Consider the following 72,089-nt stretch of genomic DNA (forward strand, 5'->3'; position numbering starts at 1 on the left):
GGCATCCTGAGCTAGCCGACACCGAGTGGCTCCTCAAGTTTTACTATCTCGTAGATCTGACTGAACATCTGAACCAGCTCAACGTGAAAATGCAAGGCATTGGAAATACAGTGTTATCCCTTCAACAAGCTGTATTTGCTTTTGAAAACAAGCTGGAGCTTTTCATCACGGATCTTGAAACAGGTCGTTTACTACATTTTGAAAAACTGAGCCAATTTAAAGATGCATGCACAGCAAGTGAGCCCATTCAAAACCTTGATCTCCACCAGCTAGCTGGCTGCACATCTAGTCTCCTTCAGTCCTTCAAAGCACGCTTTGGAGAATTTCGTGAGCACACTCGTCTTTTTAAGTTCATCACCCATCCAAACGAGTGTTCACTGAACACAGCCGACCTGAATTACATCCCTGGTGTCTCCGTCAGAGATTTTGAAGCAGAAGTGGCTGACCTGAAGGCCTCAGACATGTGGGTGAATAAGTTCAAGTCACTGAATGAAGATTTGGAAAGAATAACACGACAGAAAGCGGAGTTGGCGAGCAAGCACATGTGGACAGAAATGAAAAAACTCCAACCCGAAGACCAGCTGATTCTCAAAACTTGGAACGCGCTTCCTGTCACATACCACACACTGCAGCGTGTGAGTATTGCTGTATTGACCATGTTTGGATCTACGTATGCATGTGAGCAGTCATTCTCACATGTTAAAAACATCAAGTCCAACCTACGATCACGTTTAACGGATGAAAGCCTCAACGCTTGCATGAAGCTTAACCTCACCAAGTACCAACCCGACTACAAAGACATCAGCAAATCCATGCAGCACCAGAAGTCGCATTAATGGTGAGTGTTATAACAACATTATTTAAAAGAATAAATTCAGAGGCTTATTATACTGACATTTAGTTGAATTCACATTTAAAATATATTATATGGCTCTCACTGAAATAAATTTCCAAATTTTTTGCTTTCATGGCTCTCTTAGTCAAAAAGGTTCCCGACCCCTGTACTAATGGGTTCTGTTCCTGAAGACCCTTCATAAGTCGAATGGTTCGTAAGTCAAGACGCGATAATTAAGTGTATTTAAATGCACATACCTGTAAGTGTTATAAAATGTGTTATGGTTAAACAAAAAAGGGAAGCATTGTTTGGCAGAAAAATAACAATAATTGTACATTTGCCTGTAACACTGTAAAAAATATACTGTATGGGGAATACAGCTCAAAATAAAGTTACGTGAAAATAAATTAATCCGATTTGTTTTCGTTACCTTGAGTCTAGTCACGTGGTAACACTGTGGTGGTATTGTGAGTAATGTATCACGTGGTAACACTGTGGGGGTATTGTGAGTAATGTATCACGTGGTAACACTGAGAGCCGCTTTAGGGGGTATTTGGCCTACTCTTTCACACGCTTTCCCCCACGATGTGCGACCTGCCGATCGATTAACCGCTCTAGTCGGCATGTAACAATCGCTTTTAATTCCTCGCCTAACAACACTCGCTCATTCGTATGACACACACGGCAACGCTCAAGTGTCCCAGCAGGCGAATGTGCTCACGTAAGGTGGAAAGTCAGGGAAGGGGGGAGGATGGGACAAGGGTGGCGACGGGTAGGCCCACGGTGGGACGCTCTGCTTCTGCTTGTGACCCTTCTTCCGTGCTCCGTGCCCACCCTTGGGTCTGCCTGGCATCTCGTAGTCGTCGGCGGAGGGGGCACTCTCCTGCGGCGTCGGCGCACACACGGGAACGCACATCGGAGAGACGCTTTCGCGCGATTCTGCATTCCTTAAATGACTACGGCTTAACCTCGTATAACGGACCATGCTCATGACGACAGCCCGTTTATTACGAGCATAGCTGCAGTGGCGTTAATTCTCATGTCGATTCGCATACTTCCACACAGCGTCCGGGTTACCTTAGCCACCCTACATATATAACGATCGTGCTCGCTGCCAAACATCCAATCATTGATGGGTTTTTCTTTTGTATTCTATGAATAATGTACACATGTACCTGCCTGTGTGTCATGTTTTAATTCAGCATTTGTTTAGGATGCCTGTTCAAATAAACCATTAGATATACACAGCGACACATTGACGCTGTCACGTGTTTCCTCAAGGTCCAGTTTAAGTTTTTCATTCCAGGTTCGCTAGTGGTTCGTTCTAAAGAGGAAATATCTGTATTTACATAACATTACATATGGGCCTTGAAACGACGCACTGCATTGTTGGCACAGCATGTACTTCCACAATGACAGAGATCCCCCGCATAGCCTTTAACAGACTGTTGGGGCAAATGCTGTTTGAGAGCATCTATTAATGCCGGCACGGCACGCGATGGAGATGGTTGGCCAGCACAATGCTTGGCTGCCCTTGTTTCCTCAAATGTGGATATTTACACACAGCACCAGGTGACTATTTAAGGCTGAGACAACCTAGGGGAGGCACAGGAAAAGATTAGATATGAGCCACTGTTATTGGTCGAACTCAAGTCGCCGGGTTCGGGGCATAGTGCACTCAACCACACCACCACTGTGCTTCCATTGGCACACGTAAAAGACAAAGATCTTCTTGAATTCTAAACCATGTGGCAGACGAGTCTGAAATCTGACTTAAAAATCGATCGAAATAGCCTTCATGAAACGGGTTTTCTTTACGTTTTTACTTCTCTTCAAATGCAATGCATTTGGTTCAACGCCGTTCCACAGCTTTAATTCCCCACGCAGAAAAAAATCTTCGTCTTGCCGATCAACCTACTCGTATTGTTACGCTGCAACAGAAGGGCACCTCCTCACCTCCACCCTCGGTAACACGGCTGAAAAAAACATCGGGCTGGGTCCACGTCCTGGCGAGAGCCACGTAGCTGCCAACGTTTAGGGGTTAGGCTGCTTTTCTTCACAAATGTATCAAAAACTTCCTTTCCACCGCAATGAATGATTTATGCTATAATTTACAGCACTTCATGAAACCCTCTTGAAAGATGAAGGTCTCACCATGCCGTATTGGGTCATGGAGGGGGGGAGTTGTTTGACCATACATCGCCATTTTGGTTTGTGCAAGATGGTCAATGTGGTCCCAGGACTGGTCTTGAAAAGTTACAAGTTTAAGCCTTGGGGAGGGGGGGGTCGGGTTTTTGCACCACTGGCTCAGAGTAAATGAACATTTGCCCCATTGCATGTTTTGAGCAGGAAAGGCAGCTCAACTCTCAACGAATCGATTAATCCGAATCCATCACAGCCCCGCCGCCCCGGCTCACCTTGCCGGCCCGGGACGCCGCGTCGGCGTCGCAGCTCGCGGCCGCGTCGCTCTCCCCGCCGGCGCGGGCGGCAGACTCCGCCGCTGGCGGCAGAAGATCGGCGAGCTTCAGCTCATCCTCGTTGCCGTAGCCCGTGAAGACCATGACGCACGTGCCGGCGCTGGCGTCCACCGACTTGATCGTGGCGTCGTAGACCACGCCGTCCTCGGACCAGGCAGCCTGGCACAGGTCGCCCGCCTCCAATGGCACGCGAGAGGTTGGCACAGAGACGGGCAACGATTCACCCCGTCTAGCCGACGCGTGCCAATGGAGCAAGCGCTGTTGGCACACCTACGAAGGACGGCATGGCGCAAGAAGGCGGCAATGCGGCCAGCACCACGCCTGGCTGCCTCGAGTCTCCACAAAGTAAACCGCTGTAGTCTGCGCTCCACCAACGGAAGAAAAGCAAAACTACATTAACTCTCTCCTGAAGAGCTCCCGTGGCTGGAAGACCTCGACATCGGCATTTAGCTGAGGAAAATTGCCATCCGCAGGACGGTGTATGCTTACGTACAATTTGTGTTCCTTGTTCTCAGTGTTGTCGCAGCGGGGAACACACAAAGGGACCGTTTGGCTAACCATCAAACTTTTGGCTCGCACTTTCAGATGCGCTTCTGCGGCCATCTGGAACGCTCTTCCTTTCCGATATTAGGAAGCCACTGGAGCTACGCACTTTTACATCTAGACTGAAAACTAATTTCTTTAGAAGTGCTTTTTGTGTTCAGATTCTTGTACTTCCCCCGCACCTCTGACTAGCGCGGTTGGCTATGTACGGTGCGAAACGTCGTGAGAATTTTAGTGTTTTATTTTTTTTATTTTATTATTTCCCTTCTACGTGACTTTACCGAAAGAACCAAGAATATGGTGCGAAAGTAGTTCAACATACATACATGAGAATCTTTATTTAGACTGGAAGAATTCGATGAGCTATGAAGCTCATTTTCACAGATGGTCCAGAATGGGGAGGTCAGAAAGGTACAACAGCAAACAATACAAATGAAATGATAGGAGTGAAAAATAAAGAAAATGGTTAGCAAGTCACTAAATATAAACAAAGGAATTTATTAATTACAGGAATCCGATTTATCAAGCTTGGGCAAGGCAGCAAAAAACAACAAAACAGTCCCAGGCCACACCGAGATAACACCACACAGTAGTAGTATCTCAATAAAATGGCACATTAACACTGAGCTCGCATCTGGCTACAGCTCCAAATGGCTCACACGGTGGAGCCTAAACAGACTGAGAGTGGATTTCGACAGAAGCAACTCTCTCACGAAATCATGGGGGGTTTCTACGCAAAAGAAGAATTTGCTTATGATAATATGGCTTTCCCCTTTCTGGCAATAAAATAGAAAGGGGAAAACCCTATTATCATAATTTAATACTGGCAAAGGAGGTCTCATGAAATAATTTGCTTGTCGGGAGAAGCAAACCTCATGGACCTTCTCCCTGAGATTTCCCTGCAGCACAACAATGCCAAACACCAGAAGCGGTGGCCTGTGAAGAATATTGGGGAAAGGCCAATATAGGTTGGACAGCAGACACGACAAAGCGGACAACTATTAACATCACGCAGGTAATGGTCAAAGTTATAAATTACATTTGCAAATAAACGTGACAGCCACATCCAGAGCACCAGTAATCTTCTGCTTCAGGATATTTACCTTGTCGGAGGGCGACATGCTGCTCCTCTTGTGCCGTCTCCGTGTCTTCGCCCGCTTGTTCACGGACTTTGTCTCCCCGTAGGTCTTGGGGCTCTCGCAAGTGCGGTGCCATTTTTGAGCGCTGTCTGAAAGAACACGGTCGGTTAGTTGAGGTTGGTTGGGTTTCGTGTGGCCACGGCCATATACACTGACGAAGTCACGGGCCGTAGGTAACCCACCCCTGCTCTAAGACGTGTAGGACCGGGTGTCTAGACCTGCTTCTGTACATACACGTACTACTTTGGAACGGCTCGTACAGTGTTGCCAACTCAGCAATTTTGTTGCTCGATTTAGAGGCATTTTGGGGGGTTTACCAAGCGACCAAATTTGAGTGACTTTCTGGGATAATTTTGAGGATTTAGAAGCAATTCCCGCTGCGTATGAATGTACGCCATTACATGACATTTAAAATGGCTCATCGACTCAAAAAAGCGCGCTCTTAGTAATCCTACGTCACTTTGCTATGGCACAGTGTCGAGTGCCATTTATTATAACTAGTCTAGGCATAATGCAGCCTTATTGAGTTAGCAACAATGCTGTCAAACCACTGTGTGTCCATTTTCCCCATTCATATTTGTGGCTGACATGTTTCCAACCTGCGCACGTATCACTGTGCACGTTCTCCGCCGCCTGGTGAGGAAGTTCGTTTAGACAAAAACAGTCAAATCAACTTGAGCAAGGCGCTTACCATCGAATGATAACACAGTACTCGAAGGTGTGCGCATGTTGAATTTCTTTCGCATCGTACGTAGCCAATCATGCTAATCGGAGGTGTGGGGGAAGGAGAACAAAAATGTAGCCGTAAAGAAATTAGTTTTGTAACCACTGGTGGTGAACGTGACACACGAAGTGTGTTATATTGTCGGGCTTTCCCGGGTATCCCTTGCAACAGGTGTGTTGTGTCTCAAGGTGTAAATATAACCATGTACACGCACACAGAGATACGAAGTGCACAAGTACACACAGACAAGCGATACAAAGACAAAGACCCCCCCTTATAGCCTTAACAGACTGTTGGGGCAAGTGCTGTTAGTGAGCACCTATGAAGGCCGGCATAGCACACGAGCGGGTGGGTGGCCAGCACCACGCCCGGCCGCCTTTGTCTCCACAGTGGCGATGTTTACACACCGCGCCTGGTCCTCATTTGTGGCTGAGTCAACCTAGGGGAGGCCCAGGACCGGTTGAGCTCACATCCAAAGTCGGAGACACTCACCTTGAAGGACGTGACGGCTTTGTCATACGCCTTGATGAGTGCTGCGTTGTGCCAAATGTCAGAATCGTCACTCTACACAGGACACACAACCACCACCATCACCACCACGACCCTTTTGAGTCGACATCGACCGCACGCGGCACGCTCAGCACGTGCTACGCTCAACACGTGCCACACGCTCAGCACGTGCCACGCTCAGCACGTGCCACACGCTCAGCACGTGCCACGCTCAGCACGTGCCACACGCTCAGCACGTGCCACGCTCAGCACGCGGCACGTGCTGAACGTGCCACGTGCGGCGTGCGGCGCGTGCCACGCTCAGCACGCGGCACGCTCAGCACGCGGCACGCTCAGCACGTGGCACGCTCAGCATGCGGCACACGCTCGGCACGCGGCACACGCTCAGCACGTGGCACGCTCAGCACGTGGCACGCTCAGCACGCGGCACGCTCAGCACGCGGCGAGACCCACGGCGTTCCCCGACACCCGGAGCGCTGTGCGAGAGAAGTGACGTCCGTCCACTGCAGTACCAGGGCGCGGCGCAGTGCGGCGCTTGTTTTGACCATACTTCACCACGCTGGTACCAGAGCGGGTCTGTGAATGCGGGCGAGTGAAGGCTCGAGTTCCGTACAGTGCTGACACACGCAATTTGCAGGTTAATTGAATGCAAGTACACCGTCGAAACTGATAGCAAGAGGAAATAATATACCGAGCCAGTGGTAGAAATTCTTCATTTCGAGGGCGGCGAGCGGTGACTCGCATATGACCACCGCTGTTGATTCGACACAAAGTAGTGCACTGTTGACTTCATTCACACCGCACTGTAGTGTCACTGTACAATGCACGTAAGCCCAACCGTGCACGCGCAGACAGCGCTGTACACGCGTACCGTGCGAACATATCGTCAACAACATAACGTCAATAACACAACAACATAACGTCAATAACACAACAACATAACGTCAATAACATAACGTCAATAACATAACGTCAATAACACAACATAACGTCAATAACATAACGTCAACAACATAACGTCAATAACATAACGTCAATAGCATAACGTCAACAACATAACGTCAATAACATAACGTCAACATAACGTCAATAGCATAACGTCAATAACACAACATAACGTCAATAACACAACAACATAACGTCAACAACATAACGTCAATAACATAACGTCAACAACATAACGTCAATAACACAACATAACGTCAATAACATAACGTCAACAACATAACGTCAATAACATAACGTCAATAACATAACGTCAACAACATAACGTCAATAACAACGTCTTCATTCTGCTTCGCGGTGCACAGCATACAGAAGAAGTGTATCCGACAGCCACGACTCTACTGACGCCACCCACTCTCACCAACCCACACTGAGCAGGCGAGGTGAAGTATGGTCAAGTTAATAAACCCCACGGGGTGTGCAGAGGCCCTCGTATAGCAGTGGACGCGTGGAGCACAAAGAGGAGGGGGTATGGGAGAGGAGGAGGAGCGGGCGCGACTAGTCCATCACCTGCCCCTTCTGGTAGACGACGTCTCCCCGCGACACGGCCATGGACGATGGCGCGAGCGAGCGAGCCCGCAAAGAGGCCCCCCAGGAGCTTTGAAACCTCGCAGGAGAAGCGCGCGACTGAAGGTGGTGGTGGTGGTGGTTGTTGTTGGCGGCGGCGGTGGTGGTGAAGCCAAGCCGGCCGGTTCCCTTACGTAACGAACACAACAGCAGCAGCAAGGAGACACGCTGCTTTAGCTGGGTGTTGTTTATCCGAGCTTATCGAAGGCCGCCTCTCTCGCTGCCTCCTAGTGAAGGGAGCGCGCGCCCCATGTGCGCCCTGAACGCCGCCACCGCAAACCTGCGACTCGCCGCCGGCGGCCATCTTACGCAAGGGAAGCGTCGCCCGCCGCTGTGAATGGGAAAGCCGGCGATTGACGTCATCAACACGTCACCACTTCACCTCCCCCCTCACCACGCCGAAACGGAACACGGGGATTGGGCCAAAGAGGGAAACTCTTCCCTGTGTAAGATGGCCGACAGGAACGCGTACACCGCGGCAGCGCTATGGACCCCGCCCCCTTCTCCCCGTCTCCCACTCCCCCGCCATTATGCTCCCCGCTACCGCTATAGGCGCTGCGCGAGACGCCGCGTGATAAAAATGTTTTATGATTAATTAGGGCGCAACCTCGGTCTGTGACGTAACAAACATAATTGTTGGGGGCGGTGTCAGCTGACGTCACTGGCAGGTATCGAATTTCTAAGCGCGTCACATCCGCGCGTCACATCCGGCGATGACGTTGCAATCATCACAGGCTAAATACACGTGACGCTCGCACGTGACGCTCACAAGTCCCACTGGCTCCTCGCTGGCAACACGCGTGGTCAAGATGTTGCTGCTGCATGGGGTCAAGGCGTTTGTCATGTTGACCTTGATTCACATTACCGGATTGGTCGATTATAAAGGAGACAGTGCCAAGTACCCGACCCCGACTCCATTGTGCACAAAGCCCTACATAGACCCGCTGCCATGCGTTGTGTCACGGCTGATGGGCATTGCGATAGTGATGATGGCTGTGATCCAGATATTCCTGTGGCGTCGTTGGAGCTGTAACCTATCCGACGCCGAGCGTTACAGCGCCATGCTGTGCGAGGACAACGTGAAGCTGCGTCAAAGAACAAGCACGGTGGAAGACGACAACGCCACCCTGAGGGTGAGGGAGGCGGCGACGCGTAAGGACAATGAGGCGTTGCGTCGAGAGATGCTGCTTCAGGAGAGGGCGATGGTGCTGCATCCACAGATGCTGCATGAGGAGAGCCGGCTCGTAGAGAAGGAGAATCAACGGCTGCGTCACGAGAACGAGAAGCTGATTCGCGCCGCAGCCGTCAACGTCAGCACCTCCACCAATGTCACCGACGATAACGACGTGACCGCCACCACCACCGCCACCATTTACACGACGCCAACACCGCCGCCACTATTGCCACCACCGAGACGAAAAAACTTACATTTCGATGACTCAGAAACCCCTTTCATAAAACGATTTAATTTTATAAGTTAAAGAAGCCCAAATCAAACGTCACACATAAAGGCCAAAGACAAAGAACCCCTGTATAGCGGTAACATACTGTTTGGAGAAGGGCTGTTAGTAAGGACTTATGACCTATACGACCGTTCATCACACACACACATGCACACACAAATGGATGCATACTCACGCAAGTGCCTGGCTTCCTAAAGGTTTCCGATCCTGAGGACCCTTTGTAAGTCGAGTGGTTCGTAAGTCGGGATGCAATAATGAACTGTATTTAAATGCACATACCCGTCAGTGTTATAAAATGTGTTATGGTTAAACAAATAAATTCGTTGAAAAATAGTGTTTTTTAAAACATCGGTTTTATTAACAATTTCGTTTAACTCACGGTCGAGAAGTGCATCAATGTCGCCTGAGACACGCGGCACCTGCTTTTTGTGATCACTGTTACGTTGCATTTATGGCTTTTATTTTGGTGATTTCGAAAACGTTTTATTGGTTTTGGCCATGTTTTCGTTTATTGTAGTACGGAGTTAAGACTGATGGCCTAAATCATAGTTGTCTTGTGGTTGTTGTTATTTGACTTGCATCCCACTGGTATTTTTGCACACAGCGTTGGTGTACGGTGCTATTTCAGGAATATTCTGATGTTTTTTTCCTGGATTTTCTGTTTCCACAGTCACATAGTCACCTTAAAATGTTTTCTTGTTCATGTTTTTGTTTTTTGTTTGTTGCGGTTGCACCTGATTCAAGAGCCGAATGGCTCACAGGGCTATACCAAATAAATGGAACTATGAACTATGTGTGAGCCGATTCCACAGTTTAGGGACCGCGGCGTTTTTTGCCTACACAATTATATATATAATAAGGCGTCCATACAAAATGTAAATTGCCTTAAAGTAGCGAATTAATTGATGCCAATTTTTATACTGGCATGCATTGTCACCGGATCTGAGTACGTGTGCAAAATGTGGAATTGATTGGACAACGGGAAGTGGACCAAATTTTGATTACAAGATTTGACCACGACAAACAGAGGAATCAAGTTAATTAAAACCGTTGAAAAAGGGACGAATTGTTAAGCTTCTAAATAATTATTGTACATTTGCATGTAACACTCTAAAAATAATTCCTGCATAGTAAATGCAACTTAAAATAAAGTAACATATAAAGAAATCAATCCGTTTTGTTTTCGTTACCTTGAGTCCTGATGCTGGCTTGGTTGTGTAGGCGAATTTAATGGTTAATTAAAAGATAGTGACGCAAGCGAGTGTGGTGAAGGGCACCTTTCAGGAAACTTTTATTGAAATCTTTCTGGAGAGATTGGTCGGGTTGGCTCTGGCTCTCTTTCAACATTCATGAAAAACCTATCAAGGGAAACTTGGACAGAGGCCATATTATTTTGTTCATATATCTTTAAATACAGTGGAAACTCAACCCATCACTGCCAACTCTAGAGACATTGGTGAATCTATATAAGTTAAAGCTTTCGTGACTGCAGTAATTCATATTATTAGCTCTTTCGGTAAAGTCACGTTGAAGGAAAACAATAATATATATAAAACAATAAAAATTCTCACGACGTTTCGACCATAACGCAAACGGTCATCATCAGGTGTGAAAAACCAACGGCAAGAAACATTTGGCGTGTTGCATTTATTTATTTTTAAACGGTGCATTTATTCATTTATTTAATCAATAGTTCACGCTTACGGTGGCTTTCAGACAGCATGCATTAATTTTTCGTCTCCCCCCTCCTCTTTTCAGAACATAGATGGACTCGTCCTTCTAAACAAACTGTCAAATCGCTATCCGTGGCGCTAACGTTTTTTTAAATAAATACAAACACCGTTTGAAAATAAATAAATGCAAACCGCCACTTCTTTCAAATGTTTCTTGCCGTTGGTTTTCACACCTGATGATGACCGTTTGCGTTATGGTCGAAACGTCGTGAGAATTTTTATTGTTTTATATATTTTTTATTGTTTTATTGTTTCCCTTCAACGTGACTTTACCGAAAGAGCTAAGAATATGAATCAGAATCAGAAAGGGTTTTATTCGCCATGAAAGTTCACACCGACACGGAATTTACTTTGGCAGGATGGTGCATACATTCAACATAGGAATCTAAAATCTTAAATAAGTTTTAAACAAGTCTTACTGTAATAATAAGGGTTAAAAGTCTAACTAACACCAAGGGGCTGAAGTATATAAAATTGAATAAATATCGAATATAAAATAGCTTTAAGATATAATTTAAAAATAAAAAATACAAATAGGTTAACATAGTTAATATCGGAAAGGTGTCATTATGTAGATAAAATGTAGAATCTACATGAGTTAGGATTTTGAACCTCAAAAATAGTCAAGCCAGCTTCAAAATACCGGAAATCTTTTTCTCAGTGACGTCAGCTTAATCTGTAAACTCTTCTGCCTCCAGTTACATGAGATCCTCATTGGTCCTATCTTGTGAATGAACTTTATCGGCCTCAATCTCCTGCTCAATTTGCTTTCCCAATCCAACGATTTTTGTCAATGACTGTGGACATTGTTTCCTCAAACCCCCTGAAATAATTCACATATTGAGAGCAAAGCTTTTTCCAAACACCATTCATGTTTGTCTGCTGCACCTCATTCCAAGGCCCTGGAATGAGGGGACTGCCCGCATACAACAACAGCAGCCACTATAAATTGGCCAGGCAGGTGCTTTCTTTTGGTGGGCAGAGTGATGGCAATGCCACAACTCTTCGTGGCAACCCTGTAGGTTCAGCCACCCGTGCACTTGCTTTGGTCAGGAGGTACAGATACAGGAAGTGAGACATATCGACAGAGACACACAGACACGGACACGGAGCTGCCAGGCGCGGTTCGTCCCCCCTAGGCACGTTGGGGCGCTGCCCCAACCAACTAGCTGGAGAAGATTAAATTATTTCTCAAATAAAAAAAATACTTTTATATGAATCTATTTATTTTGATTTAAAGCTTTCGTGACTGCAGTAATTCATATTCTTAGCTCTTTCGGTAACATGATGCCTTGAATAAAGGTGTCAGTTTTTGTGCCAGTTAAAAGGGTAAAACCTATTCCTAAAATAAATATTGTTTTATATATTTTATTGTTTCCCTTCAACGTGACGTTACCGAAAGAGCTAAGAATATAAATCGTCTCGTGTTTAAAAATATGATTGTTTCAACGTGAATTGCTTAAGGAAGGTAACATTTTAAGTTCGCATTTGAAACCGCTGCATAGCCACAGTGTGATTTGTGCCTCGGGGAGGTCTCGGGGCGGCTGTGAAGGCGTCCGAGTGAGAGGTTTCCCACTTCAGTCGTTGCCATTCGCTTCTAATTTCAGCCACTGCTTTTGACACCCATTCAGGGCGGTGAATAAGACGCACGTGGCTGCAGTGAGACGATGTCACAACGCTCGGTGGCACTGCGAAAATATTTAATAGAGCAGCAGGTCACGGCTTTTGGCAGTGTCAAAGGGTTGTTGTTGTAGTGTGGACTTGAGAGGGTAATGGGGACAGCATTTGAGTGTTTTGTTGTTTTGTGTCGTATTGTTTATGAATGCCCACCGTTGCGAGATAGGACAGTTCAAGAAGTACTTTCACGGGGGTACCGATAACATGACGAGCTTTTCTTCATGAGAACGCCACCGTTACAGGCGTCACTCACGGCAGCCCCACCTCGTGGACATGTCACGAGCCGCCTCTAGCAGCTGCACAAACACAACAACCGCCATTCGCCACTAAGTGGCGGTGACGTCACCACGACGCTTGTGCCAGGCCATGTGCACCATGAGGCCATGAGGCACGGATACACAAACGCAGAGACGCAGCGATTTAATGGATGAACGAGCTTTCTAAATCTCGTTTCAATGGTCACTTTTATTCAATAAACTATGTTCAATGAGTTTAAGACGTAGGCTTTCGCGACCAATATTATCCATGATAAAGGTTTTGTTTTGGGTGGCGTAAATATCAATGCGTCGTGAAACCCGCACAAGTTATGCATATTCCCAGTTGTTTTCTCCAGTCGTGCATTCTCCCTCACGCACTTAGCCAGCTCGTTGTAGGCAACTTTTATTTTACACTCGAATTAATCTGGAGCTGTGCCCTCTACCAGAAGAAACTCGACTCCCAGAGACCACTCTCGGTTGATGGTGGTGAAGAAGCCAAGGCTGTCGGTCCCTTACGTAATTAATACTGCAACAACAAGGAGACACGTGAGTTGGTTGTCATTGGTGGTTATTGGCAGTGGAAGGCAGCGTGTCTTGCTGCCTCAGAGAGAAGAGAAAGGCGCTGGAATGCGACGAGAAAAAAAACTGCCCTGCAACTTCAAACTCGCAAACGATTGTCACCAGCGGCCATCTTACGTGAGGAAAGCGTCGCCCGTTGTGGTGAACGGGAAATCCGGCGATGACGTCTTCAACACGCCCCTCCACCTCCCCCCGTTTGCCCCCCCCCCCCCACCGTTAACCTTCCCGCTACCGCTAGGGGCGCTGCGCGAGACGCTTGCGAGGCAAATAAATAAATAATAAGGGCGCGGCTCGGCCTGTGACGTCATTTATCCGGTTTGGGGGCGGGGTCAGCACGTCACATCCGGCGATGACGTCGCTATCGTCACAGGCTTAATGCACACGTGACGCTCACACGCGAGTCTCACACCTGAACTGGCTTCGCGTTGGCAACACGTCGTGGCAAGATGCTGCTCCTGCATGTAGTCATACCGTTTGTCGCGTTGCTCTTGATTCACTTTCCAGACTGGTTGACTACAAAGGAGTAGGCAGTGTCAACTACCCGACTCCATTGGTCACAAAGCCCAACATAGACCCCTTGCCATGCGTTGTGTCACAGCAGCTCATGGCCATTGCGATAGTGATGATGGCTGTGATCCAGATATTCCTGTGGCGACGTTGGAGCTGTAACCTATCCAACACCCAGCGTTACAGCACCATGCTGTGCGAGGAAAACGTGAAGCTGCGTCAAAGAAGACGCACGGTGGAAGACGACAACGCATTCCTTAAGTTCAGGGAGGCGGAGACGCGTAAAGACAATGAGGCGTTGCGTCTAGAGATACTGCTTCGGGATAACGCAATGGTGCTGAATCAACAGATGCTGTGTGAACAGAACTGGCTCGTAAAGAAGGAGAATCAACGGCTGCGTCACGAGAACGAGAAGCTGATTCGTGCCGCAGCCCCCCACGCCACCACGGCCAACGTCTCCGCCAATGCCGCCGACGCTCCCACCGCCGCGAACGCCGACGCCGATGACGCCACCACCGCCGCTATCACGACTAACGAGGAGACCTCCTTTGCTGCCACAGCCAACACCACATCGTCCACCAATGCCGCAGACGCTTCCACCGCCTCGAACGCCGACGCTGATGACGCTACCGCCTCCATCGCCGCCACTGACACCCCCACCGCCAACGTCACCAACAAGACCAAGAAGCTTAAATTTCGATGTCTCAGAAACTTCTTTCGTAAACGCTTCAATTTGACACGTTTAAGAGCCCGAATAAAAACATCACCCACATAAAGGCAAAAGACAAAGGACCCCCGTATAGCCTTAACAGACTGTTTGGATAATGGCTGTTAGCAAGGACGTATGACGTACACGACCACTCCTCACACACATGGACGCACACACACGCACGTGCCTGACTTACTAATGGGTTCTGTTCCTGAGGACCCTTCGTAAGTCGAATGGTTTGTCAGTCGGGAAGCAATAATGTACTGTATTTAAATGCACATATCCGTCGGTGTCATAAAATGTGTTATGGTTAAACAAAAAAAGGGAAGCACTGTTAAGCTTATAAATAAGAATTATTGTATATTTGCATGTAACACTCTAAAAAATGTACTGTATGGCAAATACAACTTAAAATAAAGTAACATGAAAATAAATTCGTTTTGTTTTCGTTACCTTGAGTCCTGATGCTGGCTTGGTTGTGTAGGAGAAATTAATTGTTAATTAAAAGAAGAATTTTGATTTAAAGCTTTGGTGACTGCAGTAATTCATATTCTTAGCTCTGTCGGTAAAGTCACGTTGATGGGAAACAATAAAGTAATAATATATATATAAAACAATAAAAATTCTCACGACGTTTCGACTGCAACACAAGCAGTCATCATCAGCTATGAAAACCAACGGCAAGAACATTTTCACACCTGATGATGACCGTTTCTGTTATGGTCGAAACGTCGTGAGAATTTTGATTGTTTTATACATATTTTGTTTCCCTTCAACGTGACTTTACCGAAAGAACCAAGAATATGAATCACTGCAGTCACGAAAGCTTTAAATAAAAAAATAAAGGTTTTGTTTTGGGTGGCGTAAATATCAATACGTCGTGAAACCCGCACAAGTTGTGCATATTCCCAGTTGTTTTCTCCAGTCGTGCATCCTCCCTCACGCACTTAGCCAGCTCGTTGTAGGCAACTTTTATTTTACACTCGAACTAATCTGGAGCTGTGCCCTCTACCAGAAGAAACTCGACTCCCATAGACCACTCTCGGTTGATGGTGGTGAAGAAGCCAAGGCTGTCGGTCCCTCAGGTAATTAATACTGCAACAACAACAAGGAGACACGTGAGTTGGTTGTCATTGGTGGTTATTGGCAGTGGACGCCCGTGTGTCTTGCTGCCTCAGAGAGAAGAGAAAGGCGCTGGAATGCGACAAGAGAAAAAACTGCCCTGCAACTTCAAACTCGCAAACGATTGTCACCAGCGGCCATCTTACGTGAGGAAAGCGTCGCCCGTTGTTGTGAACGGGAAAGCCGGCGATGACGTCTTCAACACGCCCCCCCCCCCCTTCACCTTTCCCTCCCCCCACGCCGTGAGGGGACACAGGGATTGGCAAAAGCGAGAAACTTTTCCCTGTGTAAGATGGCCGACAGCAACGCGTACATCGCGGCAGCGCTCCCGACCCCCCCTACCGTCCCCCCACCCCCCACCGTTATCCTCCCCGCTACCGCTAGGGGCACGGCACGAAAAACCGCTTGAGTTAAAATAAATAAATAAGGCGCACCTCGGTCTGTGACGTCACATACCCCATTTTTTTGGGGGGGGGGGGGGGTCAGCTGACGTGCCCGGCCGGTGTCAGATTCTAACCGCATCACATCCGGCGATGACGTCACATTCGTCACAGGATAAATACACGTGAGAGGGCGATGGTGCTGCATCCACAGATGCTGCATGAGGAGAGCCGGCTCGTAGAGAAGGAGAATCAACGGCTGCGTCACGAGAATGAGAAGCTGATTCGTGCCGCAGCCGTCAACGTCAGCACCTCCACCAATGTCACGGACACTCCCAACGCCGCGAACGCCAACACCAACAACGCCATCACCACGATGCCAACACCGCCGCCACTAATGCCATTGCCAAGACGAATAAACTTTCATTTTTATGGCTCAGAAACCTCTTTCATTCAACTATTTCATTTTAAAAGTTAAAAAGCCCGAATTAAAACATCACACACAAAGGCAAAAGACAAAGAACCCCCGCATAGCCTTCACAGACTGTTTGGACAAGGGCTGTTAGCAAGAACGTATAACCTACACGACCGCTCCTCACACAAAGACAAAGATCCCCCGTGTTGCCTTAACAGACTGTAGGGGCAAGTGCTGTTAGCGAGCACCTATGAAGGCCGAAATGGTACACGAGTGGGTGGGTGGCCAGCACCACGCCCGACTGCCTTTGTCTCCCCAGTGGCGATGTTTACACCGCACCAGGTACTCATTTGAGGCTGAGTCGACCTAGGGGAGGCCCGGGACCGGTTCAGATAATCGCCACTGGTGTTGGCCGTGAGAGGGAATCGAACCCGGGTCGCCAGGTTCATAGCGCAGCGCGCTAACCGCTACACTATTGCTCCCCACACATGGACACACACATGGACACACACACACACACAAGTGGCTGACTTACTAATGGGTTCTGTTCCTGAACAGCCTTTATAAGTCGAATGGTTCGTAAGTCGAGACGCGATAATTAAGTGTATTTAAATGCACATACCTGTAAGTGTTATAAAATGTGTTATGGTTAAACAAAAAAGGGAAGCATTGTTAGGCATAAAAAACAATAATTGTACATTTGCCTGTAACACTGTAAAAAATATACTGTATGGGGAATACAACTCAAAATAAAGTTTCGTTAAAATAAATGAATCCGATTTGTTTTCGTTACCTTGAGTCTAGTCACGTGGTAACACTGTGGTGGTATTGTGAGTAATGTATCACGTGGTAACACTGTGGGGGTATTGTGAGTAATGTATCACGTGGTAACACTGAGAGCCGCTTTAGGGGGTATTTGGCCTACTCTTTCACACGCTTTCCCCCACGATGTGCGACCTGCCGATCGATTAACCGCTCTAGTCGGCATGTAACAATCGCTTTTAATTCCTCGCCTAACAACACTCGCTCATTCGTATGACACACACGGCAACGCTCAAGTGTCCCACCAGGCGAATGTGCTCACGTAAGGTGGAAAGCCAGGGAAGGGGGGAGGATGGGACAAGGGTGGCGACGGGTAGGCCCACGGTGGGACGCTCTGCTTCTGCTTGTGACCCTTCTTCCATGCTCCGTGCCCACCCTTGGGTCTGCCTGGCATCTCGTAGTCGTCGGCGGAGGGGGCACTCTCCTGCGGCGTCGGCACACACACGGGAACGCACATCGGAGAGACGCTTTCGCGCGATTCTGCATTCCTTAAATGACTACGGCTTGACCTCGTATAACGGACCATGCTCATAACGACAGCCCGTTTATTACGAGCATAGCTGCAGTGGCGTTAATTCTCGTGTCGATTCGCATACTTCCACACAGCGTCCGGGTTACCTTAGCCACCCTACATATATAACGATCGTGCTCGCTGCCAAGCATCCAATCATTGATGGGTTTTTCTTTTGTATTCTATGAATAATGTACACATGTACCTGCCTGTATGTCATGTTTTAATTTAGCATTTGTTTAGGATGCCTGTTCAAATAAACCATTACAAATACACAGCGACACATTGACGCTGTCACGTGTTTCCTCAAGGTCCAGTTTAAGTTTTCATTCCAGGTTCGCTAGTGGTTCGTTCTAAAGAGGTAATATCTGTATTTACATAACATTACATATGGGCCTTCAAACTACGCACTGCATTGTTGGCACAGCATGTACTTCCACAATGACAGAGATCCCCCGCATAGCCTTTAACAGACTGTTGGGGCAAATGCTGTTTGAGAGCATCTATTAATGCCGGCACGGCACGCGATGGAGATGGTTGGCCAGCACAATGCTTGGCTGCCCTTGTTTCCTCAAATGTGGATATTTACACACAGCACCAGGTGACTATTTAAGGCTGAGGCAACCTACGGGAGGCACAGCAAAAGATTAAATATTAGCCACTGTCATTGGTCGAACTCAAGTTGCCGGGTTCGGGGCGTAGTGCACTGAACCGCACCATCACTGTACTTCCAATGGCACACGTAAAAGACAAAGATCTTCTTGAATTATAAACCACGTGGCAGACGAGTTTGTAATCTGACTTAAAAATCAATCGAAATAGCCTTCATGAAACGGGTTTTCTTCATGTTTTTACTTCTCTTCAAATGCAATGCATTTGGTTCAACGACACTCCACATCTTTAATTCCCCACGCAGAAAAAAATCTTCGTCTTGCTAATCAACCTACTCGTATTGTTACGCTGCAACAGAAGGGCACCTCCTCACCTCCACCCTCGGTAACATGGCCGAATAAAACATCGGGCTGGGTCCACGTCCTGGCGAGAGCCACGTAGCTGCCAACGTTTAGGGGTTAGGCTGCTTTTCTTCACAAATGTATCAAAAGCTTCCTTTCCACCACAATGAAAGAATTATGCGATAATTTACAGCCCTTCATGAAACCATCTTGACAGATGAAGGTCTCACCATGCCGTATTGGGTCATGGGGGGGAGTTGTTTGACCATACATCGCCATTTTGGTTTGTGCATGATGGTCAATGTGGTCCCAGGACTGGTTTTGAAAAGTTACAAGTTTAAGCCTTGGGGGAGGGGGGGGGGTCGGGTTTTTGCACCACTGGCTCACAGCAAATGAACATTTGCCCCATTGCATGTTTTGAGCAGGAAAGGCAGCTCAACTCTCAACGAATCCATTCATCTGAATCCATCACAGCCCCGCCGCCCCGACTCACCTTGCTGGCCCGGGACGCTGAGTCGGCGTCATAGCTCGCGGCCGCGTCACTCTCTCCGCCGGCGCCGGCGGCAGACTCCGCCGCTGGCGGCAGAAGATCGGCGAGCTTCAGCTCATCCTCGTTGCCGTGGCCCGTGAAGACCACGACGCAGGTGCCGGCGCTGGCGTCCACCGACTTGATCGTGGCGTCGTAGACCACGCCGTCCTCGGACCAAGCAGCCTGGCACAGGTCGCCCGGCCTCCACTGGCACGCGAGAGGTTGGCACAGAGACGGGCAACGATTGACCCCGTCTAGCCGACGCGTGCCACTGGAGCAAGCGCTGTTGGCACACCTACGGAGGACGGCATGGCGCAACAAGGCGGCGATGCGGCCAGCACCACGCCTGGCTGCCTCGAGTCTCCACAAAGTAAACCGCTGTAGTCTGCGCTCCACCAACGGAAGAAAAGCAAAACTGCATTAACTCTCTCCTGAAGAGCTCCCGTGGCTGGAAGACCTCGACATCGGCATTTAGCTGAGGAAAATTGCCATCCGCAGGACTGTGTATGCTTACGTAGAATTTGTGTTCCTTGTTCTCAGTGTTGTCGCAGCGGGGAACACACAAAGGGACCGTTTGGCTAACCATCAAACTTTTGGCTCGATTTTTCACTGTGCACTTTCAGATTCGCTTCTGCGGCCATCTAGAACGCTCTTCCTTTCCGATATTAAGAAGCCACTGGAGCTATGCACTTTTACATCTAGACTGAAAACTAATTTCTTTAGAACTGATTTTTGTCTTCAGTTTCTTGTACTTCCCCTGCACTTCTGACTAGCGCGGTTGGCTATGTACGGTGCAAAACGTCGTGAGAATTTTAGTGTTTTATTTGCATTATTTTATTATTTCCCTTCTACGTGACTTTACCGAAAGAACCAAGAATATTGTGCGAAAGTAATTCAACATACATACATGAGAATCTTTATTTAGACTGGAGGAATTCGATGAGCTATGAAGCTCATTTTCCCAGATGGTCCAGAATGGGGAGCTCAGCAAAGTACAACAGCAAACAATACAAATGAAATGATAGGAGTGAAAAATAAAGAAAATGGTTAGCAAGTCACTAAATATAAACAAAGAAATTTATTAATTACGGGAGTCCGATTTATCAAGCTTGGGCAAGGCAGCAAAAAACAACAAAACAGTCCCAGGCCACACCGAGATAACACCACACGGTAGCAGTCTCTCAATAAAATGTCACATTAACACTGAGCTCGAATCTGGCTACAACTCCAAATGGCTCACACGGTGGAGCCTAAACAGACTGAGAGTGGATTTCGGCAGAAGCAACTCTCTCACGAAATCATGGGTGGTTTCCACGCAAAAGAAGAATTTGATTATGATATGGCTTTCCCCTTTCTGGCAATAAAACTGAAAGGGGAAAACCCTATTATCATAATTTAATACTGGCAAAGGAGGTTTCATGAAATAATTTGCTTGTCAGGAGAAGCAAACCTCATGGACCTTCTCCCTGAGATTTCCCTGCAGCACTACAATGCCAAACACCAGAAGCGGTGGCCTGTGAAGAATATTGGTGAAAGGCCAATATAGGTTGGACAGCAGACACGACAAAGCGGACAACTATTAACATCACGCAGGTAATGGTCAAAGTTATAAATCACATTTGCAAATAAACGTGACAGCCACATCCAGAGCACCAGTAATCTTCTGCTTCAGGATATTTACCTTGTCGGAGGGCGACACGCTGCTCCTCTTGTGCCGTCTTCCGTGTCTTCGCCCGCTTGTTCACGGACTTTGTCTCCCCGTAGGTCTTGGGGCTCTCGTAAGTGGCGGTGCTATTTTTGAGCGCTGTCTGAAAGAACACGGGCGGTTAGTTGAGGTTGGTTGGGTTTCGTGTGGCCACGGCCATATACACTGACGTAGTCACGGGCCGTAGGTAACCCACCCCTGCTCTAAGACGTGTAGGACCGGGTGTCTCGATCTGCTTCTGTACATACACGTACTACTTTGGAACGGCTCGTAGAGTGTTGGCAACTCAGCAATTTTGTTGCTCGATTTAGAGGCATTTTTGGGGGTTTACCAAGCGACCAAATTTGAGTGACTTTCTGGGATAATTTTGAGGATTTAGAAGCAATTCCCGCTGCGTATGAATGTACGCATTCACATGACAATTAAATTGGCTCATCGACTCAAAAAAGCACGCTCTTAGAAATCCTACGTCACTTTGCTATGGCACAATGTCGAGTGCCATTTATTATAACTAGTCTAGGCATAATGCAGCCTTATTGAGTTAGCAACAATGCTGTCAAACCACTGTGTGCCCATTTTCCCCATTCATATTTATAGCCGACATGTTTCCAACCTGCACACGCATCACTGTGCACGTTCTCCGCCGCCTGGTGAGGAAGTTCGTTTAGACAAAAACAGTCAAATCAACTTGAGCAAGGCGCTTACCATCGAATGATAACACAGTACTCGAAGATGTACGCATGTTGAATTTCTTTCGCATCGTACGTAGCCAATCATACTAATCGGAGGTATGGGGGAAGGAGAACAAAAATGTAGCCGTGAAGAAATTAGTTTTGTAACCACTGGTGGTGCACGTGACACATGAAGTGTGTTATATTGTCGGGCTTTCCCGGGTATCCCTTGCAACAGGTGTGTTGTGTCTCAAGGTGTAAATATAACCATGTACACGCACACAGAGATACGAAGTGCACAAGTACACACAGACAAGCGATACAAAGACCCCCCCCCGTATAGCCTTAACAGACTGTTGGGGCAAGTGCTGTTAGCAAGCACCTATAAAGGCCGGAAGAGCACACGAGGGGGTGGGTGGTCAGCACCACGCCCGGCCGCCTTTGTCTCCCCAGTGGCGATGTTTACACACCGCGCCTGGTCCTCATTTGTGGCTGAGTCGACCTAGGGGAGGCCCAGGACCGGTTGAGCTCGCAGCCAGAGTCTGAGACACTCACCTTGAAGCACGTGACGGCTTTGTCATACGCCTTGATGAGCGCTGTGTCGTCCCAAATGTCAGAATCGTCACTCTACACAGGGCACACAACCACCACCACCACGACCCTTTTGAGTCGACATCGACCGCACGTGGCACGCTCAGCACGTGCTACGCTCAACACGCGGCACGTGCCACGCTCAGCACGCGGCACGCTCAGCACGTGCCACACGCTCAGCACGTGCCACACGCTCAGCACGCGGCACACGCTCAGCACGCGGCACACGCCGCACGTGGCACGCTCAGCACGCGGCACGCTCAGCACGCGGTGAGACCCACGGCGTTCCCCGACACCCGGAGCGCTGTGCGAGAGAAGTGACGTCCGTCCACTGCAGTACCAGGGCGCGGCGCATTGCGGCGCTTGTTTTGACCATACTTCACCACGCTGGTACCAGAGCGGGTCTGTGAATGCGGGCGAGTGAAGGCTCGAGTTCCGTACAGTGCTGACACACACGCAATTTGCAGGTTAATTGAATGCAAGTACACCGTCGAAAGTGATAGCAAGAGGAAATTATATACCGAGCCAGTGGTAGAAATTCCTCATTTCGAGGGCGGCGAGCGGCGACTCGCATATGACCACCGCTGTTGATTCGCCACAAAGTAGTGCACTGTTGACTTCATTCATACCGCACTGTAGTGTCACTGTACAATGCACGTAAGCCCAACCGTGCACGCGCAGACAGCGCTGTACACGCGTACCGTGCGAACATAACGTCAACAACATAACGTCAATAACACAACAACATAATGTCAACAACATAACGTCAATAACACAACATAACGTCAATAACATAACGTCAACAACATAACGTAAAATTTCGATTTAAAGCTTTCGTGACTGCAAGGATTCATCTTCTTTGGTTCTTTCGGTAAAGTCACATAGAATGAGAATAAAATAATAAATTGATAAAATAAAATAACACAATAATATTCTCACGACGTTTCGGCCACAACACAAGCGGCCTTCATCAGGTGAAGGGACGAGACTGTCTGGTAGGACAGCGCTGGAGTGAAAAAGGCACGCTCAGATCACGACCTTTAAGCTGTGTCAGAAGAAACAAAGCGCCTTGACAAAGGAATTAGTATATAATTTAGCATTGAAATGGCCGAGTGATTAGCTTGTGACTGGTCACAGAAATGGCTATGTTAAAGTTAAAGCATACACATCCGCAGAGGCACCCCTTGACAAAGGAATTAGCATAGAATTTAGCATTGAAATAGCTAAGTTAAAGCATACACATCCGCAGAGGCACCCCTTGACAAAGGAATTAGCATAGAATTTAGCATTGAAATAGCTGAGTGATTAGCTTGTAACTGGTCACAGAAATAGCTATGTTAAAGTCAGAGCATACACATTCACCGAGGCACCTAGTATAAATCAAACAGGAGAATTTAGCATTGAAATAACTAGGCAAATTTAGCATTGAAATAACTGAGTGATTAGCTAGTGACTGGTCACAGAAATGGCTATGTTGAAGTCAAGGCCTACACATCTGAGCTATTCACAGTAACTGGGTATACAATACAATGTATAATGAATACTATATAGTGAACCAATAAAAAACTAAAATATAAATTACCTTAATGTTATCAATAAACTCTTTATTCTCCAATCAGCTAAGGTACCAACAATAAGTCGTTATATTATCACAATGCTATATGGCGCAAAAAATGGGTGGATTCTTACCCTCAACTTTAGCAACACGGATAGCTACGGGCCCCGTTCAGACGGACGAGTTCATCCAAGGTCGGAACAGAGGAGGGGGAAAGAGACAGCTGCGAGGCGCTATTATACTCCATGGTGTAAACCATACCATTAACCGTGGTGTGAGAGGTATTAAGAGTCAATGCTGGCGAAAGAGCTGCGGTCTGAAGGTCATCGTAAAATACAATTAATTAAGAACGGAAATGGTTTAAAACATCTTTCCAATGGTCACTAAGCCAGAATCCTTCTTCTCGGTTGAAATTGTCTTTGTGCTTGTATATGTGAATGGCCTCATGAACGAATCTCTCATGGTAGCCGGTTGGTTTGCAAAGAACCTCCGTCTTGGAGAAGTCAATGTCATGTGAGCCCACTGAATTATAACAGTGATCTGCCACGGCAGAGGAGTTCGTCCTACCGTGTTTCAAGTCTGCTTTATGTTCACGGATGCGGTCCGAGATATGTCGTTTGGTTTCTCCAATGTAGCTACTACCACAGAGGCACTTTAGTTTGTAAACGCCAGGGTAACTGTATGTCTGGAACAGCATCTTTTACAGATGGAACTAGATCATGGATTTTATGTATTGTGTTGAATCGGACCTGGATCTTGTGTTTATTCAGGATTTTGGAGATTTTTTTAGTGACCCCTGCAATGTAGGGTAAGGTGATGGTTTTGAGTGGCTCCACAAGAGAATCCTTGCAGTCACGAAAGCTTTAAATCGAAATTTAACCGCCTCTACGGGGAGGGATTTCACACATCCTTAAGATCATTCAACAGACTCCGGGATAAGAAGGCTCAACTAATCGAGTCTCTCACCTTTCTGAAGAGATGCCGCGACTCTAAGGTAATACCAACCGCATTTACACTAACCTCTGCTGTTGCAACTTCTCTCAATGCAAAACGAATTCTAGCTAGAACTAGCTTCGCTCTTATCTCGGAAAAAATCAGACTTACACGCACCGAACTCGATCAGTTAGACAAGACACTCTACAAATCACACTTAACATTGACAGCAACAATGTCTACATCGGATTGGGAACATGTAGACAATATGACTACCTCGAAAAGATAGACGTCAACAAAGTCGTAATTAATCGCAGTAACAGTTCCATTTCTGATGGTCTGAAATCCATTTTAGCTAAAGGTCTAAACTTTGCTGTCACACCGAGACACTTACCGGTTAATTATATCATTGCCCATGTCGACGTTGCACTCAAGGGCTTGAGTCCCATCGCTGCAGACGTAGCAACATCTGAAATCGCTGCACCCCTCAAAAACGCTAAGTTGCCACCCAGCAACATCAGCAAAGACGAACGTTTTGAATTATCTCAATTAAAAAAGAGGGATGATATTGTCGTCCTCTCAGCCGACAAGGGCAATGCCACTGTCATCATGGACAAAACAGAATATAACAACAAAATTCAAGAACTACTCAACGATGGCAGCTATACAAAAATAAAAAGAGATCCCACCAACAGCCTGGTAACCAAAACGAACAAAATCATCTATGATTCAACAGCATTAATTGATGAGACCAAACAGTTCTCGTTGAAACCCTCTGCTGCCAGACCACCAAGATTATATGGCCGTCCAAAGATACACAAAGAAGATACACCCCTTCGTCCCATCGTCTCTACTATCAACTCCCCCACCTATAAACTGGCACGTTTTCTTGCTGATATACTGCGACCTTTCACTGGAAAAAACACCTCTGCGGTACTAAATTCTACTCACCTGATATCGACAATCAAAGGCATTTCCCTGTCCCTAGACGACCTGCTTGTCAGTTTTGATGTGGTGTCCTTGTTCACCAAAGTCCCGGTACCTGACACCATCGCTATCATTGAAGACCTGGTTCATCAAGGACTGCACACTGATGTACCCCCCCTGGTGAGACATTGCTTAACCAACACATACTTCACCTGGAATGGAACTTTCTACAAACAAACTGAGGGCACTCCAATGGGCTCCCCCTTATCTCCGGTTGTAGCCAACGTATTCATGGAAAAATTTGAAACTGACGCCATCCAGACTGCCACTCTACGCCCGACCTTATGGAAGAGGTACGTGGATGACACCTTTGTCATCTGGCCACATGGCCAGCCTGCTCTAGACCAATTCCGCGACCACATCAATTCCATACACCCAGCCATCAGATTTACCATGGAGGTCGAAAAAGATGGCAAACTACCCTTTTTGGATTTCTTAATTAAAAGGAGACATGATGGTTCAATGAGCCACTCTGTCTACAGGAAAGCCACCCATACAGATGCTTACTTGAAACCGGATTCCCACCGCATCCATCCCAGAAGAACTCCCTCATCAAGACTCTATACCATAGAGCCCAATGCATTTCCGACCAGGAACACATTACCAGTGAACTCAAGCACGTACACCAGGCTCTCAGGGCTAATGGTTACTCCGACTACACAATCCACAAAGCCATCACTCCAGTCATGAAGAAGGATTATCTTGTGGAGCCACTCAAAACCATCACCTTCCCCTACATTGCAGGGGTCACTAAAAAGATCTCCAAAATCCTGAATAAACACAAGATCCAGGTCCGATTCTACACAATACATAAAATCCATGATCTAGTTCCATCTGTAAAAGATGCTGTTCCAGACATACAGTTAACCCGGGCGTTTACAAACTAAAGTGCCTCTGTGGTAGTAGCTACATTGGAGAAACCAAACGACATATCTCGGACCGCATCCGTGAACATAAAGCAGACTTGAAACACGGTAGGACGAACTCCTCTGCCGTGGCAGATCACTGTTATAATTCAGTGGGCTCACATGACATTGACTTCTCCAAGACGGAGGTTCTTTGCAAACCAACCGGCTACCATGAGAGATTCGTTCATGAGGCCATTCACATATACAAGCACAAAGACAATTTCAACCGAGAAGATGGATTCTGGCTTAGTGACCATTGGAAAGATGTTTTAAACCATTTCCGTTCTTAATTAATTGTATTTTACGATGACCTTCAGACCGCAGCTCTTTCGCCAGCATTGACTCTTAATACCTCTCACACCACGGTTAATGGTATGGTTTACAAAATGGAGTATAATAGCGCCTCGCAGCTGTCTCTTTCCCCCTCCTCTGTTCCGACCTTGGATGAACTCGTCCGTCTGAACGGGGCCCGTAGCTATCCGTGTTGCTAAAGTTGAGGGTAAGAATCCACCCATTTTTTCGCCATATAGCATTGTGATATATAACGACTTATTGTTGGTACCTTAGCTGATTGGAGAATATAGAGTTTATTGATAACATTAAGGTAATTTAAACTTTAGTTTTTATCGTTTCACTATATAGTATTCATTATACATTGTATACCCAGTTACTGTGAATAGCTCAGATGTGTAGGCCTTGACTTCAACATAGCCATTTCTGTGACCAGTCACTAGCTAATCACTCAGTTATTTCAATGCTTAATTCGCCTAGTTATTTCAATGCTAAATTCTCCTGTTTGATTTATACTAGGTGCCTCGGTGAATGTGTATGCTCTGACTTTAACATAGCTATTTCTGTGACCAGTTACAAGCTAATCACTCAGCTATTTCAATGCTAAATTCTATGCTAATTCCTTTGTCAAGGGGTGCCTCTGCGGATGTGTATGCTTTAACTTAGCTATTTCAATGCTAAATTATATGCTAATTCCTTTGTCAAGGGGTGCCTCTGCGGATGTGTATGCTTTAACTTTAACATAGCCATTTCTGTGACCAGTCACAAGCTAATCACTCGGCCATTTCAATGCTAAATTCTATGCTAATTCCTTTGTCAAGGCGCTTTGTTTCTTCTGACACAGCTTAAAGGTCGTGATCTGAGCGTGGCTTTTTTCACTCCAGCGCTGTCCTCCAGTCTCGTCCCTTCACCTGATGAAGGCCGCTTGTGTTGTGGCCGAAACGTCGTGAGAATATTATTGTGTTATTTTATTTTATCAATTTATTATTTTATTCTCATTCTACGTGACTTTACCGAAAGAACCAAAGAAGAACATAACGTCAATAACACAACATGTCAATAACATAACGTCAATAACATAACGTCAACAACATAACGTCAATAGCATAACGTCAATAACACAACAACATAACGCAGTGGTTCTTAACCTTGTTGGAGGTACCAAACCCCACCAGTTTCATATGCGCATTCACCGAACCCCTCTTTAGTGAAAAATAAAATGTGATTTTTTTCAAATTCAAGACATAGATATGTTTTTTACTGGTACACAAAATGAGCCGTGCATGAACATTACCTTGTTCAAAGAATAAAACCAACACAATGCATAAACTCACAACAAATTACATACCTGGAAATCAATGTGACTTCTGCTGTTGCCTTTGAGAGATCAGTTCAGATATGCGTGGCTTCACCTTGGCAAGTGCCACTCTCATGTCATTTTCACAGCAAAGTCTGTTCCTTTTCTTCGTTTTTATGTCCAGCATCCTCGAAAAGGATTGCTCACAAAGATATGTTGTAACAAATGGTATAAACAAATCCAGGGCTTTCTTAGCAATAACTGGATACTTGTTCATTTGTCGACACCAAAACGTTGAGAGCGTTGTTGTTCTGAAGAGTTGCTGTTGAACCTGGCTCTGCTGAATTTCAATGAATTCGTCGAGGAATTCATCATTGACATCTGCTGTTTCAACAGCAAACGTGAACGGCTGTCTCACCCATGCTGGATATGACTCTCTTGTAGGGAAATATCCGTCGAGAGACTTTGCAAGCTCATCTAAGTGCGTGGCAATTGTTTGCTTCAGTTCCGTGGATACAGAAATATCTCCGATTCCAGACACATCTTCGATCTTACTTGCACAGTCGTCCAGAAGCGGGAAGTTTGCGAAGTTATTGTTCTCTGTTCGTCGTTTCCATAACGGTAGCTTTTTTTGAAAAGCCTTCAGGTGTTCTTCCGCTTCCATGATATTGACTCCACCACCCTGCATCTGCTGATTGAGATGATTGAGAGCTGCGAATATATCAGCCATGTACGCTAAAATGAGAATGAACTCAGGATTTTTGAAGCAATCTGCATGGCAGTGTTGGTGCTCTTGCAAAAACAGGGCTAATTCCACACGCATGGCAAAAACATGATTCAGCACCTGTCCCCGGGATAACCACCGAATATTAGAATGGAGCAGAAGTACCTCAAATTCAGAGCCCATTTCTTTACACAGCTCACTGAAGATGCGGTGCCTCAGAGCACTTTTTCGCACATAGTTCACACATTCCACCACAGTTTTTAATACTTCTGCCATTTTTGGAGGTAAGGTTTTTGTTGCCAACGCATGCCTGTGCAGAATACAATGCGTCACAATGATGTGTGGTGCATCGGCCTTTACTAGCGCACCAAAACCAGACTTTCTTCCCAGCATGACTGGAGCTCTGTCCGTACAAACTGCAGAAACCATATCCCATGAAAGATTGTTGTCTCTGAAGAAGTCATCCACAAGCTTCTTCACATCGGCTGCCTTCGTTGTTGTTGTAAGAGGCTTACAAAATAAAAACTCTTCTTTTATCATGTCGTCTTTCACATAGCGTACAAAAACAGCAAGCTGGCTTAGATCAGAAACGTCTGTGGTTTCGTCGAGTTGAAGGCTGAATTTTGCCGGGCTTGAAATCAGATCTGCGACTACTTGAGCCAAGATGTCTTTACTCATGTCTTCTATTCTGTCACTGACGGTGTCATTTGAAAGGGGAATTTGGGATAATTTACCTTCGGCAGCTGTTCCGAGTATCAGATTCGCCATCTTTAATGCAGCTGGTTTCACAAGTGTTTCACCAATTGTGTGTGGCTTGCCCTGCTTTGCGATCAGGTAAGCAACTTCGTACGATGCTGTCAGGATCAGTTTGTTAACAGGTACAAATCCAAGAGCAGGCAGAGTGGCCCTTTAATCGAATCTGGCTCTCTTCACCCTGAATTCAGCAAGTGTTGTGTTCTTGTATTCCCCGTCTCCGTGCAGCTTCAAGAAGTGTTCCTTTAGTTTTGCCGGTGCAAGACTAGAGTTGCTCAACTTGGCATTGCAAATCATGCAGATAGGACGCTCACTCCCATCACGTTCCGTGATACATGAAAATCCATGTTGTACATATTCGTCCGACCACTTTCTTCTTTTGCCCGACATAGTTAGTATGGATAAAATATTAAAGAAATCACACGACGTACGACAACAACAGTCACACGTTGACTACTGAGTATGCACTAAATTCCCCGCAGCGCTGATTGGCCAAGCAGTGTAGCATGATCATCTGCAGCCAGTGATGGCCAAGCGGGCCGTGTGTGTCATCACAAATTTACACAATAATTCAAGTGTGTCCGGACCTCCGTGGCGGGGGCTCTGCCGAACCCCTGAGATCGACTCACCGAACCCCTGGGGTTCGATCGAACCCAGGTTAAGAACCACTGACATAACGTCAATAACACAACACAAGGTCAATGACATAACGTCAACAACATAACGTCAATAACATAACGTCAATAACATAACGTCAACAACATAACGTCAATAACATAAAGTCAATAACGTGTTCATTCTGCTTCGCGGTGCACAGCATACAGAAGAAGTGCATCCGACAGCCACGACTCTACTGACGCTACCCCCCACTCTCACCAACCCGCACTGAGCAGGCGAGGTGAAGTATGGTCAAGTTAATAAACCCCACGGGGTGTGCAGAGGCCCTCGTCCAGCAGTGGACACGTGGAGCACAAAGAGGAGGGGGTATGGGAGAGGAGGAGCGGGCACGACTTGTCCATCACCTGCCCCTTCTGGTAGACGACGTCTCCCCGCGACACGGCCATGGACGATGGCGCGAGCGAGCCTGCAAAGAGGCCCCCCAGGAGCTTTGAAACCTCGCAGGAGAAGCGCGCGACTGAAGGTGGTGGTGGTGGTTGTTGTTGGCGGTGGTGGTGAAGCCAAGCCGGCCGGTTCCCTTACGTAACGAACACAACAGCAGCAGCAGCAAGTAGACACGCTGCTTTAGCTGGGTGTTGTTTATCGGAGCTTATCGAAGGCCGCCTCTCTCGCTGCCTCCGAGTGAAGGGAGCGCGCGCCCCATGTGCGCCCTGAACGCCGCCACCGCAAACCTGCGACTCGCCGCCGGCGGCCATCTTACGCAAGGGAAGCGTCGCCCGCCGCTGTGAATGGGAAAGCCGGCGATGGGCGTCATCAACACGTCCCACTTCACCTCCCCACTCCCCACCCCCACGAAGAAACGGGACACGGGGATTGGGCCAAAGCGGGAAACTCTTCCCTGTGTAAGATGGCCGACAGGAACGCGTACACCGCGGCAGCGCTACGGACCGCGCCCCCTCCTCCCCGTCTCCCCCCCCCGCCATTATCCTCCCCGCTACCGCTATAGGCGCTGCGCGAAACGCCGCGCGATAAAAATGTTTCATAATTAATTAGGGCGCAACCTCGGTCTGTGACGTAACAAACATAATTGTTGGGGGCGGTGTCAGGTGACGTCACTGGCAGGTATCGAATTTCTTAGCGTCACATCCTGCGCGTCACATCCGGCGATGTCGCAATCGTCATAGGCTAAATACACGTGACGCTCGCACGTGACGCTCACAACTCCAACTGGCTCCTCGCTGGCAACACGCGTGGTCAAGATGGTGCTGCTGTATGGGGTCAAGGCGTTTGTCATGTTGACCTTGATTCACATTACCGGATTGGTTGGTTATAAAGGAGACAGTGCCAACTACCCGACCCTGACTCCATTGGTCACAAAGCCCAACATAGACCCCTTGCCATGCGTTGTGTCACAGCAGCTCATGGCCGTTGCGATAGTGATGATGGCTGTGATCGAGATATTCCTGTGGCGACGTTGGAGCTGTAACCTATCCAACACCGAGCGTTACAGCGCCATGCTGTGCGAGGAAAACATGAAGCTGTGTCAAAGAAGAAGCACGGTGGAAGACGACAACGCATTCCTCAGGTTCAGGGAGGCGGAGACGCGTAAAGACAATGAGGCGTTGCGTCTAGAGATACTGCTTCGGGAGAACGCAATGGTGCTGAATCCACAGATGCTGCGTGAAAAGAACTGGCTCGTAAAGAAGGAGAATCAACGGCTGCGTCACGAGAACGAGAAGCTGATTCGTGCCGCAGCCGCCCACGCCGCCACGGCCAACGTCACCGCCAATGCCGCGGACGCTCCCACCGCCGCGAACGCCGACGCCGATGACGCCACCACCGCTGCTATCACGACTAACGAGGAGACCTCCTTTGCTGCCACGGCCAACACCACATCGTCCACCAATGCCTCAGACGCTCCCACCGCCTCGAACGCCGACGCCGATGACGCTACCGCCTCCATCGCCGCCACTGACACCCCCACCGCCAACGTCACCAACAAGACCAAGAAGCTTAAATTTCGATGTCTCAGAAACTTCTTTCGTAAACGCTTCAATTTGACACGTTTAAGAGCACGAATAAAAACATCACCCACATAGAGGCAAAAGACAAAGGACCCCCGTATAGCCTTAACAGACTGTTTGGATAATGGCTGTTAGCAAGGACGTATGACGTACACGACCACTCCTCACACACACATGGACGCACACACACGCACGTGCCTGACTTACTAATGGGTTCTGTTCCTGATGACCCTTCGTAAGCCGCATGGTTTGTCATTCGGGAAGCAATAATGTACTGTATTTAAATGCACATATCCGGTCGGTGTCATAAAATGTTATGGTTAAACAAAAAAAGGGAAGCACTGTTAAGCTTATAAATAAGAATTATTGTATATTTGCATGTAACACTCTAAAAAATGTACTGTATGGTAAATACAACTTAAAATAAAGTAACATAAAAAGAAATTCGTTTTGTTTTCGTTACCTTGAGTCCTGATGCTGGCTTGGTTGTGTAGGAGAAATTAATTGTTAATTAAAATAATTTTGATTTAAAGCTTTGGTGACTGCAGTAATTCATATTCTTAGCTCTTTCGGTAAAGTCACGTTGAAGGGAAACAATAATAAAATATACGTAAAATAAAATTCTCACGACGTTTCGACTGCAACACAAACGGCAAGAAACATTTGAAAAAATGTTTTTGCCGTTGGTTTTCACACCTGATGATGACTACTTGTGTTGCAGTCGAAACGTCGTGAGAATTTTATTGTTTTATATGTATTTTATTGTTTCCCTTCAACGTGACTTTACCAAAAGAACCAAGAATATGAATCACTGCAGTCACGAAAGCTTTAAATAAAGGTTTTGTTTTGGGTCGCGTAAATATCAATGCGTCGTGAAACCCGCACAAGTTATGCATATTCCCAGTTGTTTTCTCCAGTCCGTGCATCCTCCCTCACGCACTTAGCCAGCTCGTTGTAATCAACTTTTATTTTACACTCGAATTAATCTGGAGCTGTGCCCTCTACCAGAAGAAACTCGACTCCCAGAGACCACTCTCGGTTGATGGTGGTGGTGAAGAAGCCAAGGCTGTCGATCCCTTACGTAATTAATACTGCAACAACAACAAGGAGACACGTGAGTTGGTTGTCACTGGTGGCTATTGGCAGTGGAAGCCCGCGTGTCTTGCTGCCTCAGAGAGAAGAGAAAGGCGCTGGAATGCGCCGAGAAAAAACTGCCATGCAACTTCAAACTCGCAAACGATTGTCACCAGCGGCCATCTTACGTGAGGGAAGCGTCGCCCGTTAACGGGAAAGCCGGCGGATGACGTTATCAACACGCCCCCCCCCTTCACCTCTCCGTCCCCCCCACGCCGTGAGGGGACACAGGGATTGGCAAAAGCGAGAAACTTTTCCCTGTGTAAGATGGCCGACAGCAACGCGTACACCGCGGCAGCGCTCCCGACCCCCCCTACCGTCCCCCCACCCCCCACCGTTATCCTCCCCGCTACCGCTAGGGGCGCTGCACAAAAAAACCGCGCGAGGTAAAATAAATAAATAAGGACACCTCGGTCAGTGACGTCACAGACCCCATTTTTTGGGGGGGGGGGGGGGGGGTCAGCTGAGGTGCCCGGCCGGTGTCGGATTCTAACCGTGTCACATCCGGCGATGACGTCACATTCGTCACAGGATATATACACGTGACGCTCACACGCGATGCTCACTCGAACTTGGCTTCTGTGGCAAGATGTTGCTCCTGCATGGAGTCAAGGTGTTCGTCATATTGACCTTGATTCACATTACCGGATTGGTCGATTATAAAGGAAACAGTGCCAACTACCCAACCCCGACTCCATTGTGCACAAAGCCCTACATAGACCCGCTGCCATGCGTTGTGTCACGGCTGATGGGCATTGCGATAGTGATGATGGCTGTGATCCAGATATTCCTGTGGCGTCGGTGGAGCTGTAACCTATCCGACGCCGAGCGTTACAGCGCCATGCTGTGCGAGGACAACGTGAAGCTGCGTCAAAGAACAAGCACGGTGGAAGACGACAACGCCTCCCTGAGGGTGAGGGAGGCGGCGACGCGTAAGGACAATGAGGCGTTGCGTCGAGAGATGCTGCTTCAGGAGAGGGCGATGGTGCTGCATCCACAGATGCTGCATGAGGAGAGCCGGCTCGTAGAGAAGGAGAATCAACGGCTGCGTCACGAGAACGAGAAGCTGATTCGTGCCGCAGCCGTCAACGTCAGCACCTCCACCAATGTCATGGACACTCCCAACGCCCCGAACGCCAACACCAACAACGCCATCACCACGACGCCAACACCGCCGCCACTAATGCCATTGCCAAGACGAATAAACTTTCATTTTTATGGCTCAGAAACCTCTTTCATTCAACTATTTCATTTTAAAAGTTAAAAAGCCCGAATTAAAACATCACACACAAAGGCAAAAGACAAAGAACCCCCGCATAGCCTTCACAGACTGTTTGGACAAGGGCTGTTAGCAAGGACGTATAACCTACACGACCGCTCCTCACACAAAGACAAAGATCCCCCATTTTGCCTAAACAGACTGTAGGGGCAGGTGCTGTTAGCGAGCACCTATGAAGGCCGAAATGGTACACGAGTGGGTGGGTGGCCAGCACCACGCCCGACTGCCTTTGTCTCCCCAGTGGTGATGTTTACACCGCACCAGGTACTCAGTTGAGGCTGAGTCGACCTAGGGGAGGCCCGGGACCGGTTCAGATAATCGCCACTGGTGTTGGCCGTGAGAGGGAATCGAACCCGGGTCGCCAGGTTCATAGCGCAGCGCGCTAACAGCTACACTACCGCTCACACACACATGGACACACACATGGACACACACACACGCAAGTGCCTGACTTACTAATGGGTTCTGTTCCTGAAGACCCTTCATAAGTCGAATGGTTCCTAAGTCGGGACGCGATAATTTACTGTATTTAAATGCACATACCTGTAAGTGTTATAAAATGTGTTATGGTTAAACAAAAAAGGGAAGCATTGTTAGGCATAAAAAAAACAATAATTGTACATTTGCCTGTAACACTGTAAAAAATATACTGTATGGGGAATACAACTCAAAATAAAGTTACGTGAAAATAAATTAATCTGATTTGCCGCGTCGCTCTCCCCGCCGGCGCCGGCGGCAGACTCCGCCGCTGGCGTCAGAAGATCGGCGAGCTTCAGCTCATCCTCGTTGCCGTAGCCCGTGAAGACGACGACGCACGTGCCGGCGCTGGCGTCCACCGACTTGATCGTGGCGTCGTAGACCACGCCATCCTCGGACCAGGCAGCCTGGCACAGGTCGCCCGGCCTCCAATGGCACGCGAAAGATTGGCACAGAGACGGGCAACGATTGACCCCGTCTAGCCGACGCGTGCCACTGGAGCAAGCGCTGTTGGCACACCTACGAAGGACGGCAAGGCGCAACAAGGCGGCGATGCGGCCAGCACCACGCCTGGCTGCCTCAAGTCTCCACAAAGTAAACCGCTGTAGTATGCGCTCCACCAACGGAAGAAAAGCAAAACTACATTAACTCTCTCCTGAAGAGCTCCCGTGGCTGGAAGACCTCGACGTCGGCATTTAGCTGAGTAAAATTGCCATCCGCAGGACTGTGTATGCTTACGTACGATTTGTGTTCCTTGTTCTCAGTGTCGTTGCAGCGGGGAACACTCAAAGGGACCGTTTGGCTAACCATCAAACTTTTGGCTCGATTTTTCACTGTGCACTTTCAGATGCGCTTCTGCGGCCATCTGGAACGCTCTTCCTTTCCGATATTAGGAAGCCACTGGAGCTACGCACTTTTACATCTAGACTGAAAACTAATTTCTTTAGAAGTGCTTTTTGTGTTCAGTTTCTTGTACTTCCCCCGCACCTCTGACTAGCGCGGTTGGCTATGTACGGTGCGAAACGTCGTGAGAATTTGAGTGTTTTATTTTTATTATTTCCCTTCTACGTGACTTTACCGAAAGAACCAAGAATATGGTGCGAAAGCAGTTCAACATACATACATGAGACTCTTTATTTAGACTGGAGGAATTCGATGAGCTATGAAGCTCATTTTCACAGATGGTCCAGAATGGGGAGGTCAGCAAGGTACAACAGCAAAAAATACAAATGAAATGATAGGAGTGAAAAATAAAGAAAATGGTTAGCAAGTCACTAAATATAAAAAAGGAATTTATTATCAAGCTTGGGCAAGGCAGCAAAAAACAACAAAACAGTCCCAGACCACACCGAGATAACACCACACAGTAGCAGTCTCTCAATAAAATGGCACATTAACACTGAGCTCGCATCTGGCTACAGCTCCAAATGGCTCACACGGTGGAGCCTAAACAGACTGAGAGTGGATTTCGGCAGAAGCAACTCTCTCACGAAATCATGGGGGGTTTCTACTGTTGTATATGCCCCCCTTTCCATCTTAATATTAACAAGTAATTTTTCAATACATATAGATACATATTTCTATTGTTTCTTTTAATTTTAATAATGAATAAAAACACCAAACCAGGCCTCAGCATGGCATGTGGAGGTCATATTTACCTTGACCCACTAACACGATTTTGACGTTCAGAGCCCTCCCAGGGTCAGAGGGAGCAGATAGAGAGCAGAGCGCAGCGGATTGCAAGGGGCTGACGTAAACACAAAGCCAGGGTCACTGGGAGGTTGCGTTAGCCTAGATCTAGTTAAGTCAAAAAAGCTAATTGGTTCTGCATTACTATCAAAGTAACTTAAAGTCGGAATTTAACGACAGGGTAGGCTAAAGTTATTGATCTTCACACCCACTTCAATTGAACCCAGCCACAAGCTACGTCAATGTAACCATCACCCGTCTATTAATTTAATATGAAATGTATTTCCATATTTTAATAATTTCTATACGACTTGACCCGAAACCTATAACAATCAGGTTTTCCTAAGTCAACATAAATGCTCTAGCCTCCACCCATACGCAAATAATAAGCAGGGTTAAAGTAAGAGTAGAGAGGAAAAGAAATGCAAGGGCACAGCAAAACTGCAACGTAAGCAAAGGGCGATGTTAAACCCAGGGTCGGAGAGAAAGGGAAATCCCGGCCGTCTTTGTATCCCTGCAGCGAGGGGTAGGAGTGTGTATACGCTTGGGGAAACACGAGTCAAACACCACAACGAGAAGCTGACTCAGACCTTGGATTGATACAGAATCATAACTGTGGAACTCTGATGAAATGAAATGTTAACTTAAAACTGTTTAACCATTTCTTTGTGCGTCGGTGAAAGTCGGAGGGAATATCGCCCCTCCCTCCAGGTTGTGCACCCAGACAGAGAGGCGCCTTCGAAAAAAATGATAACATTTGATTGTTTTACTTGTGGGTTTTATGGTAGGAGTATGACAACGGAATATACCGTGGGTGATGCACAAGGACACACACTGACACACGTACGGACACAGATACATACGGACAAATCCTGACACAGCAAAAATCGAAAGAAACCCCGCCTTGTGGGCAGGATCCAAGTGAAGGGATTTTTGGGCATAAAAAGAGGATCCTGAGCATTGAAACCTCAGTTCGACCGGGGGGGGGAGGGGGGGGTCGGCTCACCAGGGTTCGACCGGGGGGTCGACTCTCGGGAGACAGTTTGACTCGGAGGAGCAACTCGGAACAGTTCGACCGGAGGGGGTCGGCTCACCAGAGTTCGACCAGTGGGTCGACTCTCGGGAGACAGTTTGACTCGGAGGTCGGAACTCGGGGAGTTCGACCAGGGGGGTCGGAACTCGGGGCGGTTCGACACGGGAGAGAGTTCGACCAGTGGGTCAGCTCAGGAGCAGTACAATCGGGAACGAGAGCAACAGGTCGCCAGCCGGCGAGCTGCAGAGCAGGGGGCGGCGAGCAGAAGCCAAAATGGCCCCGTCGCTACCCACTGACGTTGGCAAGACTCGCAGGGTAGTGAGGCGTCACCTAGTGTGATTTCCAAGAGCTGAAAGACAGAGTATTGCTGAAAGATTATTCTACATTGAGTCCAGCTGCAGAGCGACCGACGCACCAAGCAAGAGCTTCTGCAAACCAGAGCAAGAGCACGTGCGACTTGAGTCATCCAGCAGTGGAGAAAACCCTGCTTTCAGCAAACCAGCAACGAGCACGTTTGAGTTCTCCACCCAGAGAGAGGGAGCGTGCCGATGCAGCTCATTCAACAGCGGAGAGAAACTGCTGTCAGCGAACCAGCACGAGCGTGATCGCGCAGCTCATCCAGCAGTGGAGAGAGGTGTCCACTGAGCAGAACTGAGAGCGATCAAGCAACTCTCCCCCGTGGACAGAGGCTGGCTGCTGCGTGGAGGAGGGCGGCGATACGTATGATGCACTCCCACACACCTCACCGCTCTAAAGGGAGCGAGGCTACTTCTCCTACAAGCGATGCCAACTTCAGCGTATGGCAACAAAAAAATAATTAATTCCAAACACTGACTATTCAAAACAATTCATATCACTCAAACATACACAGGTCCTTAACCAGAAGCGAACACTCAAGTCCGTGAACCATCTGGCTGTGGAAGCATCGATCGTGTGATAACAGTCCGTCATTTATAAGTATATTCATAATTTCCCTCTTTAATATTTTGTTTTGGACTGTACTTCTAATCGCATAAGTTACCAACCGATCCATCAATACGAATTAACCCTTGGCACCTTCGCCACAGAGCTACGCTCCTGGGGAGGAATCGTGCTAAACCGATTTTCTGATCATACAATCTTATTCACGAATTAATTAATTAATCTCCCGTGAGATAACACGTTCCGCCGCATACCCTCACACTAAGCCATTTCGGTAATCTTATAGTCTGTCCGGTGGATCTGTTGTTACATTTATGCCTTTGGAAATAATAACTGTTTGATTGTCTTTTTATATGAATACCGTTGCATGTTAATCAATCTCCTGTGATCATGTGCTGACCATTTCAAGCATAATGATCGTTCATATTATAATGTATAAGCTTTTGTGTAGCATAGCATTTGCATGTCCTGACTCTCTCTCTCACTAACAGCAATCGCTTTATGCGGGGTCCATGTGTTATCAAAGTGAAATCGTAAAGTCGTTGATGATACTGTCTTGAAACCGTGTGGATATCGTGTTGAAGTTCCAAGATTGAGAGTTCACATACATATTATAGTTAAGGTTTAATTAGAAAATAAATTGATTAATACAGAAGTGGTCGTGTGATTCTTTCCTGAAATGTTTGCATAAAACCTGTATCCTGCGATGAGATATGAACTCGGGAACCTAAATTATAAACACACCAATCCACACTCATTAAACTAAAGCGAACGATATGAACATGGGACCTAAAATATGATATGAACTCGGGAACCTAAACTATAAACACACCAATCCACACTCATTAAACTAAAGCGAACGATATGAACATGGGACCTAAAATATGAACACTCGGGGAGTGTTAAAGCGAGAATCATTGTATTATGCTGATCAATAATACGAAGTTAGACGAGGCCGAATTGACACTAGCGTAACTGCACACGATTGATTGCGTTATCCTGATTGATAACCCCACCTCGTCAACGAGGCGGGGCCTGATTATCATAAAGGCTATCATTAACACAACCACACCCACTCGTATAAATTAATACGATTACCTCTCTAATTAGCATAGTTACACGCATAATTACACGAATTAGCATAATTTCGGATTAATTATGCAAATTTCGACTTTCATTTAATTTTATTTATTTTTCATCAATTTTCACACACCCACATATACAACACTACGCAAAAGAAGAAGTTGATTATGATAATATGGCTTTCCCCTTTCTGGCAATAAAACAGAAAGGGAAAAACCCTATTATCATAATTTAATACTGGCAAAGGAGGTCTCATGAAATAATTTGCTTGTCAGGAGAAGCAAACCTCATGGACCTTCTCCCTGAGATTACCCTGCAACACTACAATGCCAAACACCAGAAGCATTGGCCTGTGAAGAATATTGGTGAAAGACCAATATAGGTTGGACAGCAGACACGACAAAGCGGACAACTATTAACATCACGCAGGTAATGGTCAAAGCTATAAATCACATTTGCAAATAAACGTGACAGCCACATCCAGAGCACCACTAATCTTCTACTTCAGGATATTTACCTTGTCGGAGGGCGACACGCTGCTCCTCTTGTGCCGTCTCCGTGTCTTCGCCCGCTTGTTCACGGACTTTGTCTCCCCGTAGGTCTTGGGGCTCTCGCAAGTGGCGGTGCCATTTTTGAGCGCTGTCTGAAAGAACACGGTCGGTTAGTTGAGGTTGGTTGGGTTTCGTGTGGCCACGGCCATATACACTGACGTAGTCACAGGCCGTAGGTAACCCACCCCTGCTCTAAGACGTGTAGGACCGGGTTCCTCGAACTGCTTCTGTACATACACGTATTACTTTTGAACGGCTCGTAGAGTGTTGCCAACTCGATTTAGAGGCATTTTTGGGGGTTTACCAAGCGACCAAATTTTAGTGACTTTCTGGGATAATTTTGAGGATTTAGAAGCAATTCCCACTCGTATGAATGTACGCATTCACATGACATTTAAAATGGCTCATCGACTCAAAAAAGCGCGTTCTTAGAAATCCTACGTCACTTTGCTATGGCACAGTATCGAGTGCCATTTATTATAACTAGTCTAGGCATAATGCAGCCTTATTGAGTTAGCAACAATGCTGTCAAACCACTGTGTGCCCATTTTCCCCATTCATATTTGTGGCTGACATGTTTCAAACCTGCGCATGCATCACTGTGCACGTTCTCCGCCGCCTGGTGAGGAAGTTCGTTTAGACAAAAACAGTCAAATGAACTTGAGCAAGGCGCTTACCATCCAATGATAACACAGTACTCGAAGGTGTGCGCATGTTGAATTTCTTTCGCATCGTACGTAGCCAATCATGCTAATCGGAGGTGTGGGAGAAGGAGAACAAAAATGTAGCCGTGAAGAAATTAGTTTTGTAACCACTGGTGGTGCACGTGACACACGAAGTGTGTTATATTGTCGGGCTTTCCCGGGTATCCCTTGCAACAGGTGTGTTGTGTCTCAAGGTGTAAATATAACCATGTACACGCACACAGAGATACGAAGTGCACAAGTACACACAGACAAGCGATACATAGACAAAGACCCCCCCCTTATAGCCTTAACAGACTGTTGGGGCAAGTGCTGTTAGCGAGCACCTATGAAGGCCGGCATAGCACACGAGGGGGTGGGTGGCCAGCACCACGCCCGGCCGCCTTTGTCTCCACAGTGGCGATGTTTACACACCGCGCCTGGTCCTCATTTGTGGCTGAGTCGACCTAGGGGAGGCCCAGGACCGGTTGAGCTCGCAGCCAGAGTCTGAGACACTCACCTTGAAGCACGTGACGGCTTTGTCATACGCCTTGATGAGCGCTGTGTCGTCCCAAATGTCAGAATCGTCACTCTACACAGGGCACACAACCACCACCATCAGCACTACCACCACGACCCTTTTGAGTCGACATCGACCGCACGCGGCACGCTCAGCACGCGGCACGCTCAGCACGTGCCACACGCTCAGGATGCGGCACACGCTCAGCACGCGGCACGTGCTGAGCGTGCGGCACGTGCTGAGCGTGCGGCACGCGCTCAGCACGCGGCACACGCTCAGCACGCGGCACACGCTCAGCACGCGGCACACGGCACACGCTCAGCACGCGGCGCACGCTCAGCACGCGGTACACGGCGCACGCTCAGCACGCGGTACACGGCGCACGCTCAGCACGCGGTACACGGCGCACGCTCAGCACGCGGTACACGGCGCACGCTCAGCACGCGGTACACGGCGCACGCTCAGCACGCGGTACACGCGGCACGCGGTACACGCGGCACGCTCAGCACGCGGCACGCTCAGCACGCGGCACGCTCAGCACGCGGCACGCTCAGCACGCGGCACGCTCAGCACGCGGCACGCTCAGCACGCGGCACGCTCAGCACGCGGCACGCTCAGCACGCGGCACGCTCAGCACGCGGCACGCTCAGCACGCGGCACGCTCAGCACGCGGCACGCTCAGCACGCGGCACGCTCAGCACGCGGCACGCTCAGCACGCGGCACGCTCAGCACGCGGCACGCTCAGCACGCGGCGAGACCCACGGCGTTCCCCGACACCCGGAGCGCTGTGCGAGAGAAGTGACGTCCGTCCACTGCAGTACCAGGGCGCGGCGCATTGCGGCGCTTGTATTGACCATACTTCACCACGCTGGTACCAGAGCGGGTCTGTGAATGCGGGCGAGTGAAGGCTCGAGTTCCGTACAGTGCTGACATACACGCAATTTGCTAGTTAATTGAATGCAAGTACACCGTCGAAACTGATAGCAAGAGGAAATTATATACCGAGCCAGTGGTATAAAATCCTAATTTCGAGGGCGGCGAGCGGCGACTCGCATATGACCACCGCTGTTGATTCGCCACAAAGTAGTGCACTGTTGACTTCATTCACACCGCACTGTAGTGTCACTGTACAATGCACGTAAGCCCAACAGTGCACGCGCAGACAGCGCTGTACACGCGTACCGTGCGAACATAACGTCAACAACATAACGTCAATAACACAACTACATAACGTCAACAACATAACGTCAATAACACAACATAACGTCAATAACATAACGTCAACAACATAACGTCAATAACACAACATAACGTCAATAACATAACGTCAATAACATAACGTCAACAACATAACGTCAATAACACAACAACATAACGTCAATAACATAACGTCAACAACATAACGTCAATAACAACGTGTTCATTCTGCTTCGCGGTGCACAGCATACAGAAGAAGTGCATCCGACAGCCACGACTCTACTGACGCTACCCCCCACTCTCACCAACCCGCACTGAGCAGGCGAGGTGAAGTATGGTCAAGTTAATAAACCCCACGGGGTGTGCAGAGGCCCTCGTCCAGCAGTGGACGCGTGGAGCACAGAGGAGGGGGTATGGGAGAGGAGGAGGAGCGGGCGCGACTTGTCCATCACCTGCCCCTTCTGGTAGACGACGTCTCCCCGCGACACGGCCATGGACGATGGCGCGAGCGAGCGAGCGAGCCCGCAAAGAGGCCCCCCAGGAGCTTTGAAACCTCGCAGGAGAAGCGCGCGACTGAAGGTGGTGGTGGTTGTTGTTGTTGGCGGCGGGGGTGGTGGTGAAGCCAAGCCGGCCGGTTCCCTTACGTAACGAACACAACAGCAGCAGCAGCAAGGAGACACGCTGCTTTAGCTGGGTGTTGTTTATCGGAGCTTATCGAAGTCCGCCTCTCTCGCTGCCTCCGAGTGAAGGGAGCGCGCGCCCCATGTGCGCCCTGAACGCCGCCACCGCAAACCTGCGACTCGCCGCCGGCGGCCATCTTACGCAAGGGAAGCGTCGCCCCCCGCAGTGAGTGGGAAAGCCGGCGATGGGCGTCATCAACACGTCACCACTTCACCTCCCCACTCCCCACCCCCACGAAGAAACGGGACACGGGGATTGGCCAAAGCGGGAAACTCTTCCCTGTGTAAGATGGCCGACAGGAACGCGTACACCGCGGCAGCGCTACGGACCGCGCCCCCTCCTCCCCGTCTCCCCCCCCCGCCATTATCCTCCCCGCTACCGCTATAGGCGCTGCGCGAGACGCCGCGAGACGCCGCGTGATAAAAATGTCTTATAATTAATTAGGGCGCAACCTCGGTCTGTGACGTAACAAACATAATTGTTGGGGGCGGTGTCACCTGACGTCACTGGCAGGTATCGAATTTCTTAGCGTCACATCCTGCGCGTCACATCCGGCGATGACGTCGCAATCGTCACAGGCTAAATACACGTGACGCTCGCACGTGACGCTCACAACTCCAACTGGCTCCTCACTGGCAACACGCGTGGTCAAGATGGTGCTGCTGTATGGGGTCAAGGCGTTTGTCATGTTGACCTTGATTCACATTACCGGATTGGTTGGTTATAAAGGAGACAGTGCCAACTACCCGACCCCGACTCCATTGGTCACACAGCCCAACATAGACCCCTTGCCATGCGTTGTGTCACAGCAGCTCATGGCCGTTGCGATAGTGATGATGGCTGTGATCGAGATATTCCTGTGGCGACGTTGGAGCTGTAACCTATCCAACACCGAGCGTTACAGCGCCATGCTGTGCGAGGAAAACATGAAGCTGTGTCAAAGAAGAAGCACGGTGGAAGACGACAACGCATTCCTCAGGTTCAGGGAGGCGGAGACGCGTAAAGACAATGAGGCGTTGCGTCTAGAGATACTGCTTCGGGAGAACGCAATGGTGCTGAATCCACAGATGCTGCGTGAAAAGAACTGGCTCGTAAAGAAGGAGAATCAACGGCTGCGTCACGAGAACGAGAAGCTGATTCGTGCCGCAGCCGCCCACCCCACCACGGCCAACGTCACCGCCAATGCCGCGGACGCTCCCACCGCCGCGAACGCCGACGCCGATGACGCCACAACCGCCGCTATCACGACTAACGAGGAGACCTCCTTTGCTGCCACGGCCAACACCACATCGTCCACCAATGCCTCAGACGCTCCCACCGCCTCGAACGCCGACGCTGATGACGCTACCGCCTCCATCGCCACCACTGACACCCCCACCGCCAACGTCACCAACAAGACCAAGAAGCTTAAATTTCGATGTCTCAGAAACTTCTTTCGTAAACGCTTCAATTTGACACGTTTAAGAGCCCGAATAAAAACATCACCCACATAGAGGCAAAAGACAAAGGACCCCCGTATAGCCCTAACAGACTGATTGGATAATGGCTGTTAGCAAGGACGTATGACGTAAACGACCACTCCTCACACACACATGGACGCACACACACGCACGTGCCTGACTTACTAATGGGTTCTGTTCCTGATGACCCTTCGTAAGCCGCATGGTTTGTCAGTCGGGAAGCAATAATGTACTGTATTTAAATTTAAAAACCGACACACCTGATGATGACCGTTTGAGTTATGGTCGAAACGTCGTGAGAATTTTTTATTGTTTTATATATATTTTGCTATTTTGTTGTTTCTCTTCAACGTGACTTTACCGAAAAAACTAAGAATATGAATTACTGCAGTCACGAAAGCTTTAAATCAAAATTTAAAAAGGGAAGCACTGTTAAGCTTATAAATAAGAATTATTGTATATTTGCATGTAACACTCTAAAAAATGTACTGTATGGTAAATACAACTTAAAATAAAGTAACATAAAAAGAAATTCGTTTTGTTTTCGTTACCTTGAGTCCTGATGCTGGCTTGGTTGTGTAGGAGAAATTAATTGTTAATTAAAATAATTTTGATTTAAAGCTTTGGTGATTGCAGTCATTCATATTCTTAGCTCTTTCGGTAAAGTCACGTTGAAGGGAAACAATAATAAAATATACGTAAAATAAAATTCTCACGACGTTTCGACTGCAACACAAACGGCAAGAAACATTTGAAAAAATGTTTTTTGCCGTTGGTTTTCACACCTGATAATGACTACTTGTGTTGCAGTCGAAACGTCGTGAGAATTTTATTGTTTTATATATATATGTTATTGTTTCCCTTCAACGTGACTTTACCAAAAGAACCAGGAATATGAATCACTGCAGTCACGAAAGCTTTAAATAAAAATAAAGGTTTTGTTTTGGGTCGCGTAAATATCAATGCGTCGTGAAACCCGCACAAGTTATGCATATTCCCAGTTGTTTTCTCCAGTCCGTGCATCCTCCCTCACGCACTTAGCCAGCTCGTTGTAGGCAACTTTTATTTTACACTCGAACTAATCTGGAGCTGTGCCCTCTACCAGAAGAAACTCGACTCCCAGAGACCACTCTCGGTTGATGGTGGTGAAGAAGCCAAGGCTGTCGATCCCTTACGTAATTAATACTGCAACAACAACAAGGAGACACGTGAGGTGGTTGTCATTGGTGGTTATTGGCAGTGGAAGGCCGCGTGTCTTGCTGCCTCAGAGAGAAGAGAAAGGCGCTGGAATGCGACGAGAAAAAAACTTCCCTGCAACTTCAAACTCGCAAACGATTGTCACCAGCGGCCATCTTACGTGAGGGAAGCGTCGCCCGTTGTTGTGAACGGGAAAGCCGGTGATGACGTCATCAACACGCCCCCCCCCCCTTCACCTCTCCGTCCCCCCCACGCCGTGAGGGGACACAGGGATTGGCAAAAGCGAGAAACTTTTCCCTGTGTAAGATGGCCGACAGCAACGCGTACACCGCGGCAGCTCTCCCGACCCCCCTACCGTCCCTCAACCCCCCACCGTTATCCTCCCCGCTACCGCTAGGGGCGCTGCACGAAAAACCGCGCGAGTTAAAATAAATAAATAAGGCGCACCTCGCTCTGTGACATCACAGACCCCATGTTTTTGGGGGGTTGGGGGGGTCAGCTGACGTGCCTGGCCGGTGTCGGATTCTAATTGCGTCACATCCGGCGATGACGTCACATTCGTCACAGGCTAAATACACGTGACGCTCACACGCAATGCTCACACTCGAACTTGGCTTCTGTGGCAAGATGTTGCTCCTGCATGGAGTCAAGGCGTTCGTCATATTGACCTTGATTCACATTACCGGATTGGTCGATTATAAAGGAGACAGTGCCAACTACCCGACCCCGACTCCATTGTGCACAAAGCCCTACATAGACCCGCTGCCATGCGTTGTGTCACGGCTGATGGGCATTGCGATAGTGATGATGGCTGTGATCCAGATATTCCTGTGGCGTCGTTGGAGCTGTAACCTATCCGACGCCGAGCGTTACAGCGCCATGCTGTGTGAGGACAACGTGAAGCTGCGTCAAAGAACAAGCACGATGGAAGACGACAACGCCACCCTGAGGGTGAGGGAGGCGGCGACGCGTAAGGACAATGAGGCGTTGCGTCGAGAGATGCTGCTTCAGGAGAGGGCGATGGTGCTGCATCCACAGATGCTGCATGAGGAGAGCCGGCTCGTAGAGAAGGAGAATCAACGGCTGCGTCACGAGAAGCTGATTCGTGCCGCAGCCGTCAACGTCAGCACCTCCACCAATGTCACGGACACTCCCAATGCCGCGAACGCCAACACCAACAACGCCATCACCATGACGCCAACACCGCCGCCACTAATGCCATTGCCAAGACGAATAAACTTTAATTTTTATGGCTCAGAAACCTCTTTCATTCAACTATTTCATTTTAAAAGTTAAAAAGCCCAAATTAAAACATCACAAAGGCAAAGGACAAAGAACCCCCGCATAGCCTTCACAGACTGTTTGGACAAGGGCTGTTAGCAAGGACGTATAACCTACACGACCGCACCTCACACAAAGATCCCCCATTTTGCCTAAACAGACTGTAGGGGCAGGTGCTGTTAGCGAGCACCTATGAAGGCCGAAATGGTACAAGAGTGGGTGGGTGGCCAGCACCACGCCCGACTGCCTTTGTCTCCCCAGTGGTGATGTTTACACCGCACCAGGTACTCATTTGAGGCTGAGTCGACCTAGGGGAGGCCCGGGACCGGTTCAGATAATCGTCACTGTTCGCCGTGAGCGGGAATTGAACCCGGGTCGCCAGGTTCATAGCGCAGCGCGCTAACAGCTACACTACCGCTCACACACACATGGACACACACATGGACACACACACACGCAAGTGCCTGACTTACTAATGGGTTCTGTTCCTGAAGACCCTTCATAAGTCGAATGGTTCGTAAGTCGGGACGCGATAATTTACTGTATTTAAATGCACATACCTGTAAGTGTTATAAAATGTGTTATGGTTAAACAAAAAAGGGAAGCATTGTTTGGCAGAAAAATAACAATAATTGTACATTTGCCTGTAACACTGTAAAAAATATACTGTATGGGGAATACAACTCAAAAAAAAGTTACGTGAAAATAAATTAATCCGATTTGTTTTCGTTACCTTGAGTCTAGTCACGTGGTAACACTGTGGTGGTATTGTGAGTAATGTATCACGTGGTAACACTGTGGGGGTATTTTGAGTAATGTATCACGTGGTAACACTGAGAGCCGCTTTAGGGGGTATTTGGCCTACTCTTTCACACGCTTTCCCCCACGATGTGCGACCTGCCGATCGATTAACCGCTCTAGTCGGCATGTAACAATCGCTTTTAATTCCTCGCCTAACGACACTCGCTCATTCGTATGACACACACGGCAACGCTCAAGTGTCCCAGCAGGCGAATGTGCTCACGTAAGGTGGAAAGCCAGGGAAGGGGGGAGGATGGGACAAGGGTGGCGACGGGTAGGCCCACGGTGGGATGCTCTGCTTCTGCTTGTGACCCTTCTTCCGTGCTCCGTGCCCACCCTTGGGTCTGCCTGGCATCTCGTAGTCGTCGGCGGAGGGGGCACTCTCCTGCGGCGTCGGCGCACACACGGGAACGCACATCGGAGAGACGCTTTCGCACGATTCTGCATTCCTTAAATGACTACGGCTTAACCTCGTATAACGGACCATGCTCATGACGACAGCCCGTTTATTACGAGCATAGCTGCAGTGGCGTTAATTCTCATGTCGATTCGCATACTTCCACACAGCGTCCGGGTTACCTTAGCCACCCTACATATATAACGATCATGCTCGCTGCCAAACATCCAATCATTGATGGGTTTTTCTTTTGTATTCTATGAATAATGTACACATGTACCTGCCTGTACGTCAGGTTTTAATTTAGTATTTGTTTAGGATGCCTGTTCAAATAAACCATTAGATATACACAGCGACACATTGACGCTGTCACGTGTTTCCTCAAGGTCCAGTTTAAGTTTTCATTCCAGGTTCGCTAGCGGTTCGTTCTAAAGAGGTAATATCTGTATTGACATAACATTACATATGGGCCTTGAAACGACGCACTGCATTGTTGGCACAGCATGTACTTCCACAATGACAGAGATCCCACGCATAGCCTTTAACAGACTGTTGGGGCAAATGCTGTTTGAGAGCATCTATTAATGCCGGCACGGCACGAGATGGAGATGGTTGGCCAGCACAATGCTTGGCTGCCCTTGTTTCCTCAAATGTGGATATTTACACAGCACCAGGTGACTATTTAAGGCTGAGACAACCTAGGGGAGGCACAGGAAAAGATTAAATATTAGCCACTGTTATTGGTCGAACTCAATTCGCCGGGTTCGGGGCGTAGTGCACTCAACCGCACCACCACTGTACTTCCATTGGCACACATAAAAGACAAAGATCTTCTAGAATTCTAAACCATGTGGCAGACGAGTTTGTCATTTGACTTAAAAATCGATCAAAATTGCCCTCAAGAAACGGGTTTTCTTTATGTTTTTACTTCTCTTCAAATGCAACGCATTTGGTTCAACGACGCTCCACAGCTGTAATTCCCCACGCAGAAAAAAATCTTCGTCTTGCCAATCAACCTACTCGTATTGTTACGCTCCAACAGAAGGGCACCTCCTCACCTCCACCCTCGGTAACACGGCTGAATAAAACATCGGGCTGGGTCCACGTCCTGGCGAGAGCCACGTAGCTGCCAACGTTTAGGGGTTAGGCTGCTTTTCTTCACAAATGTATCAAAAACTTCCTTTCCACCGCAAAGAATGATTCATGCTATAATTTACAGCCCTTTATGAAACCTTCTTGACAGATGAAGGTCTCACCATGCCGTATTGGGTCATGGGGGGGAGTTGTTTGACCATACATTGCCATTTTGGTTTGTGCAAGATGGTCAATGTGGTCCCAGGACCGGTCTTGAAAAGTTACAAGTTTAAGCCTTGGGGAGGGGGGGGGGGTCGGGTTTTTGCACCACTGGCTCAGAGCAAATGAACATTTGCCCCATTGCATGTTTTGAGCAGGAAAGGCAGCTCAACTCTCAACGAATCGATTCATCCGAATCCATCACAGCCCCGCCGCCCCGGCTCACCTTGCCAGCCCGGGACGCCGGGTCGGCGTCGCAGCTCGCGGCCGCGTCGCTCTCCCCGCCGGCGCCGGCGGAAGACTCCGCCGCTGGCGGCAGAAGATCGGCGAGCTTCAGCTCATCCTCGTTGCCGTAGCCCGTGAAGACCACGACACACGTGCCGGCGCTGGCGTCCACCGACTTGATCGTGGCGTCGTAGACCACGCCGTCCTCGGACCAGGCAGCCTGGCACAGGTCGCCCGGCTTCCAATGGCACGCGAGAGGTTGGCACAGAGACGGGCAACGATTGACCCCGTCTAGCCGACGCGTGCCACTGGAGCAAGCGCTGTTGGCACACCTACGAAGGACGGCAAGGCGCAACAAGGCGGCGATGCGGCCAGCACCACACCTGGCTGCCTCAAGTCTCCACAAAGTAAACCGCTGTAGTCTGCGCTCCACCAACGGAAGAAAAGCAAAACTACATTAACTCTCTCCTGAAGAGCTCCCGTGGCTGGAAGACCTCGACATCGGCATTTAGCTGAGGAAAATTGCCATCCGCAGGACTGTGTATGCTTACGTACGATTTCTGTTCCTTGTTCTCAGTCTCGTTGCAGCGGGGAACACACAAAGGGACCGTTTGGCTAACCATCAAACTTTTGGCTCGATTTTTCACTGTGCACTTTCAGATGCGCTTCTGCGGCCATCTGGAACGCTCTTCCTTTCCGATATTAGGAAGCCACTGGAGCTACGCACTTTTACATCTAGACTGAAAACTAATTTCTTTAGAAGTGCTTTTTGTGTTCAGTTTCTTGTACTTCCCCCGCACCTCTGACTAGCGCGGTTGGCTATGTACGGTGCGAAACGTCGTGAGAATTTTAGTGTTTTATTTTTATTATTTTATTATTTCCCTTCTACGTGACTTTACCGAAAGAACCAAGAATATGGTGCGAAAGCAGTTCAACATACATACATGAGAATCTTTATTTAGACTGGAGGAATTCGATGAGCTATGAAGCTCATTTTCACAGATGGTCCAGAATGGGGAGGTCAGCAAGGTACAACAGCAAAAAATACAAATGAAATGATAGGAGTGAAAAATAAAGAAAATGGTTAGCAAGTCACTAAATATAAACAAAGAAATTTATTAATTACGGGAGTCCGATTTATCAAGCTTGGGCAAGGCAGCAAAAAACAACAAAACAGTCCCAGACCACACCGAGATGACACCACACAGTAGCAGTCTCTCAATAAAATGGCACATTAACACTGAGCTCGCATCTGGCTACAGCTCCAAATGGCTCACACGGTGGAGCCTAAACAGACTGAGTGGATTTCGGCAGAAGCAACTCTCTCACGAAATCATGGGGGGTTTCTACGCAAAAGAAGAATTTGATTATGATAATATGGCTTTCCCCTTTCTGGCAATAAAACAGAAAGGGGAAAACCCTATTATCATAATTTAATACTGGCAAAGGAGGTCTCATGAAATAATTTGCTTGTCAGGAGAAGCAAACCTCATGGACCTTCTCCCTGAGATTTCCCTGCAGCACTACAATGCCAAACACCAGAAGCGGTGGCCTGTGAAGAATATTGGTGAAAGACCAATATAGGTTGGACAGCAGACACGACAAAGCGGACAACTATTAACATCACGCAGGTAATGGTCAAAGTTATAAATCACATTTGCAAATAAACGTGACAGCCACATCCAGCGCACCAGTAATCTTCTGCTTCAGGATATTTACCTTGTCGGAGGGCGACACGCTGCTCCTCTTGTGCCGTCTCCGTGTCTTCGCCCGCTTGTTCACGGACTTTGTCTCCCCGCAGGTCTTGGGGCTCTCGCAAGTGGCGGTGCCATTTTTGAGCGCTGTCTGAAAGAACACGGTCAGTTAGTTGAGGTTGGTTGTGTTTCGTGTGGCCACGGCCATATACACTGACGAAGTCACGGCCTGTAGGTAACCCACCCCTGCTCTAAGACGTGTAGGACCGGGTGTCTAGACCTGCTTCTGTACATACACGTACTACTTTGGAACGGCTCGTAGAGTGTTGCCAACTCAGCAATTTTGTTGCTCGATTTAGAGGCATTTTTGGGGGTTTACCAAGCGACCAAATTTGAGTGACTTTCTGGGATAATTTTGAGGATTTAGAAGCAATTCCCGCTGCGTATGAATGTACGCATTCACATGACATTTAAAATGGCTCATCGACTCAAAAAAGCGCGCTCTTAGAAATCCTACGTCACTTTGCTATGGCACAATGTCGAGTGCCATTTATTATAACTAGTCTAGGCATAATGCAGCCTTATTGAGTTAGCAACAATGCTGTCAAACCACTGTGTGCCCATTTTCCCCATTCATGTTTGTGGCTGACATGCTTCCAACCTGCGCATGCATCACTGTGCACATTCTCCGCCGCCTGGTGAGGAAGTTCGTTTAGACAAAGTGTATTATATTGTCGGGCTTTCCCGGGTATCCCTTGCAACAGGTGTGTTGTGTCTCAAGATGTAAATATAACCATGTACACGCACACAGAGATACGAAGTGCACAAGTACACACAGACAAGCGATACAAAGACAAAGACCCCCCCCCGTATAGCCTTAACAGACTGTTGGGGCAAGTGCTGTTAGCAAGCACCTAGAAAGGCCGGAAGAGCACACGAGGGGGTGGGTGGTCAGCACCACGCCCGGCTGCCTTTGTCTCCCCAGTGGCGATGTTTACACACTGCGCCTGGTCCTCATTTGTAGCTGAGTCGACCTAGGGGAGGCCCAGGACCGGTTGAGCTCACAGCCAGAGTCTGAGACACTCACCTTGAAGGACGTGACGGCTTTGTCATACGCCTTGATGAGCGCTGTGCCGTCCCAAATGTCAGAATCGTCACTCTACACAGGGCACACAACCACCACCACCATCACCACCACGACCCTTTTGAGTCAACATCGACCGCACGCGGCACGCTCAGCACGTGCTACGCTCAACACGCGGCACGTGCCACGCTCAACACGCGGCACGCTCAGCACGTGCCACACGCTCAGCACGTGCCACACGCTCAGCACGCGGCACACGCTCAGCACGCGCCACACGCTCAGCACGTGCCACACGCTCAGCACGTGCCACACGCTCAGCACGTGCCACACGCTCAGCACACGGCACGCTCAGCACGTGCCACACGCTCAGCACGCGGCACACACTCAGCACGCGGCACACGCCACACGTGGCACACGCCGCACGTGGCACACTCAGCACGCGGCACGCTCAGCACGCGGCGAGACCCACGGCGTTCCCCGACACCCGGAGCGCTGTGCGAGAGAAGTGACGTCCGTCCACTGAAGTACCAGAGCGCGGCGCATTGCGGCGCTTGTTTTGACCATACTTCACCACGCTGGTACCAGAGCGGGTCTGTGAATGCGGGCGAGTGAAGGCTCGAGTTCCGTACAGTGCTGACACACACGCAATTTGCAGGTTAATTGAATGCAAGTACACCATCGAAACTGATAGCAAGAGGAAATTATATACCGAGCCAGTGGTAGAAATTCCTCATTTCGAGGGCGGCGAGCGGCGACTCGCATATGACCACCGCTGTTGATTCGCCACAAAGTAGTGCACTGTTGACTTCATTCACACCACACTGTAGTGTCACTGTACAATGCACGTAAGCCCAATTGTGCACGCGCAGACAGCGCTGTACACGCGTACCGTGCGAACATAACGTCAACAACATAACGTCAATAACACAACATAACGTCAATAACATAACGTCAATAACACAACATAACGTCAATAGCACAACAACATAACGTCAACAACATAACGTCAATAGCATAACGTCAATAACGTGTTCATTCTGCTTCGCGGTGCACAGCATACAGAAGAAGTGCATCCGACAGCCACGACTCTACTGACGCTACATAACGTCAATAACACAACATAACGTCAATAACATAACGTCAACAACATAACTTCAAATTTCGATTTAAAGCTTTCGTGACTGCAAGGATTCATCTTCTTTGGTTCTTTCGGTAAAGTCACGTAGAATGAGAATAAAATAATAAATTGATCAAATAAAATAACACAATAATATTCTCACGATGTTTCGGCCACAACACAAGCGGCCTTCATCAGGTGAAGGGACGAGACTGTCTGGTAGGACAGCGCTGGAGTGAAAAAAGGCACGCTCAGATCACGACCTTTAAGCTGTGTCAGAAGAAACAAAGCGCCTTGACAAAGGAATTAGCATATAATTGAGCATTGAAATGGCCGAGTGATTAGCTTGTGACTGGTCACAGAAATGGCTATGTTAAAGTTAAAGCATACACATCCGCAGAGGCACCCCTTGACAAAGGAATTAGCATAGAATTTATCATTGAAATAGCTAAGTTAAAGCATACACATCCGCAGAGGCACCCCTTGACAAAGGAATTAGCATAGAATTTAGCATTGAAATAGCTGAGTGATTAGCTTGTAACTGGTCACAGAAATAGCTATGTTAAAGTCAGAGCATACACATTCACCGAAGCACCTAGTATAAATCAAACAGGAGAATTTAGCATTGAAATAACTAGGCGAATTTAGCATTGAAATAACTGAGTGATTAGCTAGTGACTGGTCACAGAAATGGCTATGTTGAAGTCAAGGCCTACACATCTGAGCTATTCACAGTAACTGGGTATACAATACAATGTATAATGAATACTATATAGTGAACCAATAAAAAACTAAAATATAAATTACCTTAATGTTATCAATAAACTCTATATTCTCCAATCAACTAAGCTACCAACAATAAGTCGTTATATATCACAATGCTATATGGCGAAAAAATGGGTGGATTCTCACCCTCAACTTTAGCAACACGGATAGCTACGGGCCCCGTTCAGACGGACGAGTTCATCCAAGGTCGGAACAGAGGAGGGGGAGAGAGACAGCTGCGAGGCGCTATTATACTCCATGTTGTAAACCATACCATTAACCGTGGTGTGAGAGGTATTAAGAGTCAATGCTGGCGAAAGAGCTGCGGTCTGAAGGTCATCGTAAAAAACAATTAAGAACGGAAATGGTTTAAAACATCTTTCCAATGGTTACTAAGCCAGAATCCATCTTCTCGGTTGAAATTGTCTCTGTACTTGTATATGTGAATGGCCTCATGAACGAATCTCTCATGGTAGCCGGTTGGTTTGCAAAGAACCTCCGTCTTGGAGAAGTCAATGTCATGTGAGCCCACTGAATTATAACAGTGATCTGCCACGGCAGAGGAGTTCGTCCTACCGTGTTTCAAGTCTGCTTTATGTTCACGGATGCGGTCCGAGATATGTCGTTTGGTTTCTCCAATGTAGCTACTACCACAGAGGCACTTTAGTTTGTAAACGCCCGGGTACTGTATGTCTGGAACAGCATCTTTTACAGATGGAACTAGATCACGGATTTTATGTATTGTGTTGAATCGGACCTGGATCTTGTGTTTATTCAGGATATTGGAGATCTTTTTAGTCACCCCTGCAATGTAGGGTAAGGTGATGGTTTTGAGTGGCTCCACAAGAGAATCCTTGCAGTCACGAAAGCTTTAAATCGAAATTTAACCGCCTCTACGGGGAGGGATTTCACACATCCTTAAGATCATTCAACAGACTCTGGGATAAGAAGGATCAACTAATCAAGACTCTCACCTTTCTGAAGAGATGCCGCGACTCTAAGGTAATACCAACCGCATTTACACTAACCTCTGCTGTTGCAACGTCTCTCAATGCAAAACGAATTCTAGCTAGAATTAGCTTCGCTCTTATCTCGGAAAAAATTCAGACTTACACGCACCTAACTCGATCAGTTAGACAAGACACTCTACAAATCACACTTAAAATTGACAGCAACAATGTCTACATCGGATTGGGAACATGTAGACAATATGACTACCTCTTCGGCTGCCACTATGTCGACCAAATGTAGGGACAATTTGATTTCCAAATTCAATCACCTCTCCAGCAAAAAATTGGACCCACACACCGAAAAGATAGACGTCAACAAAGTCGTAATTAATCGCAGTAACAGTTCCATTTCTGATGGTCTGAAATCCGTTTTAGCTAAAGGTCTAAACTTTGCTGTCACACCGAGACACTTACCGGTTAATGATATCATTGCCTATGTCGACGTTGCACTCAAGGGCTTGAGTCCCATCGCTGCAGACGTAGCAAGATCTGAAATCGCTGCAACCCTTAAAAACGCTAAGTTGCCACCCAGCAACATCAGCAAAGACGAACGTTTTGAATTATCTCAATTAAAAAAGAGGGATGATATTGTCGTCCTCTCAGCCGACAAGGGCAATGCCACTGTCATCATGGACAAAACAGAATATAACAACAAAATTCAAGAACTACTCAACGATGGCAGCTATACAAAAATAAAAAGAGATCCCACCAACAGCCTGGTTACCAAAACGAACAAAATCATCTCTGATTCAACAGCATTAATTGATGAGACCAAACAGTTCTCGTTGAAACCCTCTGCTGCCAGACCACCAAGATTATATGGCCTTCCAAAGATACACAAAGAAGATACACCCCTTCATCCCATCGTCTCTACTATCAACTCCCCCACCTATAAACTGGCACGTTTTCTTGTTGATATACTGCGACCTTTCACTGGAAAAACCACCTCTGCGGTACTAAATTCTACTCACCTGGTATCGACAATCAAAGGCATTTCCCTGTCCCCAGACGACCTGCTTGTCAGTTTTGATGTGGTGTCCTTGTTCACCAAAGTCCCGGTACCTGACACCATTGCTATCATTGAAGACCTGGTTCATCAAGGACTGCACAATGATGTACCCCCCCTGGTGAGACATTGCTTAACCAACACATACTTCACCTGGAATGGAACTTTCTACAAACAAACTGAGGGTACCCCAAGGGGCTCCCCCCTATCTCCGGTTGTAGCCAACGTATTCATGGAAAATTTTGAAACTGACGCCATCCAGACTGCCACTCTACGCCCGACCTTATGGAAGAGGTACGTGGATGACACCTTTGTCATCTGGCCACATGGCCAGCCTGCTCTAGACCAATTCCGCAACCACATCAATTCCATACACCCAGCCATCAGATTTACCATGGAGGTCTAAAAAGATGGCAAACTACCCTTTTTGGATTTCTTAATTAAGAGGAGACATGATGGTTCAATGAGTCACTGTCTACAGGAAAGCCACCCATACAGATGCTTACTTGAAACCGGATTCCCACCGCATCCATCCCAGAAGAACTCCCTCATCAAGACTCTATACCATAGAGCCCAATGCATTTCCGACCAGGAACACATTACCAGTGAACTCAAGCACGTACACCAGGCTCTCAGGGCTAATGGTTACTCCGACTACACAATCCGCAAAGCCATCACTCCAGTCATGAAGAAGGATTATCTTGTGGAGCCACTCAAAACCATCACCTTCCCCTACATTGCAGGGGTCACTAAAAAGATCTCCAAAATCCTGAATAAACACAAGATCCAGGTCCGATTCAACACAATACATAAAATCCGTGATCTAGTTCCATCTGTAAAAGATGCTGTTCCAGACATACAGTACCCGGGCGTTTACAAACTAAAGTGCCTCTGTGGTAGTAGCTACATTGGAGAAACCAAACGACATATCTCGGACCGCATCCGTGAACATAAAGCAGACTTGAAACACGGTAGGACGAACTCCTCTGCCGTGGCAGATCACTGTTATAATTCAGTGGGCTCACATGACATTGACTTCTCCAAGACGGAGGTTCTTTGCAAACCAACCGGCTACCATGAGAGATTCGTTCATGAGGCCATTCACATATACAAGCACAGAGACAATTTCAACCGAGAAGATGGATTCTGGCTTAGTAACCATTGGAAAGATATTTTAAACCATTTTCCGTTCTTAATTAATTGTATTTTACGATGACCTTCAGACCGCAGCTCTTTCGCCAGCATTGACTCTTAATACCTCTCACACCACGGTTAATGGTATGGTTTACACCATGGAGTATAATAGCGCCTCGCAGCTGTCTCTTTCCCCCTCCTCTGTTCCGACCTTGGATGAACTCGTCCGTCTGAACGGGGCCCGTAGCTATCCGTGTTGCTAAAGTTGAGGGTAAGAATCCACCCATTTTTTCGCCATATAGCATTGTGATATATAACGACTTATTGTTGGTAGCTTAGCTGATTGGAAAATTTAGAGTTTATTGATAACATTAAGGTAATTTATATTTTAGTTTTTTATTGGTTCACTATATAGTATTCATTATACATTGTATTGTATACCCAGTTACTGTGAATAGCTCAGATGTGTAGGCCTTGACTTCAACATAGCCATTTCTGTGACCAGTCACTAGCTAATCACTCAGTTATTTCAATGCTAAATTCGCCTAGTTATTTCAATGCTAAATTCTCCTGTTTGATTTGTACTAGGTGCCTCGGTGAATGTGTATGCTCTGACTTTAACATAGCTATTTCTGTGACCAGTTACAAGCTAATCACTCAGCTATTTCAATGCTAAATTCTATGCTAATTCCTTTGTCAAGGGGTGCCTCTGCGGATGTGTATGCTTTAACTTAGCTATTTCAATGCTAAATTCTATGCTAATTCCTTTGTCAAGGGGTGCCTCTGCGGATGTGTATGCTTTAACTTTAACATAGCCATTTCTGTGACCAGTCACAAGCTAATCACTCGGCCATTTCAATGCTAAATTATATGCTAATTCCTTTGTCAAGGCGCTTTGTTTCTTCTGACACAGCTTAAAGGTCGTGATCTGAGCGTGGCTTTTTTCACTCCAGCGCTGTCCTCCAGTCTCGTCCCTTCACCTGATGAAGGCCGCTTGTGTTGTGGCCGAAACGTCGTGAGAATATTATTGTGTTATTTTATTTTATCAATTTATTATTTTATTCTCATTCTACGTGACTTTACCGAAAGAACCAAATAGTAACATAACGTCAATAACACAACAACATAACGTCAATAACATACTGTCAATAACATAACGTCAACAACATAACGTCAATAGCATAACGTCAATAACACAACATAACGTCAACAACATAACGTCAACAACATAACGTCAATAACACAACATAACGTCAACAACATAACGTCAACAACATAACGTCAATAACGTGTTCATTCTGCTTCGCGGTGCACAGCATACAGAAGAAGTGCATCCGACAGCCACGACTCTACTGACGCTACCCCCCACTCTCACCAACCCGCACTGAGCAGGCGAGGTGAAGTATGGTCAAGTTAATAAACCCCACGGGGTGTGCAGAGGCCCTCGTCCAGCAGTGGACACGTGGAGCACAAAGAGGAGGGGGTATGGGAGAGGAGGAGCGGGCGCGACTTGTCCATCACCTGCCCCTTCTGGTAGACGACGTCTCCCCGCGACACGGCCATGGACGATGGTGCGAGCGAGCGAGCCCGCAAAGAGGCCCCCTAGGAGCTTTGAAACCTCGCAGGAGAAGCGCGCGACTGAAGGTGGTGGTGGTTGTTGTTGTTGGCGGCGGGGGTGGTGGTCGTGAAGCCAAGCCGGCCGGTTCCCTTACGTAACGAACAGCAGCAGCAAGTAGACACGCTGCTTTAGCTGGGTGTTGTTTATCGGAGCTTATCGAAGGCCGCCTCTCTCGCTGCCTCCGAGTGAAGGGAGCGCGCGCCCCATGTGCGCCCTGAACGCCGCCACCGCAAACCTGCGACTCGCCGCCGGCGGCCATCTTACGCAAGGGAAGCGTCGTCCCCCGCTGTGAATGGGAAAGCCGGCGATGGGCGTCATCAACACGTCACCACTTCACCTCCCCCCTCCCCACGAAGAAACGGGACACGGGGATTGGGCCAAAGCGGGAAACTTCCCTGTGTAAGATGGCCGACAGGAACGCGTACACCGCGGCAGCGCTATGGACCCCGCCCCCTCCTCCCCGTCTCCCCCCCCGCCATTATCCTCCCCGCTACCGCTATAGGCGCTGCGCGAGACGCCGCGTGATAAAAATGTTTTATAATTAATTAGGGCGCAACCTCGGTCTGTGACGTAACAAACATAATTGTTGGGGGCGGTGTCAGCTGACGTCACTGGCAGGTATCGAATTTCCAAGCGTCACATCCTGCGCGTCACATCCGGCGATGACTTCGCAATCGTCACAGGCTAAATACACGTGACGCTCGCACGTGACGCTCACAAGTCCCACTGGCTCCTCGCTGGCAACACGCGTGGTCAAGATGGTGCTGCTGTATGGGGTCAAGGCGTTTGTCATGTTGACCTTGATTCACATTACCGGATTGGTTGGTTATAAAGGAGACAGTGCCAACTACCCGACCCCGACTCCATTGGTCACACAGCCCAACATAGACCCCTTGCCATGCGTTGTGTCACAGCAGCTCATGGCCGTTGCGATAGTGATGATGGCTGTGATCGAGATATTCCTGTGGCGACGTTGGAGCTGTAACCTATCCAACACCGAGCGTTACAGCGCCATGCTGTGCGAGGAAAACATGAAGCTGTGTCAAAGAAGAAGCACGGTGGAAGACGACAACGCATTCCTCAGGTTCAGGGAGGCGGAGACGCGTAAAGACAATGAGGCGTTGCGTCTAGAGATACTGCTTCGGGAGAACGCAATGGTGCTGAATCCACAGATGCTGCGTGAAAAGAACTGGCTCGTAAAGAAGGAGAATCAACGGCTGCGTCACGAGAACGAGAAGCTGATTCGTGCCGCAGCCGCCCACGCCGCCACGGCCAACGTCACCGCCAATGCCGCGGACGCTCCCACCGCCGCGAACGCCGACGCCGATGACGCCACCACCGCCGCTATCACGACTAACGAGGATACCTGCTTTGCTGCCACGGCCAACACCACATCGTCCACCAATGCCTCAGACGCTCCCACCGCCTCGAACACCGACGCTGATGACGCTACCGCCTCCATCGCCGCCACTGACACCCCCACCGCCAACGTCACCAACAAGACCAAGAAGCTTAAATTTCGATGTCTCAGAAACTTCTTTCGGAAACGCTTCAATTTGATACGTTTAAGAGCCCGAATAAAAACATCACCCACATAGAGGCAAAAGACAAAGGACCCCCGTATAGCCTTAAAAGACTGTTTGGATAATGGCTGTTAGCAAGGACGTATGACGTACACGACCACTCCTCACACACACATGGACGCACACACACGCACGTGCCTGACTTACTAATGGATTCTGTTCCTGATGACCCTTCGTAAGCCGCATGGTTTGTCAGTCGGGAAGCAATAATGTACTGTATTTAAATGCACATATCCGTCGGTGTCATAAAATGTGTTATGGGAAGCACTGTTAAGCTTATAAATAAGAATTATTGTATATTTGCATGTAACACTCTAAAAAATGTACTGTATGGTAAATACAACTTAAAATAAAGTAACATAAAAAGAAATTCGTTTTGTTTTCGTTACCTTGAGTCCTGATGCTGGCTTGGTTGTGTAGGAGAAATTAATTGTTAATTAAAATAATTTTGATTTAAAGCTTTGGTGACTGCAGTAATTCATATTCTTAGCTCTTTCGGTAAAGTCACGTTGAAGGGAAACAATAATAAAATATATGTAAAATAAAATTCTCACGACGTTGACTGCAACACAAACGGCAAGAAACATTTGAAAAAATGTTTTTTGCCGTTGGTTTTCACACCTGATGATGACTACTTGTGTTGCAGTCGAAACGTCGTGATAATTTTATTGTTTTATATATATTTTATTGTTTCCCTTCAACGTGACTTTACCAAAAGAACCAAGAATATGAATCACTGCAGTCACGAAAGCTTTAAATAAAAATAAAGGTTTTGTTTTGGGTCGCGTAAATATCAATGCGTCGTGAAACCCGCACAAGTTATGCATATTCCCATTTTTCTCCAGTCCGTGCATCCTCCCTCACGCACTTAGCCAGCTCGTTGTAGGCAACTTTTATTTTACACTCGAACTAATCTGGAGCTGTGCCCTCTACCAGAAGAAACTCGACTCCCAGAGACCACTCTCGGTTGATGGTGGTGAAGAAGCCAAGGCTGTCGATCCCTTACGTAATTAACAGCAACGCGTACACCGCGGCAGCGCTCCCGACCCCCCTACCGTCCCCCCACCCCCCACCGTTATCCTCTCCGCTACCGCTAGGGGCGCTGCACGAAAAACCACGCGAGTTAAAATAAATAAATAAGGCGCACCTCGGTCTGACATCACAGACCCCATGTTTTTGGGGGGTTGGGGGGGTCAGCTGACGTGCCCGGCCGGTGTCGGATTCTAACCGCGTCACATCCGGCGATGACGTCACATTCGTCACAGGATAAATACACGTGACGCTCACACGCGATGCTCACACTCGAACTTGGCTTCTGTGGCAAGATGTTGCTCCTGCATGGAGTCAAGGCGGTCGTCATATTGACCTTGATTCACATTACCGGATTGGTCGATTATAAAGGAGACAGTGCCAACTACCCGACCCCGACTCCATTGTGCACAAAGCCCTACATAGACCCGCTGCCATGCGTTGTGTCACGGCTGATGGGCATTGCGATAGTGATGATGGCTGTGATCCAGATATTCCTGTGGCGTCGTTGGAGCTGTAACCTATCCGACGCCGAGCGTTACAGCGCCATGCTGTGCGAGGACAACGTGAAGCTGCGTCAAAGAACAAGCACGGTGGAAGACGACAACGCCACCCTGAGGGTGAGGGAGGCGGCGACGCGTAAGGACAATGAGGCGTTGCGTCGAGAGATGCTGCTTCAGGAGAGGGCGATGGTGCTGCATCCACAGATGCTGCATGAGGAGAGCCGGCTCGTAGAGGAGAATCAACGGCTGCGTCACGAGAACGAGAAGCTGATTCGCGCCGCAGCCGTCAACGTCAGCACCTCCACCAATGTCACGGACACTCCCAACGCCGCGAACGCCAACACCAACAACGCCATCACCACGACGCCAACACCGCCGCCACTAATGCCATTGCCAAGACGAATAAACTTTAATTTTTATGGCTCAGAAACCTCTTTCATTCAACTCTTTCATTTTAAAAGTTAAAAAGCCCGAATTAAAACATCACACACAAAGGCAAAAGACAAAGAACTCCCGCATAGCCTTCACAGACTGTTTGGACAAGGGCTGTTAGCAAGGACGTATAACCTACACGACCGCTCCTCACACAAAGACTGTAGGGGCAAGTGCTGTTAGCGAGCACCTAATAAGGCCGGAACGGTACATGAGTGGGTGGGTAGCCAGCACCACGCCCGACTGCCTTTGCCTCCCCAGTGGCGATGTTTACACCGCACCAGGTACTCATTTGAGGCTGAGTCGACCTAGGGGAGGCCCGGGACCGGTTCAGATAATCGTCACTGTTGGCCGCGAGCGGGAATTGAACCCGGGTCGCCAGGATCATAGCGCAGCGCGCTAACAGCTACACTATCGCTCACACACACATGGACACACACATGGACACACACACAAGTGGCTGACTTACTAATGGGTTCTGTTCCTGAAGACCCTTCATAAGTAGAATGGTTCTTAAGTCGGGACGAGATAATTTACTGTATTTAAATGCACATACCTGTAAGTGTTATAAAATGTGTTATGGTTAAACAAAAAAGGGAAGCATTGTTAGGCATAAAAATAACAATAATTGTACATTTGCCTGTAACACTGTAAAAAATATACTGTATGGGGAATACAACTCAAAATAAAGTTACGTGAAAATAAATTAATCCGATTTGTTTTCGTTACCTTGAGTCTAGTCACGTGGTAACACTGTGGTGGTATTGTGAGTAATGTATCACGTGGTAACACTGTGGGGGTATTGTGAGTAATGTATCATGTGGTAACACTGAGAGCTGCTTTAGGGGGTATTTGGCCTACTCTTTCACACGCTTTCCCCCAAGATGTGCGACCTGCCGATCGATTAACCGCTCTAGTCGGCATGTAACAATCGCTTTTAATTCCTCGCCTAACAACAGTCGCTCATTCGTATGACACACACGGCAACGCTCAAGTGTCCCACCAGGCGAATGTGCTCACGTAAGGTGGAAAGCCAGGGAAGGGGGGAGGATGGGACAAGGGTGGCGACGGGTAGGCCCACGGTGGGACGCTCTGCTTCTGCTTGTGACCCTTCTTCCGTTCTCCGTGCCCACCCTTGGGTCTGCATGGCATCTCGTAGTCGTCGGCGGAGGGGGCACTCTCCTGCGGCGTCGGCGCACACACGGGAACGCACATCGGAGAGACGCTTTCGCGCGATTCTGCATTCCTTAAATGACTACGGCTTGACCTCGTATAACGGACCGTGCTCATAACGACAGCCCGTTTATTACGAGCATAGCTGCAGTGGTGTTAATTCTCGTGTCGATTCGCATACTTCCACACAGCGTCCGGGTTACCTTAGCCACCCTACATATATAACGATCATGCTCGCTGCCAAACATCCAATCATTGATGGGTTTTTCTTTTGTATTCTATGAATAATGTACACATGTACCTGCCTGTACGTCATGTTTTAATTTAGTATTTGTTTAGGATGCCTGTTCAAATAAACCATTAGATATACACAGCGACACATTGACGCTGTCACGTGTTTCCTCAAGGTCCAGTTTAAGTTTTCATTCCAGGTTCGCTAGTGGTTCGTTCTAAAGAGGTAATATCTGTATTTACATAACATTACATATGGGCCTTGAAACGACGCACTGCATTGTTGGCACAGCATGTACTTCCACAATGACAGAGATCCCCCGCATAGCCTTTAACAGACTGTTGGGGCAAATGCTGTTTGAGAGCATCTATTAATGCCGGTACAGCACGCGATGGAGATGGTTGGCCAGCACAATGCTTGGCTGCCCTTGTTTCCTCAAATGTGGATATTTACACAGCACCAGGTGACTATTTAAGGCTGAGACAACCTAGGGGAGGCACAGGAAAAGATTAAATATTAGCCACTGTTATTGGTCGAACTCAATTCGCCGGGTTCGGGGCGTAGTGCACTCAACCGCACCACCACTGTACTTCCATTGGCACACATAAAAGACAAAGATCTTCTAGAATTCTAAACCATGTGGCAGACGAGTTTGTCATCTGACTTAAAAATCGATCAAAATTGCCTTCAAGAAACGGGTTTTCTTTATGTTTTTACTTCTCTTCAAATGCAACGCATTTGGTTCAACGACGCTCCACAGCTTTAATTCCCCACGCGGAAAAAAATCTTCGTCTTGCCAATCAACCTACTCGTATTGTTACGCTCCAACAGAAGGGCACCTCCTCACCTCCACCCTCGGTAACACGGCCGAATAAAACATCGGGCTGGGTCCACGTCCTGGCGAGAGCCACGTAGCTGCCAACGTTTAGGGGTTAGGCTGCTTTTCTTCACAAATGCATCAAAAACTTCCTTTCCACCGCAATGAATGATTTATGCTATAATTTACAGCCCTTTATGAAACCCTTTTGACAGATGAAGGTCTCACCATGCCATATTGGGTCATGGGGGGGAGTTGTTTGACCATACATCGCCATTTTGGTTTGTGCAAGATGGTCAATGTGGTCCCAGGACTGGTCTTGAAAAGTTACAAGTTTAAGCCTTGGGGGAGAGGGGGGGGGGGGTCGGGTTTTTGCACCACTGGCTCAGAGCAAATGAACATTTGCCCCATTGCATGTTTTGAGCAGGAAAGGCAGCTCAACTCTCAACGAATCGATTCATCCGAATCCATCACAGCCCCGCCGCCCCGGCTCACCTTGCCAGCCCGGGACGCCGGGTCGGCGTCGCAGCTCGCGGCCGCGTCGCTCTCCCCGCCGGCGCCGGCGGCAGACTCCGCCGCTGGCGGCAGAAGATCGGAGAGCTTCAGCTCATCCTCGTTGCCGTAGCCCGTGAAGACCACGACGCACGTGCCGGCGCTGGCTTCCACCGACTTGATTGTGGCGTCGTAGACCACGCCATCCTCGGACCAGGCAGCCTGGCACAGGTCGCCCGGCCTCCAATGGCACGCGAGAGGTTGGCACAGAGACGGGCAACGATTGACCCCGTCTAGCCGACGCGTGCCACTGGAGCAAGCGCTGTTGGCACACCTACGAAGGACGGCAAGGCGCAACAAGGCGGCGATGCGGCCAGCACCACGCCTGGCTGCCTCAAGTCTCCACAAAGTAAACCGCTGTAGTCTGCGCTCCACCAACGGAAGAAAAGCAAAACTACATTAACTCTCTCCTGAAGAGCTCCCGTGGCTGGAAGACCTCGACATCGGCATTTAGCTGAGGAAAATTGCCATCCGCAGGACTGTGTATGCTTACGTACGATTTGTGTTCCTTGTTCTCAGTGTCGTTGCAGCGGGGAACACTCAAAGGGACCGTTTGGCTAACCATCAAACTTTTGGCTCGATTTTTCACTGTGCACTTTCAGATGCGCTTCTGCGGCCATCTGGAACGCTCTTCCTTTCCGATATTAGGAAGCCACTGGAGCTACGCACTTTTACATCTAGACTGAAAACTAATTTCTTTAGAAGTGCTTTTTGTGTTCAGTTTCTTGTACTTCCCCCGCACCTCTGACTAGCGCGGTTGGCTATGTACGGTGCGAAACGTCGTGAGAATTTTAGTGTTTTATTTTTATTATTTCCCTTCTACGTGACTTTACCGAAAGAACCAAGAATATGGTGCGAAAGCAGTTCAACATACATACATGAGAATCTTTATTTAGACTGGAGGAATTCGATGAGCTATGAAGCTCATTTTCACAGATGGTCCAGAATGGGGAGGTCAGCAAGGTACAACAGCAAAAAATACAAATGAAATGATAGGAGTGAAAAATAAAGAAAATGGTTAGCAAGTCACTAAATATAAAAAAAGAATTTATTAATTACGGGAGTCCGATTTATCAAGCTTGGGCAAGGCAGCAAAAAACAACAAAACAGTCCCAGACCACACCGAGATAACACCACACAGTAGCAGTCTCTCAATAAAATGGCACATTAACACTGAGCTCGCATCTGGCTACAGCTCCAAATGGCTCACACGGTGGAGCCTAAACAGACTGAGAGTGGATTTCGGCAGAAGCAACTCTCTCACGATATCATGGGGGATTTCTACTGTTGTATATGCCCCCCTTTCCATCTTAATATTAACAAGTAATTTTTCAATACATATAGATACATATTTCTATTGTTTCTTTTAATTTTAATAATGAATAAAAACACCAAACCAGGCCTCAGCATGGCATGTGGAGGTCATATTTACCTTGACCCACTAACACGATTTTGACGTTCAGAGCCCTCCCAGGGTCAGAGGGAGCAGATAGAGAGCAGAGCGCAGCGGATTGCAAGGGGCTGACGTAAACACAAAGCCAGGGTCACTGGGAGGTTGCGTTAGCCTAGGTCTAGTTAAGTCAAAAAAGCTAATTGGTTCTACATTACTATCAAAGTAACTTAAAGTCGGAATTTAACGACAGGGTAGGCTAAAGTTATTGATCTTCACACCCACTTCAATTGAACCCTGCCACAAGCTACGTCAATGTAACCATCACCCGTCTATTAATTTAATATGAAATGTATTTCCATATTTTTATAATTTCTATACGACTTGACCCGAAACGTATAACAATCAGGTTTTCCTAAGTCAACATAAATGCTCTAGCCTCCACCCATACGCAAATAATAAGCAGGGTTAAAGAGTAGAGAGGAAAAGAAATGCAAGCGCACAGCAAAACTGCAACGTAAGCAAAGGGCGATGTTAAACCCAGGGTCGGAGAGAAAGGGAAATCCCGGCCGTCTTTGTATCCCTGCAGCGCGGGGTAGGAGTGTGTATACGCTTGGGGAAACACGAGTCAAACACCACAACGAGAAGCTGACTCAGACCTTGGATTGATACAGAATCATAACTGTGGAACTCTGATGAAATGAAATGTTAACTTAAAACTGTTTAACCATTTCTTTGTGCGTCGGTGAAAGTCGGAGGGAATATCGCCCCTCCCTCCAGGTTGTGCACCCAGACAGAGAGGCGCCTTCGAGACAATTTATAACATTTGATTGTTTTACTTGTGGGTTTTATGGTAGGAGTATGACAACGGAATATACCGTGGGTGATGCACAAGGACACACACTGACACACGTACGGACACACACGGACACAGATACATACGGACAAATCATGACACAGCAAAAATCGAAAGAAACCCCGCCTTGTGGGCAGGATCCAAGTGAAGGGATTTTTGGGCATAAAAAGAGGATCCTGAGCATTGAAACCTCAGTTCGACCGGGGCGGGGGGTCGGCTCACCAGGGTTCGACCAGGGGGTCGACTCTCGGGAGACAGTTCGACTCGGAGGAGCAACTCGGAAGAGTTCGACAGGAGTGGGTCGGCTCACCAGAGTTCGACCGGGGGGGGGGTCGGCTCACCAGAGTTCGACCGGGGGGTCGACTCTCGGGAGACAGTTCGACTCGGAGGAGCAACTCGGAACAGTTCGACCGGAGGGGGTCGGCTCACCAGAGTTCGACCAGTGGGTCGACTCTCGGGAGACAGTTTGACTCGGAGGTCGGAACTCGGGGAGTTCGACCAGGGGGGTCGGAACTCGGGGCGGTTTGACACGGGAGAGAGTTCGACCAGTGGGTCAGCTCAGGAGCAGTCCAATCGGGAACGAGAGCAACAGGTCGCCAGCCGGCGAGCTGCAGAGCAGGGGGCGGCGAGCAGAAGCCAAAGTGGCCCCGTCGCTACCCACTGACGTTGGCAAGACTCGCAGGGTAGTGAGGCGTCCCCTAGTGTGATTTCCAAGAGCTGAAAGACAGAGTATTGCTGAAAGATTATTCTACATTGAGTCCAGCTGCAGAGCGACCGACGCACCAAGCAAGAGCTTCTGCAAACCAGAGCAAGAGCACGTGCGACTTGAGTCATCCAGCAGTGGAGAAAAACCTGCTTTCAGCAAACCAGCAACGAGCACGTTCGAGTTCTCCACCCAGAGAGAGGGAGCGTGCCGATGCAGCTCATCCAACAGCGGAGAGAAACTGCTGTCAGCGAACCAGCACAAGCGTGATCGCGCAGCTCATCCAGCAGTGGAGAGAGGTGTCCACTGAGCAGAACTGAGAGCGATCAAGCAACTCTCCCCCGTGGACAGAGGCTGGCTGCTGCGTGGAGGAGGGCGGCGATACGTATGATGCACTCCCACACACCTCACCGCTCTAAAGGGAACGAGGCTACTTCTCCTACAAGCGATGCCAACTTCAGCGTATGGCAACAAAAAAATAATTAATTCCAAACACTGACTATTCAAAACAATTCATATCACTCAAACATACACAGGTCCTTAACCAGAAGCGAACACTCAAGTCCGTGAACCATCTGGCTGTGGAAGCATCGATCGTGTGATAACAGTCCGTCATTTATAAGTATATTCATAATTTCCCTCTTTAATATTTTGTTTTGGACTGTACTTCTAATCGCATAAGTTACCAACCGATCCATCAATACGAATTAACCCTTGGCACCTTCGCCACGGAGCTACGCTCCCGGGGAGGAATCGTGCTAAACCGATTTTCTGATCATACAATCTTATTCACGAATTAATTAATTAATCTCCCGTGAGATAACACGTTCCGCCGCATACCCTCACACTAAGCCATTTCGGTAATCTTATAGTCTGTCCGGTGGATCTATTGTTACATTTATGCCTTTGGAAATAATAACTGTGTTATTGTCTTTTTATATGAATACCGTTGCATGTTAATCAATCGCCTGTGATCATGTGCTGACCATTTCAAGCATAATGATCGTTCATATTATAATGTATAAGCTTTTGTGTAGCATAGCATTTGCATGTCCTGACTCTCTCTCTCACTAACAGCAATCGCTTTATGCGGGGTCCATGTGTTATCAAAGTGAAATCGTACAGTCGTTGATGATACTGTCTTGATACCGTGTGGATACCGTGTTGAAGTTCCGAGATTGAGAGTTCACATACATATTATAGTTAAGGTTTAATTAGAAAATAAATTGATTAATACAGAAGTGGTCGTGTGATTCTTTCCTGAAATTTTTGCATAAAACCTGTATCCTGCGATGAGATATGAACTCGGGAACCTAAACTATAAACACACCAATCCACACTCATTAAACTAAAGCGAACGATATGAACATAGGACCTAAAATATGAACACTCGGGGAGTGTTAAAGCGAGAATCATTGTATTATGCTGATCAATAATACGAAGTTAGACAACGAGGCCGAATGATTGCGTTATCCTGATTGATAACCCCACCTCGTCAACGAGGCGGGGCCTGATTATCAAAAAGGCTATCATTAACACAACCACACCCACTCGTATAAATTAATACGATTACCTCTCTAATTAGCATAGTTACATGCATAATTACACGAATTAGCATAATTTCGGATTAATTTTGCAAATTTCGACTTTCATTTAATTTTAATAATTTTTCATCAATTTTCACACACCCACATATACAACACTACGCAAAAGAAGAAGTTGATTATGATAATATGGCTTTCCCCTTTCTGGCAATAAAACTGAAAGGGGAAAACCCTATTATCATAATTTAATACTGGCAAAGGAGGTTTCATGAAATGATTTGCTTGTCAGGAGAAGCAAACCTCATGGACCTTCTCCCTGAGATTTCCCTGCAGCACTACAATGCCAAACACCAGAAGCGGTGGCCTGTGAAGAATATTGGTGAAAGACCAATATAGGTTGGACAGCAGACACGACAAAGCGGACAACTATTAACATCACGCAGGTAATGGTCAAAGTTATAAATCACATTTGCAAATAAACGTGACAGCCACATCCAGAGCACCAGTAATCTTCTGCTTCAGGATATTTACCTTATCGGAGGGCGACACGCTGCTCCTCTTGTGCCGTCTTCCGTGTCTTCGCCCGCTTGTTCACGGACTTTGTCTCCCCGTAGGTCTTGGGGCTCTCGCAAGTGGCGGTGCCATTTTTGAGCGCTGTCTGAAAGAACACGGGCGGTTAGTTGAGGTTGGTTGGGTTTCGTGTGGCCACGGCCATATACACTGACGTAGTCACGGGCCGTAGGTAACCCACCCCTGCTCTAAGACGTGTAGGACCGGGTGTCTCGATCTACTTCTGTACATACACGTACTACTTTGGAACGGCTCGTAGAGTGTTGCCAACTCAGCAATTTTGTTGCTCGATTTAGAGGCATTTTTGGGGGTTTACCAAGCGACCAAATTTGAGTGACTTTCTGGGATAATTTTGAGGATTTAGAAGCAATTCCCGCTGCGTATGAATGTACGCATTCACATGACATTTAAAATGGCTCATCGACTCAAAAAAGCGCGCTCTTAGAAATCCTACGTCACTTTGCTATGGCACAATGTCGAGTGCCATTTATTATAACTAGTCTAGGCATAATGCAGCCTTATTGAGTTAGCAACAATGCTGTCAAACCACTGTGTGCCCATTTTCCCCATTCATATTTGTAGCCGACATGTTTCCAACCTGCACACGCATCACTGTGCACGTTCTCCGCCGCCTGGTGAGGAAGTTCGTTTAGACAAAAACAGTCAAATCAACTTGAGCAAGGCGCTTACCATCGAATGATAACACAGTACTCGAAGATGTACGCATGTTGAATTTCTTTCGCATCGTACGTAGCCAATCATGCTAATCGGAGGTGTGGGGGAAGGACAACAAAAATGTAGCCGTGAAGAAATTAGTTTTGTAACCACTGGTGGTGCACGTGACACATGAAGTGTGTTAT

At 47.9% G+C, this 72,089-nt stretch overlaps 2 protein-coding genes across 3 annotated transcripts; both read right to left on the reverse strand.

Moving 5' to 3' along the window:
* Positions 1 to 2,366: 2,366 nt before the first annotated feature.
* On the reverse strand, positions 2,367 to 5,188 carry LOC142931339 (survival motor neuron protein-like). Of its 2 annotated transcripts, none has more exons than XM_076075233.1 (2): positions 4,959 to 5,188; positions 2,367 to 3,582 (listed from the first exon to the last, which is right to left on the reverse strand). In XM_076075233.1, exons 1-2 carry the CDS (start codon positions 4,974 to 4,976, stop codon positions 3,214 to 3,216), a joined length of 387 nt encoding a protein of 128 aa, XP_075931348.1. In that variant the 5' UTR covers positions 4,977 to 5,188; the 3' UTR covers positions 2,367 to 3,213. The 2 variants fall into 2 exon arrangements, with proteins under 2 accessions (XP_075931348.1, XP_075931349.1); XM_076075234.1 differs by having other exon boundaries at positions 2,367 to 3,489; positions 4,959 to 5,187.
* Positions 5,189 to 16,643: 11,455 nt separating this feature from the next.
* On the reverse strand, positions 16,644 to 60,254 carry LOC116953480 (uncharacterized). The gene is made up of 5 exons (XM_076075031.1): positions 59,749 to 60,254; positions 53,199 to 53,270; positions 52,087 to 52,262; positions 19,422 to 19,872; positions 16,644 to 17,888 (listed from the first exon to the last, which is right to left on the reverse strand). The coding sequence occupies exons 1-5, from the start codon at positions 59,788 to 59,790 to the stop codon at positions 17,697 to 17,699; spliced, it is 933 nt and encodes a 310-aa protein (XP_075931146.1). The 5' UTR covers positions 59,791 to 60,254; the 3' UTR covers positions 16,644 to 17,696.
* Positions 60,255 to 72,089: the final 11,835 nt, after the last annotated feature.

Source organism: Petromyzon marinus, chromosome 52 (genome assembly GCF_048934315.1).
Source record: "Petromyzon marinus isolate PM22_M1 ecotype Great Lakes invasive population chromosome 52, UKy_Petmar_22M1.pri1.0, whole genome shotgun sequence".
In the NCBI taxonomy this organism is placed as follows: Eukaryota; Metazoa; Chordata; class Hyperoartia; order Petromyzontiformes; family Petromyzontidae; genus Petromyzon; species Petromyzon marinus.

Excerpts from the sequence above, each read along its gene's own strand:
- LOC116953480 (XM_076075031.1), bottom strand. The coding sequence starts at position 59,790 with ATGGCCGTGTCGCGGGGAGACGTCGTCTACCAGAAGGGGCAG. Across the intron at positions 53,271-59,748 it reads TCGTCTACCAGAAGGGGCAG|AGTGACGATTCTGACATTTG; the intron begins GTGATGGACAAG and ends TGCCCTGTGTAG. Across the intron at positions 52,263-53,198 it reads AAGCCGTCACGTCCTTCAAG|ACAGCGCTCAAAAATGGCAC; the intron begins GTGAGTGTCTCA and ends GTGTTCTTTCAG.